This window comes from Nicotiana tabacum, chromosome 3 (genome assembly GCF_000715075.1).
Source record: "Nicotiana tabacum cultivar K326 chromosome 3, ASM71507v2, whole genome shotgun sequence".
Lineage (NCBI taxonomy): Eukaryota > Viridiplantae > Streptophyta > Magnoliopsida > Solanales > Solanaceae > Nicotiana > Nicotiana tabacum.
This window is the reverse complement of record NC_134082.1, coordinates 161645237-161717325: the sequence shown is the minus strand read 5'-3', so window position 1 is coordinate 161717325 and position 72089 is coordinate 161645237. Positions and strand designations below refer to the sequence as shown.

Genomic DNA, 72089 nt, shown 5'->3' with positions numbered 1-72089 from the left:
ATTTATCTTCACTACCCGTGAAAGTATATAAAATTTATATATTTTTTTGTATATGACATACAGAAATGTAATGTACAGGGTAAAATGTGCTATGCCTAGTGGTCACTTTAAAAAATGACACGTGGAACCGAAGACAAATATCCCGTTTGGTACCAGAAGGAATGACACTCATAAAGAGATTATAAATACCCTCCGCCCGATGGCACTAATGAAGAACATTCCACAACATTAAGTGCACTGCCCGTTACAGAGAATTTGTCATTTATGTTCACCATTATACCTTCATCAATGACCCTCATCTCAAGGATTCAATCAGTGACACCCACAATGAGGGGGAACGATGCCATACCGGTCCACGATAGGTGATACCCACGAAATGTTTGAGAGATAACTCCCGATGATGCTGAAGAGGAGCATGTTGTTAATGCGGTAAGGATCCTACAAGAGCAACAAGTGATCATTCTGGGCCATCTCATACGGTAAGATAAGGTTATGACGGAGTTGAAACATGCGTTATAGGGGGCTTCCAATAATGCGAATAGATGAGATCCAGTTCATCTCGGTGTTCCAGCAAATCAAATAACTCAGAGGACTGACAACAACACCCCAACGGGCGAAGTTGGCTCCGATGGAGCTGGGGGAGCGGATCCAAACCTAACAACGAAAATGATCCCTTCAAAATGAACTCTTATGGTTTATGAGAGAAGTGAATGCCTGCATGGACCAAATCCCGGGCGCACCCCCCGGTGCTGAAAGGATCGGACTCAAAGAAGTATACTCAATTGTCGTGCAAACCAAGCTCAGCACCCGAATTAATCCCGAAACGGTTTAAAATGCCCGATGTGCCCAAGTATGATGGAACTTTAGACCCCCAGGAGCATATTATCAGCTACACAACAGCGTAAAGGGGAATGATTTAGCTCATCATGAGATTGAATCTGTTTTGCTGAAGAAGTTCGGAGAGACTCTCATGATGGGAGCCTTGACGTGGCATTCACTGTTACCTGAGCATTCTTTAGATTCCTTTGATATGCCCCGTGAATTCTTTTATTAAGGCTCATGCCGAGGCCAGAAAGGTGTAGGCCCGGAAGGCCGACTATAAGCATTTAAATTTTATCGGGATTTAAATCTATAAAATAATTTGGACCATATTAAATTCAAGATATTAGTCCAAATAAATATTGTGGCTAGTAAATTGGGCTAATTATTTAAATTCAATATATATGTATTGGGCTAGTCCATTTAATTGGACTACAAATTAAATGATAAGCCCACTTCCTTAGCCCAAAGTCCAAATGACTAGTAGCCTATCTTAAAGCCCAGGCTCATGCCACATGTCAAGTGATGTGGCAATCCAAGCCAAATAAATGAGGCAATGAAATCATGTCATGTGTCAAGTGATGTGGCAATCCAAGCCAAATAAATGAGCCAATTAAATCATGCCAAGTGTTTTGATGGTATTGGTCGGTTCAAACAGACCAATCAAATCGCAGAGCCATACTGTCAAGACCCAAAATTCGTTAAAGGTCATGATGGCACCGGACACCACTGTAAGGCAAGCCAACACTAAATAGTTAATTAAATTCTCATTATAATATTTTTTTAAATCATTAATTTCCTTCAACTTAACTAGTTAAAAGGAAAACTTTACGGAATAATAATAATATTTTTAATTTCAATACTGAGTATCCCATAATTCTCCCAGAATCCGATGTCATAAATACATGAACATTTACTAGGAAATAAAATAAAAATACAATAACTGTCTGGAATACAAATTTGGACAGAAAAGAAAAATACAAGTACTCTGAAGGAGACTCTGCTGGCTGTGAATCGTCTCATAAGATGCAGCTCGCATAAATCCTCGTATCAACCACGCCGCTGCACCCACGAGGCCACTAGACATACATGTGCATATACAACAAAATGTACAGCAAGTGTAGTATGAGTATGAAAACAACGTGTACCCAATTAGTATCCAGTCTAATATCGAAGAAGTTGTGACGAGAGGTTGACTCCGACACTTACTATGGCCAATAATAATATAGCGATAATATAATAAATTATGGATTTTATAAGGCAACTATAAACTCAATAACATGAAGCAGATAAACAATTCTTTTGTTAATAGGAGATTTCCAAATTTATTTTCATCTTTTAACAACTTATATCTCCAGCCAATGAGGCCATATCAATTATCAATAATTCCAAAACAATCAATTAAGTCATGCACAAATCATGCCGAGGTCGTACGAACCGATCTAACATAATATTAAATTGTGCACTGCCGGAGGATCGAACGGTGCGAACCATAGATGCATCTATTTAACCTGCCGAGGCATTCAACCCGTTTTACAAAAGATAAACACATTCAAACATCCAAATCAAGGATTTATTTAGGTTTGATGTTCAAAGAAATATCAATTCTCATTAACGGTCAAGTGAACCATCCAAAACCCAAGTAGGAGAAGTTTAAACTTCTGAAATTCCTTTATCAAGTTTCAATATGTTTTAAACAGTTAAATTAACAAGTAGGATGAAAGCATCGCAAATATAACGTGATTTGGGTCCTAGACTACCCGGACATAAGCATAATAGTAGCTCCGCACGGACTCTTGTCACCTCGTACGAACGTAGCCCCAAAAATAGAAGCACATATGGAATTATTTTACCTATGTGGTAAATTCCTTCTTACAAGATTAGAAAGGATACCTACCTCGCTCTGAAGTTCTATATTCGGCTCCCAAGCCCTTCCGACGACTCAAACCGATGCCCAACGCTCCAAGACTAGTCAATAATTATGCGAACCCATAAATATATACTCAAATACTCATTATAATCCAATTTATAACCATTTCTAACCCCGATCAAAAAGTCGATAAAAATCACCCTCGGCCCACGTGCCCGAATTCTGAATTTTTTTGAAGATAAACATTATCCATAACATCACGAACTCAAATATATAATTTATTCTCAATTCCATGCCCAAATTCGTGATCAAAATCCAAAAATACAAATTTTTAATGTTTTTTACCCAAATCCCAAATTTTCACTAATTTTCCATGAATTTTCATGTTAAAATCTATGTATAATCCAAGTATTTAACTTGCAATAGGTGAGAATCACTTATCTTGACATAGATGATGAAGACGGAGCTCCAAATCGCTCATAGGTCGTCTCTCATGGAGGAAATGAGAAGAAATAAGCCAAACCCATTTTTTCAAACTTATACACTTCCAGGCAACCCTTCTTCGCGTTCGCGGGCCTCCCATCACGTTCGCGATGAACAAAATTCTCGAAAGCCATTTCCAAACTCTTCTCAGACTGCCTCTAATATAATGGTCATAACTTTTTGTACAAAACTCCAAATGTTAAATGGTTTAACTTTATGAAAACTAGATGCCAAGATCTACAACTTTCGTGTTTGGTCATCTCTCAATTCCTTATAGATTTCAAGATATAAGCTGCCAAAGTCAGCCTTGTGCAACACAAAATTCTTCTTCATCTTCCCGGACGGTCTATAATGTACCATCCAGAACATTTTGTACACAAATTCAAATGCTAAATGGTTTATTATCCTTAAAACTAGACACAAAGGGCTACAAGTTTCATTTTTAGATCATCTCGAAATTTCTTATAGATTGCGAGATATGAGCCTCCGAAGTCAGACCTGTGCAACAGAGATTTCCATCTTCGCGAACACGTAGAACAAAATCCTAGAAGCCAAATCCTTCTTCGCGAACGCGAAGAACAACACCAGATATGAGTAAATCAGTATCCAAAGTAACCCAAAATGATCCAAAACACACCCGAAGCCCACCGGGACCCCGTCCAATCACACCATCATGTCCCAAAACATGACACAAACTTGCTCGAGGCCTCAAATCACATCAAACAACATCGAAATCATGAACCACACCTCAATTCAAGCTTAATGAGCTTTAGAACTTCAAACTTCTACATTCAATGCCGAAACCTATCAAATCACGTCCGATTGACCTCAAATTTTGCACACAAGTCACATTCAACATTACGGACCTACTCCAACTTTCGGAATCAGAATTCGAACCCGATATCAAAAAGTCTACTCAAATTTACCATACAAACGACTCCAAAATGACCTACGACTCCAAAATGACCTACGAACCTCCAAACCCATACCCGGACGCTCTCCCAATACCAGAATTACCATACAAAGCTATTCCCAAACTCGGAATCTCAAATGGACATCGATAACATTGAAATGCACTTCAACCCAAATTTATGAATTTCATCCAAAATGCCAACTTCCACAATAGACGCCGAAATGCTCCCGGGTCATCCAAAACCTGATCCGAATATACGCCCAAGTCCGAAATCATTATACGAACCTGCTGAAAACTTCAAATCCTGATTCCGAGGTCGTTTACTCAAAAATCCAACCTTAGTCAATTCTTCTAACTTAAAGCTTCTGAAATGAGAATTCTCTTTCCAAATAAACTCTGAACTTCTGAAATTCTAGTTCCGACCATGCGTACAAGTCATAATACCTAAAGTGAAGCTGCTCATGACCTCAAATCGTCAAATGACGCGCTAGAGCTCAAAATGATCGATCGGGTCGTTACATTCTCTCCCACTTAAACATAAGTTCGTCCTCAAACGTGCTAAGAACTGCGCCGGAGTTGTCTGAAATCACTGTTTAACACCTCATGCACCTACCCGTGCTACCACAACTCAGTTGAGCACATTTTCTCGAACATATCTGAAGATTCTACCTTTTTATTTAGCCAAATAAGCCTTAGAGTCAAATTCTAACACCTGGAATTCTCTACCAGGCCTGTTTCTAACATATGAGCACCGTATCAATCACCACACGATGTACCCGGATTGCATGCTTTTGCTGAATTAATATCATGCACCGTGATAGTAGGTGATAATAGGCGAAATCTAGGTGATTTAGCTATTGTTTATGCTTTCGCTTGATTATATTCCAATGACATATTATGGTTAGTTGATGAAAAATAGGCTCTAATTGTGATCTGTATATATTGCAGGATGAGGAGCCTAAATGATGCTTTCAAGAGGGAATTGGAATGATTTATGAGCAAGAACAACCCCTAGGAGTCGAGGGTGCGCAAGGACGAGACGGAAAAATGGACAAAATCGAGCTACTGAAGCGCGCGAACTACTGCGCGAAGTTCCAAGCTTCGCGCAATAGTTCGCGAGTGTTTCTTCCTGGAAGCCAAGAGAAGCGCGCGAACTATCGCGCGAACTTTCAAACTTCACGCGATAGTTCACGCATGTCCTATCCGGAGAGACTTTATTTAGGGGTAAAATTGGAATTCATTCTTAATCCCACTTAACTTACATAAAGCAAGAGCTCCATTATTAGGTAGATCAGTTTTTAGAGGAAGAAATAATTTTAGAGAGAGAAAGTGAAGAGAAGACTCAATCTTGAAGTGAAGAAAAGAAGGGGATTACAATCTTGAAGCAAGGATTCAAAGAGTTCTTCTAAACTTTCTTCTATTTGTTTGTTAATATTATGTTTAAAACTTTTATTGTTGATTTTTGTATGATTATGAGTAGCTAAAATTCTTGGGTCATGGATGTTAGATAATTATGTTATTTCAAGCTTAGATTGAAGATATTGAATTTATTGTTATGGGTTATTTATTTGATTCTACTTCTAATTATTTTTCTGCGTAGCTAACAGTAAAATATTATTTATGAATATTGAGTTAATCTTGAAAAAGGAAATTCTTGATTGCATATAGAATCAAATAGAGCAAGATCCGGATCCTGGGCATCGGGTGAAAGATTCGCAACTAAGATAGACATATACTTAATTGCCTTGTTTGATTGAAAAATAGGAGTTGTAAATGCATTCTTGCTAATATTAATACCATAGACATATAGGTATTAGTTTAACTTGAATAGATGCATAAGAACTCGAAAGATTCTTATGAATATTATTAACCTTATAATCAATAACCCGGATAATTCAATAAATCAATCTTAAGCTAAAATAGTAGCATGATCTCTAGCAAGTCCATGACCCTGGAATATCTTTACCCAAATTGTTATCAAAATATTGTGTAATTGGTGTAGTAATTTTGTATTGAATTATTGTTTAATTACTAAGTAAATTGTAAATTGGTTCTTTATATATTTTGTGATAATTTAGCTTGAATTGATAATTGTTTGAGTCTACATCAGTCGATAAGTTGATCACAATTCCTCGTGGGAACGATACTTTACTTACTACTATATTACTTGTCGATCGCGTACACTTGCGTGAGTGTTTTGGTCGCAACAAGTTTTTGGCGCCGTTGCCGGGGAATTAGACATTAACTATTCTTCTGGGTTAGACTTTTATTATTATCTTTACAAGTTTATTTTCTTTTCTTTTTGTAAATATGTTATTTTTATAACTATTTGATTTTTCTCTTAGTATGTTTCTAGTTCTCTCAGGATGACATCTGATGATGAAATATACAAAGGTAAGGTTAATGATGAAGACGCTTGGTTAATCAAAGATTTTTATGGCCCGTATTTTTGGGCTAGTCATGACCTCACCTCTTGGACATCTGAATTTGAATATGGGAGTAAGGGTTGGTATTGGGACGGATATTCTCGATTAGTGGATTCTGCGAAACGACGTTGTTTACTAACAACGGTGATGAATGATTGGTCTAAGGAGAGAGATGAACTTACACAAAAAAGTGATAATTTTGGCTTGGTTATGCATAACTTGGATGCAGATTTGAGTGCAAAGGTTGATGCGTGTAACGCCCAACAATTTAATAATGAGTTATGTGAAGCTGAAAAAAATCTTCTAGATCAAATTGAGGAGCTAAAACGAGAATACCAATCACTAGACCCTGTTTTTCTTGAGGATGCCAATATTGAGAAGAGTGCTCTAGAGTCATGTGAGGGAGTAGATAACATTACTTTGGGAGAATTGAAGTGTTTGTATAACTGGGGATGTAAATAGTAGTAAAATTCATGAGTTATGGCGCATTAGACCTCATTCCAATCATTTTTCCACATTGTGCTTAGATAGTAAGATAGTAATTGAGCCATCTGAGCCTATGGGGGAGTCAAAGAGTGAGGATGAAAGTGCCTATATTCTTGAATTTGTTGTGTCGAAAAGCAAAAATTACATTCCCCATTTAAAGGCCAAGAAGTGCAGAATGAAAAAATTATTACTTGGCCTGGTTATCATTGTAGCCCCACCACTTGAGCATAGCCGTAGACTTGAAGCCAAATTGGGGGCTCAATTCATAAGTTCGAGGTGGAGGCAAAAAGTGGTTCACGTCGTGCCGCGACGTTAAATTAGGTGCTTGTTGGGAGGCAACCCAGCTTTACTGCTTTCTTTTATTTTTGATTTTTTTTTCTGATTGTAATATTCTTGCAGTGTTGTTTTATTTTGTAGGATTTTGAGCATATGGAGTCAAAGCCAATGGGCATGTGCAAAAGCGAGCAGGTGGTTGAAACTAAGTGTGAGGTACCCGCACAAGAGATCATACCTGGGAGAAGTCTGAGTATCCCGTGAACTGCTAATTCTTCGGCCTTTGGCCTACCAGGGAGTCTCTTTTACCTTCTTGTTATTCTTAGTGTACATTGAGGACATTGCACAATTTTAAGTGTGGGGTGAGGAGATTGTTTGGGTGCTTTTCTATGCTATCTTAGCTCAGTTGTAGTACTTAATTTTAGTGTAGTAGTTTTTGACACAAAGGGAAAATATGTAGACTCTTCCTGATGACGGATCCTTTAGACAAATTTCTTGAGGGAAGTTAGTTTAAGAAAAAAAAAATATAGCCTATTTATGTCTTAGGAAGTGTAGCAATCCCCCCCCTCCTTGGTTTTTCTTTAAGCCGCGGTTCTTTTCCAAGGGTTTATCTTGAACCGGGCATAAGTAGTTTTTAAATTTCTGTTTTTATATTTTTTTTTATTTTGTAGACTAAAATAAAGAGTTATAAGCTATAGAAAAGTGAACCCATAGCATTGACACACCTGAACACAATAGATCCTATAGTGTAACGCTTAGTCTTAAATGTTGAATCTCACTGAAAGTGCCTTAATTTGTATGTTTGTACTGAATTGAATGCTCGTAATGGAGTGTCTTGATGAGCGGATCTGGAATGAGTCATATGCCATGTGTGGTGAGTATTTGTGTACTCCATGTATTGTACTTGTGTCTAGAACTTGCCCGGTATATGAGTTGAAGCGAAATTTGAGGTGATGCTTGGTTTTAAAAATGATGTTAGGCTTTCTTTAACCTTTTTTTTGAGCTTTATTGCTTATCACAAATAAAATTTGTCTCTAGTTAACCCTTTTGAGCCTTTAGACTTTTGTTTGGCACCCACATTACAAGTCTATACCCTTTTTGTTCTTAATTGACATTGTCCTGATCCTTTTACCTCTTAAAGCACGTTAATTATGAGAGAAGAGCTAAAAGAAGTAAGAAGGAAATGAGTGTAGGGTAGCTTTTAAGTGGAACCAATAAAAGGATGAAAGGTGCACTTATGTTGTAAACGAATACACCACTAGCAGAAATTGAGTGACAAGAAAAATAAACTGAAAAAAAGGAGATGATTACATTGTGTCATGCTCTAGCTAGTGAGAACGAATTAATAGAGTGCTTAAAGAAGAAGGGCGTATTTGTGGGATGATATTGTGTATGAATGAGAAGTGGGTTGAAGAATTTGCGATGAAAAATTGCTCGTGTGATGTGTTAAAGTGCTTAGGGGTTGAGTCACTATTCCTAAATACATCCTACCCGTCCCTTAGCCACATTACAACCATGAAAAAGTCCTAATTGATTTTGGATCGAGCTAGCCTACCAAAGTAGAGATTTACATTAAGGGCAAGCTTATGGTACCAATTGCATGCATGTGACCTCTGTTGTGAGAGTGAGTGATTTCCTTGATATATGTGAATATATGAATTGAATGTGGTGGATTGAACTCAGATTTTGTTGATGTAATTGTGAGGGCATATGAATCGTGACGGAGAAGCAAGTCTTGATTTCTGTGTAGAGTAATTTGAGGAAGTGTGAATATTGCATGGCACTTGAGAGTTGGCTTTGAGGCTAGGATTGTTTACTGCTAGGCGTAATACATATACATTGTTCTAGGTGTAAAGCGTTAAGGGAAATGGTTGAGCGAAGGATTCTCTAGAGAATATAGTTGATTGCTCGAGGACTAGCAATGAATTAAGTGTGGGGTGTTGATAATAGGCGAAATCTAGGTGAATTAGCTATTGTTTATGCTTCCGCTTGATTATATTCCGATGGAATATTATGGTTAATTGATGAAAAATAGGCTCTAATGGTGATCTGTATATATTGCAGGATGAGGAGCCTAAATGATGCTTTCAAGAGGGGATTGGAATGATTTATGAGCAAGAACAACCCCTAGGAGTCGAGGGTGCGCAAGGACGAGACGGAAAAATGGACAAAATCGAGCTACTGAAGCGCGCGAACTACTGCGCGAAGTTCCAAAATTCGCGCAATAGTTCGCGAGTGTTTCTGCCTGGAAGCCAAGAGAAGCGCGTGAACTTTCAAACTTCGCACGATAGTTCGCGCATGTCCTATCCGGAGAGACTTTATTTAGGGGTAAAATTGGAATTCCTTCTTAATCCCACTCAACTTACATAAAGCAAGAGCTCCATTATTAGGTAGATAAGTTTTTAGAGGAAGAAATAATTTTAGAGAGAGAAAGTGAAGAGAAGACTCAATCCTGAAGTGAAGAAAAGAAGGGAACAACATCTTGGAGCAAGGATTCAAAGAGTTCTTCTAAACTTTCTTCTATTTGTTTGTTAATATTATGTTTAAAACTTTTATTGTTGATTTTTGTATGATTATGAGTAGCTAAAAACTCTAGTATTCTTGGGTCATGGATGTTAGATAATTATGTTATTTGAAGCTTAGATTGAAGATATTGAATTTATTGTTATGTGTTGTTTATTTGATTCTGCTTCTAATTATTTTACCGCGTAGCTAACAGTGAAATATTATTTACGAATCTTGAGTTAAACTTGAAAAAGGAAATTCTTGATTGCATATAGAATCAAATAGAGCAAGATCCGGATCCTGGGCATCGGGTGAAAGATTTACAATTAAGATAGACATATACTTAATTGCCTTGTTTGGTTGAAAAATAGGAGTTGTAAATGCATTCTTGCTAATATTAATACCATAGACATATAGGTATTAGTTTAACTTGAATAGATGCATAAGAACTCGAAAGATTCTTATGAATATTATTAACTTTATAATCAATAACCCGGATAATTCAATAAATCAATCTTAAGCTAAAATAGTAGTATGATCTCTAGCAAGTCCATGACCCTGGAATATCTTTACCCAAATTGTTATCAAAATATTGTGTAATTGGTGTAATAATTTTGTATTGAATTATTGTTTAATTACTAAGTAAATTGTAAATTGGTTCTTTATATATTTTGTGATAATTTAGCTTGAATTGATAATTGTTTGAGTCTACATCAGTCGATAAGTTGATCACAATTCCTCGTGGGAACGATACTTTACTTACTACTATATTACTTGTCGATCGCGTACACTTGCGTGAGTGTTTTGGTCGCAACAAGTTTTTGGCGCCGTTGCCGGGGAATTAGACATTAACTATTCTTCTGGGTTAGACTTTTATTATTATCTAGGGTTGATAGAACCAATTGTTGGTTGAAGTTTTGACTCAAGTGGTTATAATCGAACCGGACTTATAAAATATGATTGTTCAACTACGTTTTGTATGGTGATTAATTGAATGGGCCCTTGATTAATCGTGTCTAATTACCTTATATTGCTTGAGAAAGAATATCAGGTTACATAGCTTTTGAACAACACCACTTTTGGGTAATTGAATAGATTCATTACTTGAACTTAAAGTGGGTTTATAGATAACAAAACTTTGGTGGGATAATTTAGAGTTGCATAACTATTATCAGCTAGAGTAGTTAGAGAGAATGCTCTAGTAAATTATTGTAGTTGATCGAGAGATAATTACGATAACCCATAACTCTTAATCCTCATAGAGTATTACGGTGAGATTATAGCGGAAGAATCAAGACCTAAACTAGCAATTGGGGAAATCACTGCCCTAGACCTTTTTACCATTGAATTATTTTTGTTTTAGCTTACTGTTGTTTTTAATAGTAGTTGAAGTAGTTAAACAAAAACCCAATCTTTATTGATAAAAAATCTTGCATCTAGAGATTGATTGAGTTGATAATAACATTGCCTTAGAGTGTAATAGATAGGTTAGTTCCCTGAGGATTCGATTCCGGACTTAAAACCAGATTATATTTGCAGCGACCGCTTTGTCCTTTAAAAGGCATAGTTGGACGTTATCACACCGCATAATTCACATGACCATAATAACATCCCCTGATAATAATAACCGACATTCCACAAATCTGATGCTCACACATACCTCATGCCTCATATATGTCCTGTTCTAACTCTTGCAATACTGCCACGACGGAAAAGATATGTAGAAATTCATGACTAACTGTTGAGTCAATAATTCATTGAGTTCCTTCTCTTGACAAGAACCATTGCCTCATTATAAACCAAATAACTATATTTTCTCTTTAATATACTTTATATAAATTCGATCTCACTGATCCCAGGTCCAATAATCTCGTCTCACCCAGTACAAGATGCTCAGACAATAAGCCACCTCAGACATTACCAAAAGTCTTATATGATACCACAATGTGCTAACAAGCTACAAACGCGAACGTCATACATAAGGAGAACAAACTTTGGAAAGAAGCACTCGAGCCACATAACTAATTGAACAACCGAAAGGATGTCATGAACCTCCCTCAGAAAATGGGAAACAAAGCATGCAATAATAGATATAGGAGACTGTACTCAACATCACACTGTTGCGGCGTGAAACCCGATCTATATATAATACCGTATAAGGAAAGACTTTACCAAGTTAAAATGCTCATGACTATGAAATACCCGAATATCATCCACAAGCACGCTAAGTGCATTATACAAATCCTGGGGAGACAGATAGCATCGTACGCCACAAAACTCAAACACGACTAAGGTGCGATATATGATCTGCATCTCGAGAGTCATCCTGCTCACATAACACCACCGCTACGCGGGACCTCAACACATTGTACAAATAATCAAGCCGTCTCACAACCCACACGGCACAATAGAGTATTATATGAAATAGCCAACGACAAAATAACATTTAATCTCCGAATACTCCTCCATAAGAAGCACTATGCCGAAGTAAACACATCCAGCCTGATATAAAGCCCACATTTATATTTCAGATCCATACACGGATCTCAAGCCTATTCTAATCGTACTGTACTGGGCCAATAACCTTTCGATGATCCATAATGTCATGACCCAAACTGATGGACCATAACGGGCACCCGGTACCTTACTCAACCGAGTGCCTATGTAACGTATCTTTCGTATCATACTATCATAGGTAAACGAGCCAGAGAGGTTATCATGAGATAAGTACAATAAAACATTGAGAAATATTTGACATTGGACGATCCAATATGTAATCCAAACTTATACATATGACATACGGGCCTATAAGGCTAAAATAACCACTCGTATACTAAACATAGGCCGACAAGGCCATTTAATCTTTTACGTACATGACATCTGTCTACAAGTCTCTAAGGATACATAATTGTTATAAAGGTTGGGACAGAGCCCCTCCATACCAAATAATACACATCTAAATCATACTGACCAAACAATCAACTCCAGAGCAAATGGAGTACACCAACATCTTCTGCTGAGCTGATCGCCTACTTGGAGGATTCTCGACCTGTCTATCGAGACCTGCGGGCATGAAACGCAGCATCCTCAGGCAAAAGGGACGTCCGTATGAATAATGTACCGAGTATGTAAGGCACATAAATAAGTACATAACAGACATCGAAAGAATATAGAGTAAATGACTCAACCTGTATGTCTTGATAACTCCGTAAATCATGAAATAATTATAGTGTCATGCATATGCGTATGAATATCACGTCGTGTATAGGTACATGTTTTATAACATCATTAGGCCTCTGGACATCCCATCATATCAACTCGGCCACTGTGGGCAAAATTATCAACGTATACCAGCAGATCAGGTGGCGGTGCGTATATAACGCCGTAACCTTTTCCCATATCTTATATAAATATAATATACATATATACGCGTATATAACGCCATCTGGTCATGGGTCAATGTACATGTATAAATGCATAAGAAATACGTTAATAAGATTTTCTTGGAATGCCATAAAAATCCATATGCCTTTCGGATGAACTTTATCAAATACGTATTTTTTGAGACCCATGAATAGAAGATATAATAATAATTTATATGGGGAATCAAGAATATAGACACCCCCTAGTATTTCTCGTAACAATCCCTCTACCCACATCTTTGTGACAACACGTAACGTAGATCAGAGTAGGAAAAATCTGTATGATATTCTCGGGAAAGATTGCACCGTACTTCCTTAGAATCGCATAATTTCGTCGCTATTACGTAGTATAATTTTGTATGAAATTTTCTGCACATAAGCATTACCTTGCTGAAATTTATACACTTTGGATTCATTAAGAGAATCCATCTCTTTATGAATTAGTCTTATAACCAATGAAGACTACAATCCACCTTTTAAAGTCCTTGTAGTTTTGTACGTAAGTGTCATTTGCAAGACACTTAGATGTCACCTTTTAATTTGTGGTATGAGTCATTCCAATTGCATGGGGGGCTTCCACCTCATGCTTTTTTAATACTTATCCAATATATCCCTAATTAATTAGGTAATATCTCGTTACCCGGTAATTAACCAATTACCCGCGTAATTAAGATCTACCTCAACTTACTTAAAATATTACTCTCTTTTAACATACCTTGTACACCTTACTAGCATGGTCATGTAGTACCTTGTATGACACTAGTCCATAAATATCGAGTATTAACGCTCGACCTGCATTTTATCCCAATATGCCAAACTTGGACGAAAAATTCATTTTATTTGACTTGCTTCCCCTCTCACCTTCACGAATTTATTCATCATTTGTTTAAAATAGCATTATCCTTATAATCTCCAAATAATCTCTTTCCTTGAACTAATGTCAATTGCCTTACGACAAATTCAACGTACAATACTACAGGTTTCGAGCTCTCGTCAATTTATTTATGGCATACTTTCATATACGAAAATGCGGGGTGTAACATTATTCCCTCCTTTGGAACATTTGTCCTCGAATGTTGACTGATGGTATTATCATTCTCATAGCCCATAGGTCTTGCGAATACTTTAGTACTTGTCTTGCCATCCAGGCGACTGTTCTGTGAATGAATCCCAAAGGCCAGGGTATTCCCCCCTTTAAGACTCTTTCTCACACCACGACTTGTAGTCGGAATCCTTCTAATCTTGTAACTATTGCTATCTTCTATCATGCAGTCTTTACAACTCTAATTTTGTATACGTGCCTTACTCTTCTCTTCTCTTCCAACTTTTAGCCAATCTCTAGGCTTCACTTTGTGAACATATACAAAATTATATCAAGTTGTCCCTCTAGCTTCATTAGCTTTACTATATCTATGTAGGCCATACTATACCAAAATTCTTACTTCGATTTATCGTTACTGAGGTCTGTTACCGAACTCTAGGTTACTCTCATTTCTTATCCTATATGCATAAAGCTAAATCCTTTAACGCTTCTTCATTACTGTTCATCTTAAGACTAATGGCCCAATCTCATTTCGTACTTTGAAACTTTTACCCATCAATTGTTGACTCACCTCAATGTTGATTTACAATCATCCCTTGATAACTTGAAATTTCTTATGTACTATATTGCCACTAGGGCTTACGTTGCATCATGGAATATTTGAAGTGATTTTTCTGATCCACCTGGGTGATACAATACTTCCATAACTGTACTTTATAGCATCCCAATGTTACTAACCTTATATAGGTATTTTAGTCACTTACAATTCATGAAATCCTCTTCAAGTCAGTACTCACTCGAAGGCTCAAACATCATCCTTTTTCTATCACAATCACACTATCATTCTACTACTAGGGCAACATTCCATTTCTTCTATATGCTACTAGACTTAGACTCATTTGAGTTCATTCAGGCTATATTGAGCTTTCTATAACTTAGAGGAACCATCAGCTCCTTTGTTTTCACGGGCTTAATCCTATGAACTTATCCATTTTCGTCACCTTCTCACTTGCCCTTTTCTTGTCCTTACTCATGTCTTTCTAAAACCTTGTCGTTCTATCATACTTTAGCTTGCGATTGATTTCTTTATGCTTTTCTAGAACATCAAGCGAGACATCACATCGTCTCTAACTCTTCTTTTGCTATCTAATTAGACCTTTCGGTACTTAGAAACCATAGGCCGAAAGGTATGCCACTGACGATGCTGCTATCATTCCTAGATACTGAATCCCCGTGCTTTTAGCCTTTTATCCGCAGTATGGACTATTCACATCCTTTTGCATTTGAGTATCTCGTACAGTGTTCACCTTTACTTTTCTTATCTTATAATCTTGCATCACATCTTCTATCTCTCTCATGACCTCCCTTCCACATAGGTATAATTCACATCCACAACTTGAAGCTTTATTATAATACTTACACCTCTGGTGCATACACGATCTGGTGGTAGCTCCATACTGACTTTTTAAGAGGCTGGTACTCTTCTAACTGGATTTCTCGTAGAGCCATTATAAAATATAGTTGTTGTGCTATTTCTCTTGCACCTCTAATATTAAGAGTGATTTTGCTATGCTCTCAATTATGATTCCTATAACATCTGGGTCCAATAATGTACTTCGTTGATGTAACTCTTTAGTTTCCTCCTTCTTTTGATCAGCCTTTATGTCGGCTTAAGTTATCTTCCAATCTGCAACTCATGGTATTAGTTATTACTTTACCCCTTCATGGACGCTATGGAATATCCATGATATAATCTTCTAACAATTCATTCCTTTGTCTATAACCTGGGCTCAATTCTTTTAACTTATACCAAAATCTTCTACAGCTGTATGATTGTCAACATATATGCTGCATGGATAATATTCCGAACTCTTAAGTGTGTTCATATCGTAACCAACTCTGGATCATTAATCGGATAATTTCTTTTGTTCCATCTTAGCTTTCTTTCAGCGTATGCTATTACTTTTCCTGGTCTTTCTGCCCCTTGTTACGTCCATACTTAGCTTATCTTAGTGCCCATACATGCCAAAGTTTTCGTGCAACTCATATGATCTCAAATATTACTTTTAATTTTACTTCCCGTTCATTAGCCACGGTAGGTGCCACTTTCCTTTGGAGTGCTTACAATGTTGTTGTGAGACTGTTGTTACATGGCCATTTCCTCTTTAGGTCATTGTGCTTAGGTTGAAGCCTTCTTTCTTATTTCCTCATCTGGTCTTTCATTGTAGTACTTAGGGAGAACGCTTGACTCTCGTAAAGCTGTGAGCTTATTATGGACCTTTTGATGTCCTAACTTGCCTATAATCTTCCATAGTTGCTTACCTCCGTGTCCTTCTGCTTGTAGGGTTGCTTTTGAATTGATATTTTGACTGTTCCTAGTGGCATTTTTGTTTATCCCTGTAACACTCATATTGTACCTTTAACTACCCCGACTCCTATTTGAATATATCTCAAGTATTATAATGACATTACTGCGAGGCTGAATTCTCCATGTTGGGGTTTACTATACTTATCTTGCATGATCTGCTGATTTGTCTGTAACTTTTTGTCTAGTCATGACTAAGCTCTTCCTGAATCAACTACTAACTACTCGTCGGCCCATTCTCATATCCATATTCCACGTAATCTCTCTTGGGTTATTTCCTTTGTCTAACTTACCCTTTTGTACTGGCTCATTATTTATCAATAAGCTTCCAGGCAGGAACCCTTACTTCCTTTTTCTAACGTCGTGCTTACATAATGTTCTAGAATTATAGCATATCTGTAAGATTCGGATAAGTGCAACTATATTCCTTTCTCATTTTTATCGCACTCTTCCTTTACCATTCCATAGTTACTAGAACAACTTAATTCTGTCTTAATGTCACATCACTCCATATTCCCACCTTTAAAGGAGTACTAAGGTACTAAGATTTAGTGCTATGATGATCTATGTTTAGATGTTTTACCTTTTCATCTCTGGCATCTTTTCACATCGTCGATGACCCTTACTCGCGAGAGTGACACTTAATGTAACTGGCACATACAGTCCCTTAAGCTTAACTTTGCTCACAATATTTGCTTTAGGGAAGCATTTTCCGAATGACCATTCTCTGAATTTCTCCTGAATTTTCTTCTGTTGTCCATTCTACTATGGTCGGGACAAAATCTAAAATTCTCATGATACCGACTATTATTAAATCACTCAGTCCCTAATTCATGTTTAGTTTATCTTGTTAACCAATCTATACTAGTTTCTATTTCTCTAGATTCTAACTTTTCCTTCTGTTAATCACGTTAGAGTCACAAACTTATTTCTCGAAATGAGAATGCGACAGTATGGCCTATACTCTCTTGTTGTCTTAAGGACCATCACCTCCGATATCTTTCTTCATTTGACTATAGATTCTGTAACACTCTACTGTTGTCATCCATGTATCACATCTCACTCATAATGCTTCATTATCCCTCTTCGTACTTCCCTGCTAATATTTTTTATTATCACGTTATCCTGAAACTTTTAACAAGACATTTACCTTCCCTTGCTCCATCTACTAGCTCTTCGGGCTGCCTAACATTCTCCCTCTATTAGGGACGGGAGCCATACTATGGTAATATTTATCCTTGAAGATTTTCAGTTCCTATCTTTGTAGTACTCATATCTAGCTGTACTATTTTAGTATGCACCATTTGGGTGTGTCACAAGGAGATCTATTAGTACATTTGCAATATCCTTCGGAAATATCAACCAACGCAAACAATTCGTCCACCATTTTGTCTCACTCTAACCCTAGCCGGATCGTGATATTATGTCCTTCTCTTAAACCATATTTGTTATCTCCCATTGAGCATAACCTAGATTGGGGTGGCGAATTATACATACCTTTGTTACTGTTGAAGGTAACTCAAAATGCTTATATCTCTCTTCCTGAATGGTAAATACGGATAATCTTTATTAACTGGGCGCCTCATACTCTTCTTCATCTTGATTCTTTTGTTTGTTGAACTAGTATTTATCTTCTGAATCTCTCATTGTTTTTCATCATAAATGTGTATAGGTATTCTTGCCTCAAGACTCTGTATCAAGAGGCTTACACCTTTTAGTATGCATATGATCTGCTGAAGACCTCACATTTACTTATCATAAGCATGATGCAAAGTCAAGTTCATCTGACTCAACTCTTCCATAACCATGTCTTTTACCAACTGTCCTTGTGGATGTAGGGATTGTCTTATTCTGAATAAAATAGAAGTTAGAAATTTGAATTCGTACAACTGAGTTCTACCACATGATATAGAGTAAGAATAAAGAGTGATAGTCCTAAATGTCCTGTATCCTCCTGCTTATTAGTGTGGTGCACGACACACCCATAAATAAGACTCTACTAGACACGACTTGTAGACTACCTAGGGCAGAATTGCTATGATACCACTTTTGTCATGACCCAAACCGATGGAATGCAATGGGCACCCCGGTACCTTACTCAACCGAGTACCTACATAACGTATCTTTCATATCATACTATCATAGGTAAACGAGCCAGAGAGGTTGTCATGAGATAAGTACAATAAAACATGGAGAATTACTCGACATTGGACGATCCAACATGTAATCCAAACTTATACATATGACGTACGGGCCTATAAGGCCAAAATAACCACTCGTATACTAAACATAGGCCGATAAGGCCATACAATCTTTTACGTACATGAAATCTATCTACAAGCCTCTAAGGATACATAATTGTCATAAAGGTCGGGACAGAGCCCCGCCATACCAAATAATACACATCTAAATCATACTGACCAAACAAGCAACTCCGGAGCAAATGGAGTGCACCAACATCTTTCGCTGAGTTGATTACCTACTTAGAGGATTCTCGACCTGTCTATCGAGACCTGCGAGCATGAAACGCAGCGTCCCCAGGCAAAAGAGACGTCAATATGAATAATGTACCGAGTATGTAAGGCACATAAATAAGTACATAACAGACATGGAAGGAATATAAAGTAAATGACTCAACCTGTTAGTCTTGATAACTCCGTAAATCATGAAATAATTATAGTGTCATGCATATGCGTATGAATGTCATGTCGTGCATAGGTACATGTTTCATAACATCATCAGGCCTCTGAGGGCATCCCATCATATCAACTCGGCCACTGTGGGCAAAATTATCAACGTATATTAGCTGATCAGGTGGTGATGCATATATAACGCCGTAACCTTTTCTCATATCCCATATACATATATATATACGCATATATAACTCCATCTAGTCACGGGTCAATGTACATGTATAAATGCATGAAATGCATAAGAAATACGTTAATAAGATTTTCTTGGAATGCCATAAAAATTCACATGCCTTTCGGATGAACTTTATCAAATACGTATTTTTCTGAGACCCATGAACATAAGATAAAATAATAATTCATATAGGGAATCAAGAATATAGACACTCTCTAGTATTTCTATGAATAGAGTCATTTATGAATGTTGTGTATTTTGCTCGTTTCATTTGTATTATTTGGATCATGCCAAAACGAAATAAGGGATAGCCTTAACATACCTGAGCCGATTCTCTTAACAATCCCTCTAGCCCACGTCTTTGTGACAACATGTAACGACAGATCGGAATAGGAAAAAATTCGTATGATATTCTTGGGAAAGATTGCACCGTACTTCCTCAGAATCGCAAAATCTCATCGTTATTACGTAGTATAATTTTGTATGAAATTTTCTGCACATAAGCGTTACCTTGCTGAAATTTATACACCTTGGATTCATTAAGAGAATCCATATCTTTATGAATTAGTCTTATAACCAATGAAGACTACATCCACCCTTTAAAGTCCTTGTAGTTTTGTACGTAAGTGTCATTTGCATGACACTTAGATTCCACCTTTTAATTTGTGATATGGTCCATTCCATTGCATGGGGGGCTTCCACCTTATGCTTTTTTAATACTTATCCAATATATCCCCAATTAATTAGGTAATATCTCATTACCCAGTAATTAACTAATTACTCGCATAATTAAGAATTACCTCAACTTACTTAAAATACGACTCTCTTTTAATATACCTTGTACACTTTAGCATGGTCATGTAGTTCCTTGTATGGCACTAGTCCATAAATATCCAGTATTAACGCTCGGCCCGTATTTTATCCCAATATGCCAAACTTGGATGAAAAATTCATTTTCTTTGACTTGCTTCCCCTCTCACATTCACGAATTTACTCATCATTTGTTTAAAATAGCATTATCCTTATAATCTCCAAATAATCTCTTTCCCTGGACTAATGCCAATTGTCTTACGACAAATTTAACGTACAATACTACATGGTGCAACATCATCACAATTTAATACTGCGGGATGTAATATTGACGTAATATTGCGGGGCGTAACACACAATAACCCTTCTTCCCATGACACACAAGAACAACCGTCGATTCGGAATGAACTTCCACAATCCACAACTAAATGAACTGAGCGCCCTTCAGGCATAACTTCTCACATGAATGATAGCACCAGAATTTCCATACTTGGTTTCAATCCTTCACTCAATAAAGTGACTATATGTCATACTGATACAATCTTCGCGTGGGATACGCTCCCACGACCTTATGCACCAGTTAACAAGTCTGCACCTCCATACCACCGGACATTTACTAATGCTGTAAAGTGAATCAAGGATCCGCAAATCAATACACAAAGCCTCTAACACATGACGTCGATCTCAGGTGACACTGAAGACAATATCCTCTCACTCTAATCATTTGAATCCCTTGTCCCTGCTCGTCCGAGCTAGTGACATTCTTGTCAATACCAAACTGCAACCTTGATCCTTAACTTCCAAATCCCATGCTACTCGATGCACTTAATCATGCAAATGCGCAAGAATATAATAATTGCATCATAACTCCTGAACCACTAATAGGGTAAACACTTCATCATATAAAAACATTTTACTTAACTCTTTTCAAGAGAACCATGGAAACACGTGACTGAATTCTCATATCCACATAAAATACCGACCTCAAGTAGTGGTCTAAACCATAATTACTCTTCCGAGATCCATCTACACATAACAGGCCATAATACTCGAATGCCTCCAAATAAAATCAATTATGGCGGTCGTCAAGCCTCACACGTACCGCCATAAAGCACATGTGTGACTCAACACGCTGAAAGAACTGATCATTGCCACCATCATGCCAATCCAACCATTGCTAACCGATACGACTTCTTCTAATTTACTCTAGACTTGCCTTAGGAATAATAATAGCTTCATCCAAAACCTCGCGAACCCAAATCCGCACTCATCCTAAGTGACCTTATATCATGAGACCATGCTGTCTCAAATCCCATGAACCATCTCATACCCCCCTTGTGTGCATATTCATATTCTCTACTGGTGCACCCATTCTGAAAATTCCTCTATGAATCCGAAGTCACTTTCCCCCATTCCTCCAAATGCTACACTATAAGCCGAAGATAACATAGAACACTCCAAGCCCCTTTTTCATAATGCGCTGCAAAAGTTCGATTCTTAATCTTACTGCGGGCTTGAAATCCTTAGGCACCGCATTTTAACTTTGAATTCACTAGGACCGTTGCTGAGAGTCACCCACTCTGACTTGGTCCTGAATATAATTAACTTCAAGGCCCTACTAGCACGTGAACCGATAAGGCCCAATATAGCACACATTCCTCAATCCTTTTCTCAAATCACCATTTGATGTTTCTTTTCCCTTAGTCATAATAACCCGCCAATACACCAATGACTAGAAACCTCACAAGTAGATAACCATGCAATCCAATTGTAGGCGGTGGGCCTCTCCCACTTAGCTCGAAGCTACCATTGCCTAACTCTGGAAACCACCAAGGTTCATTCTTTCTCTATGACATGACCTTGCGCCATCGACCTGCCAAATTCCTTGAAACATTCCAATGATGCTGCACTGAGCACAATCACTACGAAACTAATAAACCATCTCGGGTTTGTGCCCATTCACCAGCTGTACAAACATATTCACTCCCCATTGACATCAACTAAAGGTGCGACAACACATTTGAATCCAAAGTCATGTTGTATCCTTCTTCTTATCAAGTAACTCCTTCCTCGTATCCAATCTCCCCCATATAATACCCAATATTCGATATTAAGTCCGTAGACTTAGTCACTATCCACCATGAATCCCAAATCTCTTTACACTTTTCTCAAGGTCTGTAGTCATCCTACCACAGAACCCATATGCTACTCCGCCACTCTCCCACTTTGGTCAAATTCATCCTTTAAGCAACTACTCGACTCCTGCTTCTCACACTTGGCGTTCTAGAAGTTTAACCACCGCAAGATACCTCTCACATGTCCTTCCTCATCCTTCGCTTCCCATTTGTTGCCTTAAGTCAAAATCCATCTCAGTAGCACTTGAACTAACAGATCGTCACTAGCTCTAAGTCCTTCCGAAAATCATCTTTCTCGATCCATCAACACTAGGAATGCCGATTAGATCCTGAACCACCGCACATTGCGATCTCTGACAACTGCTTCCCCCGCACCTTTCACATTACTCTGTTCCAAAGGCAAATTGAAGAAAACCATAACACCGACGAACTTAAGCCTTTATATTCAGTCAAGGATGACGACACCACATCACAGATAAAGATTCCACCATACTCGAAAATACCAAGTATCATTACTCCATCAACCCAACCCGAACACTCATAGTCCGGTTGCCTTTCCTCCACCGGGAATAAAATACTGAATCTCTGAATCTTGCACTGAGTAAACATCCTTCCAAGTCATTCCCTACTTCGACGGTTAGATAAACATCCTACCATTACACCACATTGTACGATAGCAACGCATGAATTGTCATAACAATCAATGCCAAATCTCAAAACTTTAGGTAATACTAATATTGATCTAAAATGATAGAACGACCTTCCGCAAGGCAATGACAATAGCCCAATCAAATACGCAAGGAGAAACATCCTGCACCACATCTGTAGTACCATCACAATTCCTCAATTCTCAATTTATAACAAGCGCTTCGTGTCATATAAGATTGAATATGAAAGAAACAAAGGCATAAGCCTCAAAAAATCAAATCACACGATGAGGAATAAAGAAGGGGAGTGCTCCTAACAGTCATATAGCCTCTCGAAAATAACTACAGAAGTCTCTGTATCGATCTGCAAGACTCTAGTAGACTCGCTCATGACTCGTGAGACCTAAGTGAACCTAGTGCTTTAATACCATGTTGTCACGACCCAAAATCCGTTAAAGGTCGTGATGGTGCCGGACACCACTGTCAGGCAAGCCAACACTAAATAGTTAATCAAAATTCTCATAATTTTTTTTAAAATCATAAATTTCCTTGAATTTAACTAGTAAAAAGGCAAACTTTACATAATAATAATAATGTTTTCCAATTTCAATACTGAGTATCCCATAATCCTACCAAAATCCAGTGTCACAAGTACCTGAGCATTTACTAGAAAATAAAATAAAAATACAATAACTGTTCGGAATACAAATTTGGACAGAAAAGAAAAATACAAGTACTCTGAAGGAGACTCTACTGGTTGCGAATCATCTCATAAGATGTAGCTCACATAAATCCCCGTATCAACGACGTTGTTGCGCCCACAAGGCCACTAGACCTACATGTGCATGTACAACAAAATGTACGGCAAGTATAGTAGGAATACGAAAATAACGCGTACCCAATAAGTATCCAGTCTAATCTCGAAGAAGTAGTGACGAGAGGTCGACTCCGACACTTACTATGGCCAATAATAATATACCGATAATATGATAAATTATAGATTTTCTAAGGCATCTGTAAACTCAATAACATGAAGGAGGTAAACAATCTTTTGTTAATAAGAGATTTCCAAATTTATTTTCATCTTTTAACAATTTATATCTCCGGCTAATGAGATCACATCAATTATCAATAATTCCAAAACAATCAATTAAGTCATGCGCAAATCATGCCGAGGTCGTACGGTCTGATCCAACATAATATTAAATTGTGCACTGCTGGAGGGTCGAACGACGTGAACCATAGATGGATCTATTTAATCTGCTGAGGCGTTCGGCTCGTTCCGCAAAAGATAAACACATTCAAACAACCAAATCAAGGATTTATTTAGGTTTGTTGTTCAAAGAAATATCAATTCTCATTAACGATCAAGTGACCCATCCAAAACCTAATTAGGTGAAGTTTAACCTTTTGAAATTCCTTTATCAAGTTCCAATATGTTTTAAATGGTTAAATTAACAAGTAGGATGCAAGCATCACAAATATAACGTGATTTGGATCCTAGACTACCCGGACATAAGCATAATAGTATCTACACGCATACTCGTCACCTTGTGCGTACTTAGCCCCCACAAATAGAAGCATATATGGAATTATTTCACCTATGGAGTGAATTCCCTCTTACAAGGTTATAAAGGAGACTTACCTCGCTCCGAAGTTCCATATTCGGCTCCCAAGCCATTCCGACGACTCAAACCGATACCCGACGCTCTAAGACTAGTCAATAATTGTGCAAACCCATAAATATATACTCAAATACTCATTATAATCCAATTTATAACCATTTCTAACCCCGATCAAAAAGTCGATAAAAATCACCCTAGGGCCCACGTGCCCGAATTTCGAAATCTTTTTAAGATAAACATTACCCATAACATCACGAACTCAAATATAATTTATTCTCAATTCCATGCCCAAATTTGTGGTCAAAATCCAAAAATACCAATTTTTTAGATTTTCTAGCAAAACTCAAAATTTCCACAAATTTTCCATGAATTTCCATGTTACAATCTATATATAATCCAAGTATTTAACTTGCAATAGGTGGGAATCACTTACCTTGACATAGATGATGAAGACGGAGCTCCAAAATTGTTGCTAGGTCGTCTCCCATGGAGGAAATGAGATGAAATGAGCCAAACTCATTTTTGCAGACTTATACACTGCCAGGCAACCCTTCTTTGCGTTCGCGGGCCTCCCATCGCGTTTGCGATGAACAAAATGCTCGAAAGCTATTTCCAAACTCTTCTCAAACAGCCTATAGTATAATAGCCATACCTCTTTGTAAAAAACTCCAAATGGTAAATGGTTTAACTTTCTGAAAACTAGACACCAATATACAACTTTTATGTTTTAGTTATCTCTCAATTCCTTATAGATTTCGAGATATAAGCTACAAAAGTCAGCCTTCTGCAACACAAATTTCCTCTTTATCTTCCCGGACTGCCTGTAGTGTACCCGCCATAACTTTTTGTACACAAATCCAAGTGTTAAATGATTTACTTTTCTGAAAACTAGACACAAAGGGCTATAACTTTTATTCTTGTATCATCTCCAAATTCCTTATAGATTGTGGGATATGAGCCTTCGAAGTCAGACCTGTGCAACAGAGATTTCCTTCTTCGCGAATGCGAGAGTCTCACGAGAAGAACAAAATCCCAAAAGCCAAATCCTTATTCGCGAACGCGAGAGGATCCTCGCGAACGCGAAGAACAACACCAGATTTCAATAAATCAGCATCTAACGTAGCCCAAAATGACCCAAAACACACCCGAAACACAACCGAGGCCCCTGGGACACTGTCCAATCACACCAACCTATCCCAAAACATGACACGAACTTGTTCGAGGCCTCAAATCACATCAAACAACATCATCATGATCGCACCCCAATTCAAGCTTAATGAACTTTAGAACTTCAAACTTCTACATTAGATGCCAAAACTTATCAAATCACGTCCGATTGACCTCAAATTTTGTACACAAGTCACATTCGACATTATGAACCTACTCCAACTTCCGAAATCAGAATTCGGCCCCGATATAAGAAAGTCCACTCCCAGTAAAACTTCTCACAAACCTTCAAATTTTTAACTTTTGAAAAATGACTTCGAAATGACCTACGAACCTCCAAATCCATATCCGGACGTGCTCCCAATACCAAAATAACCATACAGAGCTATTTCCAAACTCGGAATCCAAAACGGACATCGATAACATTGAAAATGCACTTCAACCCAAATATATGAATTTCTTCCAAAATGACAACTTCCACAATAGATGGCAAAAGCACCCAGGTCATCCAAACCCGATCCAAACATATGCCCAAGTCCGAAATCATCATACGAACCTGCTGGAACCTTCAAATCTCGATTCCAAGATCGTTTACTCAAAAATCCAACCTTAGTCAATTCTTCCAACTTAAAGCTTTAGAAATGAGAATTCTCTTTCCAAATCAACTTTGAACTTCTGAAATTCTAGTTCTAACCATGCGTACAAGTCATAATACCTGAGGTGAAGCTGATCAAGGCCTCAAACCACTTAAGGACGCGCTACAACTCAAAACAATCGGTCGGGACGACCGGTCGGGTCGTTACATACCCCACCTCATACAACTTTAAATATAGGTCTCATAAAGCTAGAAGACACCAGAAATGATAACAAGAAGCAAGCAGAGAGCTCATGGATCAAACACTATAGATTTCTCTACAAGCTATAAGTTCAAGCACTCAAGCTTCAAGTTCAAGATCAAGAATAAAGCCAAATCAAATACCAAGGTGTTCAAGAACAAATTACTTATTCGTGATCAAATCCAAATTCAAGTTCAAGAAGGAAATTTAAGACCAAGCTTTACAAGCCCATGAATCAAAACCAAAATCAAGTTCATCAAGATAGTTTACATTCTTGAAGAATCAGAGGAATACCAGAGAGATTGTAACACTCATTATTTATTGAAATTAAATACGACATTTGTTACGCAATTTTCCAGTCTTGATTATTTATTTTTCTTGACATGAAAATATGTTGTTATAATTTTCTGGCACGCCCAGTGAGACAATCTCTACCTCTCATCTCTTCAAATTACCAAATTTCAAGAACACAGAAATGGCTCCTAAGAAGATCAACTTCAAACTCACTACTGCTAAGGCTACGGATTCCAAGTTTTCATATGATGTGGAAAACTTGTTGGATGCTACTATGGAAAGCGTAGGACCTGTTACTAGGAATATAGAAAACTTGTTGGGATAACAAACATTTCAAATGCCGTCTGCATCAGTTCCTATATTTGATTTTCAATTCTCAAAGGGGGCAAGATCATTTCCAACTGAATTGGAAGAAGGAGTGAACATTGCTGAAATTGTTGAGAAGATATTGGCTCTACTTAGCCCATCTAGATTTAAGAATCTCATCACAGAGGATGATGTTGTTGTCTTGATTACTAGATTTGCACCAAACACTCCACGTGAGTTGTTCCACTCAAAGTTTGGTGTAAGAGAAATCCATGCTTTGCTCCACCATCCACGACAGTTATCCAAGCAATGGTTACTAAAACTTCAACTATTGAAGAACAACTCGCAAATTTAACAAAGGCAATTGAGGGGTTGACGAAGCATATTCAAGATCAAGATAATCAAATTGTCAAGCTGACAGATAGAGTGAAAAGCATGATGGAAGAAGATTCAAGTCATGTACCTCGAAAGCTCCCTATGATGCAAGATAAAGGAGACTTATCTGCAAGGCAAACAACGACTCCTAAAGAATTTCAGATTTCATCTTATGGGGTTATTCACATTGGCCAATTGAAAGACTTCATCATAGGAACCATCAAAGATAAGTACGATGTTGCTGCCAAGTCTTCTCTCGCATATGCAAAGCCATACACTGCAAAAATTGATAGATTCAAGCTGCCTACAGGTAACCAACCCCCAAACTTTTAACAGTTTGATTGAAAAGGAAATCCAAAGCAACACATTACATACTTCGTCGAAACTTGTAATAATGCTGGAACCTATGGAGATTATCTTGTCAAGCAATTTGTCCGTTCCTTAAGAGGAAATGCTTTTGATTGGTACACTGATCTCGAGGATGGTTTCACCGATAGCTGGGAGCAAATTGAACATGAATTTCTCAATCGCTTCTATAGCATAAGGAACACTATAAGTATGGTTGAACTCACAAATACGCGTCAATGGAAGGAAGAGCCAGTCTTTGATTTCATCAATCGATGGAGGAATGCAAACCTCAACTGTAAAGACAGACTTAGTGAAACTTTTGGAATAGAAATGTTTATCTAAGGAATGTACTGGGGACTACGCTATATCCTACAGGGTATCAATCCTAAGTCTTTTGAAGAATTGGCTACACGTGCTATGATATGGAACTAAGTATCTTCAAGTGGAAATCAAGGGCCACCTATTTATGAACCTCGCAAAGTGAAGGATAAAAAAGAAATAAAGAAAGGAGGCAAGTTTGTGCCGAAGTTTGAGAGCAACAAATCAATGTTAATGCCTCGCCATTAAAGGTCACTACAAATGTGAGTAAGAATCAAAGTGTGAAGATAACGTCCTTAGAGGATAAAGTTGGCTAAAAGTTAACTCTGAAGGAAATGCAAGCGAACGAATATCCATTCTTGGACTCCGATGTCCCAATAATTTTTCAAGAACTCCTTGAGTTGAAACTCATTGAGTTACCTAAAATGAAGCGGGGCCAGACGAACCTAGAAGGAATAATGATCCAAATTATTGCAAGTACCTGGTTGATTGGCCACCCTATTGAAAAATGCTTTGTCTTCAAGGAGAAAGTCATGGACTTGGCCGTTGAAGGAAAAATCTTGCTTGAGCATGAGAAAAACAGTTCGAATCAAGTCTCTTTCGTTTTTGGTTTACTTGATCCCATTGTCCTTTGCAATTTTGTCCAAGTAAATGAATGTGATGACATCCAAACCGCATCATCACCAAATATGATTAAATTTGGTGACTTTGAACCAATTAATATGAGAAAATAATTGCTTCTCCCTATAGCGTATAAACTAATAGTGAAGAAAGATCTCAAGAGAGGTGAATCATGTGATGATCAAACTGATGATGAAGGTTGGATTATTATGACTCGGCGGAGATGCTGCAAGAAAAATTCATAAAGGGAGTCAAATAAGCAGTTGACTAGGGGAAAAATGGTGAAAAGACCCAAGAAGAAAATGATAAAGAAGAATTGGAAGAAAGCAAAAATGGCGGAGAATCACTATCAAAGTCTACGTCGTCCAGTGACATTGGACGAATTCCTGCCAAGATGGTTACACCCGCAAGCTTCCTATGAATATATCAAGGCCCTCATGTTGTAAGATAGACGAAGAAGAGATAAAGAAGGAGGATCTATCATGCTGCCACCTCCCTTGCCTGAAAAACTCACTGGGAATTCTGAAGAACTGGACATTTGTGATGCAAAAATCACATTTAATAATGAAGATCTTTTGCTTGGTGAAACATACCATAATAGTCCCTACTTATGGTTGGCTTTGTATGAGAATAGAGAATAAGTAGAATCTTGATCGATGATGGGTCTGGCGTCAATATTCTCCCAATTAGTACTGTCAAAGAGCTTGGCATACCGATGGATGAACTATGTGAAAGCCGTTTGATGATTCAAGGGTTCAATCAAGGGGTCAAAGAGTTATAGGGGCTATCAAATTAGAAATAAATATGGGAGATTTGCATTCGAGTGCATGGATGCACGTGATCGATGCAAAGACCTTATATAATATCTTGTTAGGAAGGTCATGGATACACAAGAACAAAGTGGTTTTATCCACCTACCATCAGTGCTTGAAGTACTGTGAAGATGGGGTCGAAAAGAAGATAGTTGCTGATGATAATCCATTTACTGAGGCTGAATCATACTTTGCCGATGCAAAATTCGACTTAAAGAATTACGTCTCGAAGGAGGTTAAGGTTGGTGATGTGATGTTGACCAAAAGTGTTGCAAAAAAGGTTGATGTCACAACTAGCAACGCAAAGATTTTTGAAAAATATTGGGAGCTTTATGATAGGAACAAGATGAATGTGGCATCTTCAAGAAAGAAAGTGACTCATGTTCTTTGCTATGTCCCAAATGCAAGGTGTCACGACCCAAATCGAAAGGTCACGACAGGCATCCGGTGCCTTAATGAATTGAGTACCAGCGTAACATATCTTTCTTATCGTGCTGTCATTGGTAACTGGGCCAATATGGCCACAACTTGTAATGTATAACTATAAGTAGGAAAGCAATGTATCAATGAACCATCTTTCTTAAAACATGAATACATATGGGTCGTCAAGGCCTCTCACAAACTGTATAAAATGAATCTCTATCTATAAAGCCTCTAAGAGTATTTGCAATCAAATGGGATAGGATACCGTCCTACCCATAAGTCTGTAGAAAAATTCTAACATGATGACTCATAGACTCGACTAAACTCTAAAAGTGGTGGAGTCTTACCGATCCTTTACTGAATGCTAAATTCGTCTACTATGAGGGCTCGTCAAACTGATCGTCTATACCTACAAGCATGAATGGAGCATCCCCAATAAAAGGACGTCGGTACGAATAATGTACCGAGTATGTAAGGCACATAAATAAGTATATAAAAGACATGGAAGAACACATGGTGTAAATGACTTAACCTATAAGTCTAGATAACTCTATAAATCATGAAACACTTACAGTGCCATGCATATGCGTATGAATGTCATGTCGTGCATAGGTACATGTGTTCATAACATCATCAAGCCTCTAAGGGCATCCCATCATATCATCTCGACCACTGTGGGCAAAATCATCAACGTATACCAGCTGATCAGGTGGTGGTATGTATATAACGCCGTAACCTTTTCCCATATCCCATATACATACATATATTCCATATACATATATATACATATATATACGCGTATATAACGTTATCTGGTCATGGGTCAATGTGCATGTATAAATAAATGCAATGCATGAGAAGTACGTCAATAAAATCTTTCGGAATGTCATAAGGCCATTATGCTTTTGATTAATATCATGAAGTAAACTTTATCAACTTACGTATTTTATGAGACCCATGAATAGATGATAGAATAATAGGACACATGGGGAATCAAGAACATAAGCATCTCTAGCATTTCTATGAATAGAGTCATTTATGGAAGTTGTGCATTTGCTCATTTCGTTCGTATCGTATGGATCATGCCAAAAAGAAAGAAGGGATAATCTTAACATACCTGAGCCTATTCACTTGACAATCCCTTTAACATACGTCAATTGCGATAACACGTAACGGCGGATTGAAGTAAGGAAAAATCTGTATGATATTCTTGAGAAATATCGTATCGTACTTCCTTAGAATCACAATTCTCACGTTGTTATAGTAATAAGTAGTGTATGAATTTTGTTGTAACAATTTCATGTTACAATCATATAATTGGCTGAAGATCCTTACTTAAAATGTTGATATGCACCTCTCTTTGAATTTAGAGAGGTCTTATACTTGAATGGGTGTGGGCCCCACTTCATGTGGTGACTTAGCCACATAACCCTCTTAAATGTGCCACCTTTAGACATAAAACAAGAGTTACTAATTAGCTTAGACTTGCTGCCACGTTGGGAGATTAGTCCCTATCCATAATTTCCTTAATCTTATCCAACAATCTTAATTACATGTTAATCTCCCACTAAAAATCAATAATTACTCAATTATCCACATAATAAAGAATTATCTCAAATTATTTAAAATACTACTCACTTTTAATACACCTTACTATCATGCTCATATGGTACCTTATATGGAACTAGTCCATAAATGCCGAGTATTATAGCTCGGACCGTATTTTATCCCAAATTGTCAAACTTTGACGAAACTCATTTTCTTCGATTCGCTTACCCTCTCACCTTTACGGATTTACTCATCACTTGTTTGAAATAGCAAAATACTTATAATCTCTAAATTATCTTGTCCTTGAACTGATGTCAATTATCTTACGACAATTCAATGCACAATACTACAAGGTATAATATCATAGTAATATAATACTACGGAGCGTAACATCAATGTAATACTATGGGGCATAACATCATTCCCCCCTTTGGAACATTCATCTTTGAATGTTGACTGATGCACTTATCATTCTCATAACCTATAGCTTTTGCGAATACTTTAGTACTCTCCTTTCCATCTAGGCAACTGTCCTGTGAATAAATTCAAAGGCTAGGCAATTCCTCCCTTTAGGCCTCTTTCTCGTACCATGACTTGTGGTCGGAATTCTTTCAATATCATAACTGTTGCTACCTTATATCATGCAGCATGTACGACACTGACCTTGTAAGTGCGCCTATGCGACTCTTCTCTCCTTTTCCTCCAGCTTTTAGCCAATATCTATGCCTCACTTTGTAAATATATGCCGATCTTGATAAAATGTCCCTATGGGCATCTATAGGTATACTGAAGTTCTTTGCTCAGTATTTTGTTGAACTTACGAATATTGTTATACCTTATTTCATAGACCGTGCTATCCATCCGTATCACTTTACTGCATCAAGGTAGGTTATACTATACCATAACTCTTACTTCGATTTATCGTTACTAAGGTCTACTACCAAACTCTAGGTTACTCTTGTTGCTTATCCTATTTGTATAAATCTAAGTCCTTTTAATACTTCTTCATTACCGTTCATCTTAAGAATGATGGCCTAATCTCATCTCATACTTTGTAATTTTTATCCATCCATTATTGATTCACCTTAATGTTGATCTATAATTTACCACAGATAATTTGATATATTATGTAACACTTTCGCTAGGGCTCACGTCTCATCGGGGAACATTTGAAATAATTAGAGTGATCCACCTGGTAGCGATACCATACTTCCATAACCGTATTTCATAGTATCCCAATGTGATTCACCTTACGTGAGTATTTTAATCCTGTATAATTCCTTAAATCATTACTCAATCGAAGTACCAAACGTCATCCTTTATCTATCACAATTACACCATTATTCCACTACCAGGGCAGCACTCCATCTCTTCTAAATGCTACTAGTCTTAGACTCCTTTGAGTTTATTTAGGCTATACCGAGCCTTCTATAACTTAGAGAAACCATAAGCTCTCTTGTTTTCATGGGCTTAATACTAAGGATTTATCCATTCTCATCACCTTCTCATTCGACCTTTATTATCATTACTCTTGTCATAAAACTTTGTTGCTTTACTATACTTTAGCTTGCGATCGATACATATCTATTTATACTACTCGCAACCTTCCTTCAACAAGATTTCACCGTAGATTTCCTTTTGTTATTCTGGAACATCAAGCGAGACATCACATCGTTTCTAACTCTTATTTACTCTCTTAACTAGATCTCTCGGTACCTAGAAATCATAGGCTAGAAGATATGCCAGTGTCGATGCCACTATTGATACTGAATCCTAGCGCTTCTAGCCTTCTATCCGAAGTATGGACTATTCCCAACCTTCTGCATCTGAGTATCTCGTACGTTGTTCACTTTCACCTTACTTACCTTAAAATCTCACATCATATCTTCTATCTCTTTCATGACCTCCTTTCCACATATGTGTAATTCATATTCACAACTTGAAGCTCTATTATAATACTTGCACCTCTGGTGTATACACAATCTGGTGAGAGCTTCATACTGACTTCTTATAAGGTTGGTACTTCTTCTAACTGGCTTTCTTGTAGATCCATTATAGAATATGGTTGTTGTATTATCTCTCTTGCACCTCTGATATTAAGAGTGATTCTGCCATGTTCTCACATACAATTTCTATAATTTTCTAGGTTCAACAATCAGACTCCTGATTTACTTCGTTGATGTAACTCTTTAGTTTTCTCTTCCTTCTGATCAGCCTTTATGTAGGATTAAGCTATCTTCCGATCTATGGCTCATGGTATTAGTCATTACTTTAGCTTTACATGGATGCTATGGAATATCCATGATACAATCTTCTAACAATTTAATCCTTTGTCTATGACCTGGCTTAATTCTTTCTTGTAACTTATACGGAATCTTCTACGGCTGTATGATTGTCAACATATATGTTGCATGGATAATACTTTGAAATCTTGAGTGTATTTATAACGTACTAACTCTGGATCATTGATCGAATAATTCCTTTTGTTCCTCTCAGTTTTCTTTAAACGTAAGCTATTACCTTTCCTGGTCTTTTTTCCCCTTGTTTCGTACATACTTAGCTTATCTTAGTTCTCGCACATGCCAAAATTTTCGTGAAACTCATATGATCTCGAATCCTACTTTTGGTTTTACTTCCCGATCATTAGCCACGGTAGATGCCACTTCTTATGGAGTGTTTACAATGTTGTAGTGAGACTTTTTTTACATGATCATTTCCTTTTTAGGTCACTGTGTGTCACGACCCAAACCGATGGGCCTCGACGGGCACCCGAGTCCTACCTGTCGAACACCCCTAAGCATGCGTCTAAGATATAAACTTGAATAACGTCTGCTGAGTTACGAGAATAACATACATGAAGGGAACCTACCAAAAAGGCATATGTACATATACATGCGGAGTACAGTAGGCGAGCCGACAAGGCTGATATAGACAAGTATATACCCAAAGCTGGAAGCCGACAAGGCCGCATACTATCCAACTATACATCACTATCTACAGACCTCTAATAGAAATACAACTGTACAAAGACGAGACTGAGCCACGTTCATATCGTGCCAAAATCAAGAAAAGATCCGGATCGAGTGGAGCACGCCAACTCTCGCTGATCAAGGATCCTAAGAAGGGGGACCGTCGACTTGCCTACCTGCACCCAGGATCCTAATAAGGGGGACCATCAGCTTGCCTACCTGCACCTACGGGCATGAAACGCATGCCCCATGAAATAGGGCGTCAGTACAAAAAATGTACTGAGTATGTAATGCATGAAAATCAATACGTAAAAGACACAGATGAAACATGGAATAAAGAAATCCATCTGTAAATCTAAACAACTTTGTAAATTCTATAACATTTATAATATCATGCACATGCATATAAATGCCGTGTCATGCATAGCTATGGGTGTACATAATATCATCAAGCCATTGAGGGCATCCCATCATATCGTCTCGGCCACTGTGGGCAACATCATCAACATATACCAATTGATCAGGTGGTGGTACGTATATAACGCTGTAACTTTTTCCCATATCCCATATACATATAAGTACACACACACACATACACACATGACCAGATGACGTTATATATTTATACGTACATATATTATATATATATATAAATGAATGAAATGTATGAAAAATATGTAATAATCTCAATATTCCTTTCGGATAAACTTTTTCAATTGTGTATTATTCTGAGACCCATGAACAAAAGATATAATAACATGGGGAATCAAGAACATAGAGACCCCTAGTGTTTCTATGAATAGAGTCACTTAAAAAAACTGTGCGTTTGCTCGTTTCTTCTGTATAACTTGGATCATGCCAAAAAGAAAGAAGGGATGACCTTAACATACGTGGAGTAGAAAAAGCTCTATATAAAAAAAAACTCTATATAATATTCTTGGATAAGATTGTACCGTACTCTTTTAGAACCGCAAAATTTTTCCTTACTACAATTCCAACAAATTCTCGTTGGAAGCTTTTGTGAATTGAATTTAGCTTCTGCTCCTAACGTATTTTGAACTAAGAAGAATGATATATGATTTTTACCAATCACTAATGGACGTTCTAATCATTTTGTCCAAATTGAAAAATGAAATAAGACTTATCATAAGTCTTTACTTATTAATTCCAAATAAATCCTAGATAGCCACCTATTCAAGAAGATTAAAGAGTCATTTTCTAGGCTAGCAAATGCTGCCACGTTACATTTCTTGGGGGGAGGGGTGTTAGGCTTATCTCATAATTCATTAATTAATTAGGTAATGTCCCGTTATCCGGTAATTAACCAATTACTCGTATAATTAAGAATTATCTCAAAATACCTAAAAATACTATTTATTTTTTTAATATACATTATACATTATACTACTGTGGTCATATGGTGCCTTGAATGGTACTAGTTCATAATTATCATGTATTATTGCTCGACCCGTATTTTATCCCAAATTAGCCACCTTCAACAAAACTCATTTTCTTTAATTCGTGTACCCTTTATCTTTTATGGCGCTTACTTACCGCTTGTTATAAATAGCATAAATACGTTAACCTCAGGATAATCTCATCCCCGAGTCTACGTCAACTAACTGAAGACGAAACTTTTAACGTACGAAAACGCGAGATGTAACATCCTTCCCCCCTTAGAAACATTCGTCATCGAATGTTTAATTCCCCGGGATCTATATAACTTTGGCACTCGCCTTTGTAACAACACTACTACTAACTTTTCATGTAGACCCGAAGAAGTTTTCGATGTTCTTACTCGCCTATAAATATCCGTAGTTACATACCTCTGTGCACTTGTGCTCGTGCGGTTTCTTTTGAACTGAAGGTTTGACTGTCTTCCCAGTGGCATTCTCTTTTATTTCTATAATACTCATACGATACCTTTAAATATCACAACTCCTATCTGAATATTTCTCAAGGGTTTCGATGTCATATCTACGAGACTGAATTTCCCATGTTGGGGTTCACTATGTTTATCTTGCATGATCTGCTGATTTGTCTGTAACCTCTTGTCTAGTCGTGACTAGATTCTTCTTGAATCAACTACTAATTACTCGTTGGCCCATTCTTATATCAATGTTCCGCATAATCTTTCTTGGGTCATTTCCTTTGTCTTAACTTGCATCCCGCACTGGCTTCTTATCTATCAATAACATCTCGGGCAGGAACTCTTACTTCTCCTCCTTAACGTCGCGTTTGCATAATGTTCTAGAATCGTAGCATATTTGTAGGATTTGAATAAGTGCAATATCATACCTTTCTCATTTTTATCGCATTCTTCCTTTACCATTCCATAGTTACTAGAACCACTTATTTCTGACTTAATGTCACATCACACCATATTTCCCCCTTTAGGGGAGTACTAAGATTTAGTGTTATGACGAGCTACCTATAGACGTTTTACCTCTTCCTCTTAGGCGTCTTTTCACTTCATCAATGACCCTTACTCGCCTCCGGTAATCCTTCTGTACCAAGGATAACAAAATTCCTTGATCACGAGGGAGACACCTAGTGTAACTGGCACATACAGTCCCTTAAGCTTAACTTTTCTTATATTGCTTGTTTTAGGGAAGCGTCTTCCTGAATAACCATTCTTTAAATTTCTTGTGAATCTTCTTTTGTGGTCTATTCTATTATCGCCGGAACACAATATGAAATTCTCATGATGTCGACCATCATCAAATCACTCAGTCCCTAATTCATGTTTAGTTTATCTTGTTCATCAATCCATACTGATTTCTATTACTCTGGGATCTAACTTTTCCTTCTGGTAATCACGTTAGAGTCACGAACTTATTTCTCGAAATGAGGATATGACTGTATGGCCTATACTCTTTTGTTGTCTCAAGGCCTGTCACCTCTCATCTTTTCCTTCCCTTGACAATAGATTCTGTAATACTGTCTTTTTTTATCTACCGTTGTCATCCATATAGCACATCTTACTCATAATACTTCATTAACTCTCTTCTTATTTCTATCACTTTATTCTGAAAACTCGAACAAGAAATTCTTTTACATTTAGCTCCCCTTGCTCCATCCATTGGCTCTTCGAATTGCCTAACATTCTTTCTCTACTAGGGACGGGAGCCACACTAAGGTAATATTTATCCCTCCAAGGCTTCTAGTGCCTATCTTTGTAGTACTCATATCTAGCTGTACTATTTTAGAGTGCACCATCTAGGTATCTCATAAGGAGATCTATTAGCACATTTGAAATATCCTTCGGAAATGTCAATTAACGCAAACAATCCATCCAACATTTTGGGTTACTTTAACCCTAATTGGATTCTAATATCCCGCCCTTCTTTTAAACTATATCTATTGGCTCCCATGGAGCATAACTGAGATGTGTGTGGCCAATTGTACATACCTCTATTACAATTGAAGGTAACTCAAAACGCTTATATTTCTCTTGAATTGTAAATACTATTAATCTTCATTAACTGGGTACCTCTTATCCTTCTTACCTTGATTCTTTTACTTGTTGAAATTTGTATTTATATTCTAAATCTCTCATTGTCTTTTACCACATGGGTGGAGAGATATTCTTACCTTAAGGCTCCTTATCAAGAAGCTTACACGTCTTAGTACACACATGTTTTGCTGAACACCTCATATTTATCCATCATAGGAATAATGCAAACTCGAGTTCCTCTAACTCAACACTTCCACAGTTATATCTCTTACTAACCGTCCTTCTGGATGTAGGTATCTTTGTATTACGAATATAATAGAATTTAGGAATTTTAATATCTACGACTAAGCTCTACCACACGATCTAGAGTAAGAAGAAAGAGTGATAGCCCTAAATACTCTGTAGCCTCCTGCTTATAAGTATGGTGCACGACACACCCATAAACAAGACTCTACTAGACACGACTTGTAGACTTCCTAGGACAGAACTACTCCGATACCACTTTTGTTACGACCCAAATCGAAGGGTCACGATGGGCACCCGGTGCCTTACTCAATAGAGTACCAGCGAAATATATTTTTTTTATCGTACTGTCATTGGTAACTAGGCCAACATGGCCATGACTTGTAATGTATAACTATAAGTGGGAAAGCACTGTATCAATGAACCATCTTTCTTAAAACATGAATATATATGGGTCGTCTAGGCCTCTAACATACTATAAAAAATGAATCTCTATTTACAAAGCCTCTAAGAGTATTTGACATCAAATGGGACAGGGTACTGGCCTACCTATAAGTCTGTAGCAAAATTCTGACATGATGACTCATAGACTCGGCTGCACTCTGAAAGAGGTCGAGTCTTACCAATCCTTCACTGAATACTAACTTCGTCTACTATGAGGGCTCGTCATGATCATCTATATATATATATATATATATATACATATATACATACATATATAGGTGTATATAACACCATTTGGTCATGGGTCAATGTATATGTATAAATGAATGCAATGCATGAGAAGTACATCAATAAAATCTTTCGGAATGTCATAAGACCATTATGCTTTTGATTAATATCATGAAGTAAACTTTATCAACTTACGTATTTTATGAGACCCATGAATAGATGATAGAATAATAGGACACATGGGGAATCAAGAACATAAGCATCTCTAGCATTTCTATGAATAAAGTCATTTATGGAAGTTGTGCATTTTCTCATTTTGTTTGTATCATATGGATCATGCCAAAAAGAAAGAAGGGATAGACTTAACATACCTGGACCCGATTCTCTTGACAATCCCTTAACACACGTCAATTGCGACAACACGTAACGACGGGTCAAAGTAAGGAAAAATCCGTATGATATTCTTGAGAAATATTGCACCGTACTTCCTTAGAATCACAATTCTCACGTTGCTATAGTACTAAGTAGTCTTGTATGAATTTTGTTGTATCAACTTCACATTGATATCATATAATTGTATGAATTGGCTGAATATCCTTACTTAAAATGTTGATATATGTACCTCTCTTTGAATTTAGAGAGGTCTTATACTTGAATGGGTGTGGGCCCCACTTCATGTGGTGACTTAGCCACATAACCCTCTTAAATGTGCCAACTTTCCACATAAAACAAGAGTCACTAATTAGCTGAGACTTGATGCCAAGTTGGGAGATTAGTCCCTATCCATCATTTCTTAATCTTATCCAACAACCTTAATTACATGTTAACCTCCTACTAAAAATCAATAATTACCCAATTATCCATATAATTACGAATTATCTCAAATTACTTAAAATACTACTCACTTTTAACATACCTTATACACCTTACTATCATGCTCATGTGGTACCTTGTATGGTACTAGTCCATAAATGTCGGGTATTATAGCTCAGACCATATTTTATCCCAAATTGTCAAACTTCGACGAAACTCATTTTCTTCGATTCACAAACCCTCTCACCTTCACAGATTTACTCATCACTTGTTTGAAATAGCAAAATACTAATAATCTCCAAATAATCTTCCTTGAACTGATGTCAATTATCTTACGACAATTCAATGCACAATATACAACGTATAACATCGTCGTAATATAATAGTGCGGAGCGTAACATGGACATAATACTGCAGGAAATAACACAAGGAAGGTTAAAAATCCATCTTCTGAACAACAAGGTAATGTGTTAGGAGACTTGACCCTTCCTATCAAGCGAATTGAAGCAATTAAGTCGTCTACAAAGGTTCTTAAAGGGTTCGTGAAATCATCAAACCACAATTCGCTTCTAAATCTAGCACTCCCTACAAAGATCATAGATGAGGGCTTTGACCCAAACGCCTACAAGTTGTTAGCAAAAGTTGGATATGATCCCAATGAACCATCCAAGTTGGGAAAGCTCCCTCCTAAAGCTTCAAACCCTACTCAAAAGATGACGATGGATAAAAGGCACCCACTAAATCAATCACGTGAAGGATTGGGTTACAAACAACCCCCGCCAATCCGTATCTCTATTACAAGGGCAAGTTGTAACTACATTACTACTAAAAAAGTGTCTACGACGCTTAATAAGAAGCCTTCTGTGTTTGATCGACTTACGAAACCAATGACCTCAATCTTTAATAGGTTGGGACCACTGAAGAAGGAAAACAAGCGTCATGGAAGTTATAAAGGGATTGGAGCACCTATCTTTGCTAAAAAGGAGATTTTGACCAAACTTGTAGTTTCGTGCGGAGATGTCCTCAAAGCAAAGGCTCTTACTATAGTCCACATTAAAAAATGGGAGAAAGATAAAGAAAGTGTGGGGTCATCATATCATATCACCATTCATGATGAACAAAATGCTTCATCTTATACGGAAGTCGAGGAAAAGTGCCTTGATATTCATGTATGTCATCACATATCTTTCAATGATGGTGATCCTCAAGAGGATGAAGACACTAAAAATGCACCACCAGAGCTTGAAAAAGGGGTGAAGATAACGATTAATGCACTAAAAGAAGTCAATCTCAGAGTTGTTGAAGATCCAAAGCCCACATATGTAAGTGCCTCTCTAACTAGTGATGAAGAGAGCAAATATATTGAGCTACTTAAGGAGTTCAAAGACGTATTTGCTTGGAGCTACAAAGAAATGCCAGGTTTAGACCCCAAGGTGGTTGTTCATCATCTTGCTGTCAAACGAGGTGGTCATCTTGTGAAGCAAGCACAACGTCGCTTCATAATTGAATGGGTTCCCTTGATTGAAACTGAAGTTAACAAGCTAATTGAGGCTGGTTTTGTTCGTGAAGTAAAATATCCTGCATGTATTTCAAGCATCGTCTCTGTAAGAAAGAAGAATGGCCAAATCTGAGTTTGTGTTGACTTTAGGGACTTAAATAATGCTTGTCCTAAGGATGAATTTCCTCTTCCTATCCCTGAGCTCATGATTGATGCCACGACTGGATACGAGGCGATGTCATTCATGGATGGTTCGTCTGGATATAATCAAATTTGCATGGCACCGAAGGATAAAGATCTTACTGCCTTTCTCACCCCTAAAGGTATATACTGCTACAAGGTAATGCCTTTTGGTTTGAAGAGTGCTGGTGATATATATCAACGTGCCATGCAAAATATTTTTGATGACATGCTTTATAAAAACGTGGAGTGTTATGTTGACGACTTGGTGGTAAAGTCAAGGAAAAAATAAGATCACTTGCAAGATTTGAGGATGGTATTTGAACAGCTTTGGAGATACTAACTCAGAATGAATCCATTGAAGTTCGCCTTTGGAGTTCTTCTGGGAAGTTCCTAGGTTTTATTGTTCGACACCGAGGTATCGAAATTGATTAAGCTAAGGTGGATGCTATCTTGAAAATGCCTGAGCCTAAGGATATTCATGAATTAAAAAGCTTACAAGGTAAGTTGGCATATCTTAGAAGATTTATTTCGAATCTGGATAGAAGATGCCAACCATTTAGTCGCCTCATGAAGAAAGGGGTTCCTTTTGAATGGGACCAAGCTTGCAGAAATGCTTTTGAAAGAATTAAGTCTTATCTAATGAAACCTCCAGTAATGACAGCCCCCATGCCTAGAAATCCATTAATAGTATACATTTTAGCACAAGAAAGGTCAGTAGGAGCGCTTCTAGCTCAAGGAAACAATGAAGGCAAAGAAAATGTACTTTATTACTTGAGTAGGATGATGGCGCCAAATGAGCTCAAGTATTCACTTATTCAAAAGTTATGTTTGGCACTTGTCTTCTCCATTCAGAAGCTGAAGCATTAATTCCAAGCTCACGTTGTGCGACTCATCTCAAGAGCGAATCCTATCAAGTTTGTCATGTCTAAACCAGTCCTAAGTGATCGATTAGCTAGGTGGTACCTCCAATTTCAACAATTTGAACTTGTGTATGTTCCTCAAAAGGCGGTAAAAGGACAAGCATTAGCAGACTTCCTAGCTGGCCATCCAATTCTAGATGATTAGGAGTTTCTTGATAACGATGCAATGGTCATAGAAATTCATCCTCCTTGGAAGATGTATTTTGATGGCACTGCACATCGTGAAGGAGCTGGCGCTGGAATAGTGTTTATCACTTCTCAAGGAGAAATTTTGCCATTTTTTTTTCACTATGACACAACGGTGCTCCAATAATGTTTTTGAATATCAAGCGCTCATACTTGGGCTTGAAATGGTTGTGGATTTCAAACAATTGCAACTACAAGTTTTTGGAGACTCCAAGTTAGTAATCAATCAGATTTGGGTAGCTATGGGGTCAAAAAGCCAGAGTTGGTGCCATATCACAAAGATGCTCAAAGATTGGTAAGTTGGATTTGAGAGGTAACTATTCAACACGTGCCGAGAAAGGAAAATAAGAGAGCTGATGCATAAGCAGCCTTAGCTTCTACATTATCTTTGCCTGATCAGACACAAGTCGTTGTTTGCCAAAGATGGTTAGTTCCTCCACCAAATGATTATGAGGAAGAAGAAAGCGAAGTTGAGCATCTTGCTTCCGTTCTTGAGGTTGAAATTGAAGATTGGCGACAACCATTAATTGATTATCTTTGTTATGGGGATTTGCTGGAAAATCCCCGAAGGAAGACAGAAATCTGAAGGAGAGCCCCTCGTTTCCTTTATTACAAGAATACACTCTATAGACGATCATTTGATGGAGTGCTCTTACGTTGTTTGGGTACTGATGAATCCCTTCAAACCCTGCAAGAAGCACACTTTGGAGTATGTTGTGCGCATCAATCTGGGCCAAAACTTCATTTCCACATAAAAAGAATGGGGTATTATTGGCCAACCATGGTAAAATATTGTTTAGATTACGCTCGAAGGTGTAAAGCTTGCCAATTCCATGCTAACTTCATACATCAACCACCTGAAGTATTACACCCAACTGTTGCTTCTTGGCCATTTGATGCTTGGGGTTTGAATGTTGTTGGTCCATCGCCAAAGTCTTCTGGTGGACATCTATACATTTTGGCCGCAACTGATTACTTCTCGAAGTGGGCTGAAGCTGTTTCTCTTAAGGAAGTAAATAAGAAAAATGTGGCTAACTTCATCCGAGTCAATATTATCTATCGCTTTGGCATTCCTCGATATATATTGACGGACAATGATAACAAGTTGATGAATAAAATATGTGATCTTTTTGGCTTCAAGCAACGCAATTCCTCCATGTATTATGCTGCTGCCAATTGACTTGCTGGAGCATTTAACAAGACACTCTGCAACTTGTTGAAAAAGGTTGTCTCTAAGTCTAAGAGAGATTGGCATGAGAGAATGGAAGAAGCTCTTTGGGCATACATGACCATATATCGCACACCAACGCAAGAGACTCCTTATTCACTTGTTTATGGAGTTGAAGCAGTCCTTCCACTTGAGCGTCAAATCCCATTGTTGTGGCTTGCCATTCAAGAAGGACTCACTGATGAAGAAAATTCTTGGTCACGCCTTGAAGAATTGGAAACTCTTGATGAAAAGAGGCTAGAAGCTCAACAAAGCTTTGAATATTATCAAGCTCGCCTGTCTCGATATTTTAAGAAAAGGGTGCGCCTTAGATCTTTCCAAGTGGGTGACCAAGTTCTTGTGGTCAAAAGGCCTATTATTACCTCTCGTCGATCTGGGGGCAAATTCTCTGCTAAGTGGGATGGACCATATATTGTACAAGAGGTATACTCAAGTGGCACTTACAATATAGTTGACTCAGAAGGTTTGCGGATTGGCCCCATCAATGGGAAATTCATGAAGAGATATTGTCTTGAAGAAAACAAATACGCTCCTTATCGCACGAGCATAAACTGCATATTACTTCTGGCCTACAAGAGTATAAATTGTGCACGACCGGAAAAAAAAATTGCTAGGTTGAAAACCTCGAAAGAGGCAGCCAAGGCAAAAGTTAGGATATTTAAAAAAACTCACTCATTTCTCGCTATGACTTAATCCTCTTCACCCAGGTACGTAGGCAATTTAGAGTTTCATTCTAAGTTCAGTCATATGAGTTCAAAAATACATTTTATCCAAGGCATTATTCAAATGAGGTAAGATAGAATATAATTCACTTGATTGACACTTGAAAATTAGGTGTACATGTATTCTTTCGTTGAGCTCTCTATCTTATCTTGATGGCTCAATGGGGGCAATCCCTCCATGTCAAATTGAGGTCTTTGATGAAATGATTGTAGTTTCTTTAATAAGAGGCTAAATATTCAAGTTGAAGGCTCCAATTCTAAGTCAAGTTGATTTTGTCAAGTCTATTACATCATCAATTTGAAGTATTTAAGCCTGCTAGGTCTTAAAGTTGCAGTATTCAAGTCCACCAAGTCTTCAAATCCATAAAGTATTAAAAAACCTCACTTGTTGTAAACTGCATAATGACTTGATCCTCTTCACCGAGATTGGTATCTTCGATAAAATTGTAGTCTTTAGCAGGCTGCAAAATTTTCAAGAACGTCATGTCTTTGAGCTGAATTCTTTAAGTTTGCTAAGTCGTCAAGTTGAATTCTTCATATTTTCTATATCATTGATTTGAAGTCTCTAGCATGCTAAATCTTCAAGTTGAAGTCGAGTTAAATTCTTCTAGTCCGCTAAGTCTTCAACTATCCAAGTCTGACACATCTCCAAGTTGAATTCTTCAAAGTGGCTACATCTTCAAGTATAACTCTTATACTTTAACCTTCAATTTGAATTCTTAAAATCTACCTAAATCTTCGAGTTAAAGTCTTCAATTCTGCAAAATTTCAAGTTGAATCATCAACTTGAAGTCTCCAAATCTACTAAGTCTTCAAGTAGAAGCCTTCAAGTCTGCCATGTCTTCAAGTTGAAATATGCAAGTTAAATTCTTCTAAGTACCAAGTCTTCAACTGAAAGACAATAAAAAGCCCCCATAATAATCTTGAAGTCTTCAAATTGATATGGACTTCAATTCTTTAGTTTGAAGCTTCAGTATATCTCCAAGTATATGGTAACAACCTTTGATATAGTCTGCACCATCTTTAAATATTTATATCTTGAATTATTTGAAGGAAGTTTTTAACATATCTTAAAATCTTCAACTGAAAGTATTTAAAATGTTGGCTTGTATGACTTGATTTATGTTGCAGGAAAAAAAAGATTCTTCGACTGTGAGGTTATCTTTACTAAAGTGGTATCGTTGGAAGTGATCTTTTCTTCTACCTGCAAAAAAGGGAAAGAGAAACATATCTATATAAAGGAAATCATAAAATTACCTGTGAAGATTGACATTGAAGAGATATTCTTGGTGGTCAGTTTTTTTTTCATGCTTCATACAATCTCTAATTATTGCATCTCGAAATGAGGACGAGTTTTTGTTCATTTGCATCAAAAGGTCAAATCTTTTGGCGGTAAAGTAAAATCTGCAAGTTAGACTCTATAATTATCTTCGCTGGTATTCGCCTTGGACAAAATATAATCTTCAGCTAAGACAGTATAATGGTCTTAGCCTTGGACAAAGTAAAGTCTTCAGCTTAGATGGTTGTCTTCGCCTTTGCAAAATATAGTCTTTAGCTTAGCCGGTGTAATATACATTGCCTCTATAAAGTGAAGTCTTTGGCTCTCACCTTAGAAAAAATAAAAAAAATCTTTGGCTCAGACGGTGTAATAGTCTTCACCTCAGACAAAGTAAATTTTTTGGCTCAGATGGTGTAATGATCTTCACCTCAGAAAAAAAAAATCTTTGGCTCAACGGTGTAATGGTCTTCACTTCAGACAAGTAAATCTCTAGCTTAGAGAGTGTAATGACCTTGCCTCTTATGAAGTAAAGTCTTTGGCTCAGACGGTGTAATGGTCTTCACCTCAGACAAAGTAAAATCTTTGGCTCAGACGGTGTAATGATCTTCACCTTAGAAAAAATTAAAAAAACCTTTGGCTCGGATGTTGCAATGGTCTTCACCTCAGAAAAAATAAATTTTTTTTTGGCTCAGACGGTGTAATGGTATTTACCTCAGACAAATTAAAATCCTTCGCTAAATGGTGTAATAGTCTTCACCTCAGACAAAGTAAAATTTTTGGCTCAGACGGTGTAATGGTCTTTGTCTCGGATGAAATAAAATTTTCAGCTTAGACAGTGTAATAATTTTCACATGGGACAAAGAAAAGTTTTTGAGTTAGACGGTGTAATAATATTTTATAGTCTTCGATTTAAAATGGTGTAATGATCTTGTAAATTCTTCTACTCGAGACATTGCAAAATCTTTGCCTTGACTAAGGTAAAATAAAGTCTTCGCCTCAAATGGGATAAATAACTCAAAATACTGATTCAATAACTAATTGTCCCCTCCTTTGAACCTGGAAAGAAACAACAACAAAGAAAGACCCAAATGAATACAAGAGACGGGAAGATATTACCCGAAGGGAAAATAAGATCTTGGTGTTCTTCATGAATTCATTAAAATATTGTATTGGATGTATAACAATAAAACACCATAGTGAAAATAGTCCAGCAAGAGGATGTGTATGCGGAAGAACGAAAGTTGGAACGAAAAAAGAAATAATAGAACAAGTGCAAGGATGAAGCAAAAAATTCATTTGAACCCTGAAGAATCATTCAAAGCTTGGAACATATTATAATGAAGCACCGATAAAATGGATTGTCTTCTTAACTATTACATTCCACTGAAGGAAGTAAATTCTATGACCTTTCAAGTTAAGATGTTACTATTACTAAACTATGAAGCTTCAGCAAATAAAGCCTGGTAAAGGAAGTTTTTATTTTCAAGTGGAAGATGATTCTTAGAGGTATCGTGTCTAAAATATCAATGCCACCAAAATTTTACAAGAAAAAAAATAATAAATCAAAAACAACTCGTGAAGAATCGACAATTTAGAGAATAAAGCATAGCCTTTACTTGGAACATTCCTTTGGTAACTACATGATTACATGTAAAGCATGAGAACCAACATATTTGTTATGGGAAAGTGATCAATATTTAAAATTCAAAAGAAAGAAGATTGAGTCGACTTTACCTGGGAGAAGTCGATTGCCGAGTTTGCATGTGTTTATAAACTCGGGATGCAAGAAAAGATATTGCACACTGGTATTTATAGGCATGCACAATTATAAATTTCCGTCTTTGAAATAAACTCTAGAGCAAAACAAAATCTTTCCTTAAAATACGGAATTGCATTTAGGTAGGAGTGTACAGGTGCTTGAATCCTTAGAAAAAAAGGATACAATATCATTTATCCAACTAGAAGATAAGTACGCCAATGTATTGGAAAAGATTGCATTTCTTTTCAAAACTCAAAGATAAATACAACGTAAAAAAGTGGCTAATAAATGATTCTTACGTGGCCTACTTTCCACTTAAATGTTTAAAGCCATTTAAAGTTATTGCCAAATTTTTGCGTGAAGTCACGTACCAAAAATAAGTGAAAGCGTGATACTCATGCGTACTTCAAGCCTAATCTTTGGAAGATTAATAACCGACAAGTCTTAAAGCAAGGGGCATTTATAAGCATTTAAATTTTATCGGATTTAAATTCATAAAATATTTTGGACCATATTAAATTCAAGATATTAATCCAAATAAATATTGTAGCTAGTAAATTGGGCTAATTATTTAAATCCAATATATATGTGTTGGGCTAGTCCATTTAATTGGACTACAAAGTAAATGATAAGCCAACTTCCTTAGTCCAAAGTCCAAATGGCTAGTAGCATGTCTTAAAGCCACATGTCAAGTGATGTGGCAATCCAAGCCAAATAAATGAGCCAATAAAATCATGACATGTGTCAAGTGATGTGGAAATCCAAGCCAATAAATGAGCCAATTAAATCAAGCCAAGTGTCTGGATGGTATTGGTCTGTTCAAACAGACCAATCAAATCGTAGAGTTACACCCCCTACAACTATAAATAAAGGTCTCATAAAGCTAGAAGACACCCGAAGTGATAACAAGAAGCAAACAGAGAGCTCGTGGATCAATCACCACAGATTTCTCTACTAGCTACAAGTTCATGCACTCAAGCTACAAGTTCAAGTTCAAGTTCAAGATCAAGAACAAATCCAAATCAAATACCAAGGCGTTCAAGATCAAATTACTTGTTCGTGATCAAATCCAAATTCAAGTTCAAAAAGGAGATTCAAGACCAAGCTTTACAAGCCCTGGAATCAAATCAAAATCAAAATCAAGTTCATCTAGATAGTTTATATTCTTGAAGAATTAGAGAAATACCATAGAGATTGCAACACTCATTATTTATTGAAATCAAATACTACATTTGTTAAGCAATTTTCCAGTCTTGATTATTTATTTTTCTCGACGTGAAAATTTTTTGTTACACCGACATATTTAGAATTGCACAAGGAGAATTCGAGTCGCTGCGAAACTTCGTTACCTGGTTCCAAAAGGAGAGGATGTTGCTCCCGGTTGTTCTGGACGAATGGGCGGTTGAAGCATTCACCAAGGGACTGAATCCGAGAAGTTCAGATGCTTCCTGGAAACTAAAGGAAAGTTTGCTTGAGTTCCAAGCAACAACTTAGGTGGATGTCCACAACCAGTACGAATCAAAGATAAGGATCAAAGATGATCAGGTTGGTTTCCCGTCGGCGGCAAAGGGGCAGGAGAAGAACAAAGAAAAATCCAAAGACGATTTCGACACGGACAGACGGTCTTCGAGGGGCCGATGTTCGCTATGCGACAAGTTCGCTACCGACAGAAGGACTGATCGCTGTCGGAATAATAGATCGTTGCAGGATAAAGACGAGCCAGGTCTGCAGGATCCTTCCTACCACAGACTATCAGAATACACTTTCAATGTCAGTATAGTAGAGTTGGTATTACCCATGAGAAACATCAAAGAAGTAAGGTTTCCGAAGCCGATGAGATCCGACCCCAGCCAGAGGGATCCTAACTTGTAGTGTGAATACCATAGGACAAATGGACAACAGACCGGGGACTACTGACATCTCCGGGAAGAAGTGGCAACAATGTTGAAGAATGGTCATCTCGGAGAATTTTGGAGTGATCGGGACAAGAACAATTATGGTTGTAATCGGGACAATGTGGAACCCTCGAAAGCAGGGGAATATCTCCCGTGCCAGATGATCAACATGATCTTCTGAGGGAACGAGATCAATGGGGTCACTTTCTCAGTAGCAAAAAAGACAAAAGTGTTAATAACCCATAACAAGAGACTCCTGGAAGTTACCGAAGACGATATCACTTTCATGGAGGAGAACGCAGACGGATTGCTGCTACTGCACAACGACACACTAGTAATTTCTTTAAATGTGCTAGATTTTAAAATTAAACGTGTTATAGTATATCTAGGAAGTTTGGCCAATATCATACAATGGAGAGTATTGGAACAAGCTAAACTCACCGGAAGTATCATTCCGGCAAAAAACTCCTCGTCGGATTCAACCTCGCAAACATGACAACCCAAGGAGAGATTCCGTTACCCGCGAACGTCGAATGAGTGATGCAAATAACTCTTTTTGAAGGGGTAGATGGTGATATGTGATATAATATTATTCTGGGAAGACCATGGTTACACGAGATGAGAGTTGTACCATCAATGTATCATCAGTTGCTGAAGTTCCCAATGCCCGAAGGAATTAAACAGATAAGGGGTGACCAACTGGCGGCAGGGGAGATGAACGAGATTTTGATTTTCAGTAGCAAAGGGAAGGAACACGCAACATAGCAACTACATGAACCGGTGCCCGCACCCAAATCGAATGAAGTTAGCCGGGGGTAGAAGAGTCAGAATCCTATCAGGTGCGAAGATATTTTCAGGTACTAGAAGAGACAGATGCAACAAAATCCACGGCAAAATTTCTCGAGCAAGTTGCATTGTTCGAAGAATTCTTAGAAAGGAAATTCCACTTGGGGACAGAACTGCACTCCGAGCTCAAGGTCTATCTTTATTAAATTTCTTAAATCTAATGCTAATTGTTTTGCGTGGTCACATGCAGATACGATAGCTATCCCGACAGATGTATCCATACACAAGTTAAGTTTAGATACCAACATACCTCCGGTAAGACAAAAGAAACGCCCTATTGCGGAGACCCGAAATAAATTCGTCAAAGGGGAGGTAACTGGCTTACTTGATATCGGTTCGATCCGAGAGGTAAAGTATCTAGATTGGCTATCTAATGTAGTCGCAGATCCTAAAAGAATAATAAATTTCGCGTGTGCGTAGACTATAAGGACTTGAATAAGGTGTGCCCAAAAGACTCGTTCGCACTGCCAAACATTGATCAAATGATCGATGTGATGGCCGACATGAGTTAATGAGTTTCCTTGATGCTTATTCCGAGTACAATCAAATTAAAATAAACCCAGAGGATTAGGAAAAGACATCGTTCATAATGAATTCCGGCACATATTGCTATAATGTGATGCCCTTCGAATTGAAGAATGCTGGAGCCACTTATCAGTGGCTCATAAACAAGATGTTTGAAAATAAATAGGGAAAACTATGGAAGTTTATATAGATGATATGCTCGTTAATTCTTTGAATGCAGGTGATCACCTTAAGCATCTGCAAGAGATTTTTGACATCCTAAGAAAGCATAACATGAAGCTTAACCCCGAGAAATGCGAGTTTGGGGTTAGCTCGGGCAGTTTCCTAGGATTTCTGGTATCATAAGAGGGATTGAGGAAAACACTGATAAGATCAAGGCTATCGAAGACATCCCTGACCAACTGTTAAGTGAAAGAAGTCCAAAGGCCCACGGGAAGATTGGTATCTTTGAGTAGGTTCATTTCTGGGTCGTCAGAAAAATGAAACCGTTTATTCGCATTGCTCAAAAAGAAAAACAACTTTGAATGGACCTGGGAGTGCCATCAGGTCTTGAAATATTAGAAAAAAAATACTTGTCAATCCCTCCATTACTTTCAAAACCAAAGAAAGGTGAAATATTGTTGGTCTACCCCGCAATCTCGGAAGTAGCGGTAAGGGTAGGTTTAGTCAGTAAAGACGAAGGTACACAATCTCCCATCTATTATGTTAGTTAAATTTTAACGGGAGCGGAAACTCGCTACCCGCATTTGGAGAAGTTGGCCTTAGCTCTCGTAGTCGCTGCTCAGAAACTGAGGCGGCCCTACTTCCAATGTCACCTGATAGCTATAGTGACCACATTTTCCCTACGGAACATCCTTCACAAACCCGAGATCTTAGGTAGGTTGGCCAAATGGACCGTCGAAATGAGTGAGTTTGACATAGAATATAAACCTAGGACTACGATTAAGTCATAAGTCTTGGCTAATTTTGTAGCTGATTTCAGTTCGGGATTGCTGCCTCTAGCAACCAAATAGGCAATACTGGTGTCAGAATCGACATCGGGAGTTTGGACCTTATTTACAGACGGAGCCTCCAACGTAAAAGGGTCCGGGCTTGGCATAATATTAACCAAGCCTTCGGGAGATTCCTAAGGCAAGCCATGAGAAAGGTTCCTTTAACTAACAATAAAGCAGAGTATGAGTCTTTGATTGCAGAACTCGAACAGGCTCGGGGACTAGATTCCGAGGTCATAGAAGTTAAGTGAGACTCACAGATGGTGGTAAATAAGGTCTACGGGATCTTTGAAACCAAGGAGGAGTGAATGCAACAATATGTGATAAAGGTCCAGGCTCTGTTGGCTCGATTTCGGGTCGATTACTCATATCCCAAGGAAGAAAATGCTGAAGAAGATGCATTGGCTAACCTCAGTTCATCAACGAAAATGAAGGGATCAGAGTTTGGAATGGTAGTACAACTGATGCACTCGGTCCTGGATGCAAATAGGTACTATAAGGTAAATACGACTAATTTGGTTTGGTACTAGAGGAATGAAATCATCTATTATCTCGAGCATGGGAAGCTGCCCGAAGACTCAAAGGCGTCTTGGGCTCTGCGTACCAAAGCAGCGCAATATAACTTCAAAGGAGGCCAACTATATAGAAATCTTTCCAAGGCCCACTGGCCCGATTCTTGGGGGCATCCGAAGCTAATTAGGTTATGCGAGAAGTCCATGAAGGGATATGCAGAAAACATTCGGGCATAGATTCCTTGGTGCTAAAACTGGCAAAGCTAGGATATTATTGGGACCGCATGGACCAAGGCGGCAAAGCCTTCGTACAAAAATGTGATAAGTGTCAACAATATGCACCGCTGGTACACCAACCGCCAGAACTACTGCATTCGGTTCTGTCTCCGTTGCCGTTCATGAAATGGGGGTTGGACATCGTCGAACCACTGCCTCCGGCTCCCGGTAAGTGGTGGATTTCTTATGGGAAAACATAATTTGTAGGTTCGGAATACTAAAAGAGCTAGCACACAATAATGGGCCGGAATATATTGGTGCAAAAATCACAAAGTTCCTTGAAGATTTGAAAATAAAGAGCATCACATCTTTACCCTACCATCCGAGCGCAAATGGTCAAGTAGAATCAACGAACAAAGTGATTATATAAAACCTCAAGGAAAGGTTGGAAGCGGATAAAGGTAAATGGCCTGAGAAACCCGGAGTTTGATGGGCATACCAAACAACAGCCAAATCAAGCACAAGAGAAACTCTTTTTTACCTTGTGTACGGAGCAGAAGCTCTAATTCTGGTAGAAGTAGGGGAACCGACCTTGATATATTTCCAAGCAAATAAAGAGTCAAACAACAAAGCAATGTTAGTCAACTTGGAGCTACTCGACAAGCGTAGGGACTTGGCACATATAAATTGCAGCCCAAAAGCAAAGAATGGGACAATATTATAATTGAAGAACCAACCTCCGTTATTTCAAAGTAGGAGACTTGGTCTTAAGAAAAGTAACTCAAAATACCGGGGAGCTCAACACAAGGAAGCTAGGTCGAACATGGGAAGGCCCCTACTGGGTTTCAGCTGTCACTGGAAAAGGTTCGTATGAATTGGAGAATCAAGATGGAGAAAAGTTGCCTAACAACTAGAACATGGCACACCTCAAAAGATATTACTGCTGATGAACATCACATGTACTGAAAGTATGTGCTGCACTCTTTTTTTCTTCGTTCAGTTTTTGTCCCAATTGGATTTTTCTGGCAAGGTTTTTAACGAGGAAATAACATAAAGTATACTACGAAGAAAGCTTCAACATCAACAATAAGACCTTTAATAACAAGACACACAAGTAAAGAACCATACTGGGACGGTTAGATAATCTTTGGATCGATAGCAAAATTCCCACCGGGAAGTTAAGTTTGCTATCAAACAAAGGTTACCCGACCGTTCACAAGTGCAAACCACTAGAGTTGTTAGATAGTACTTCGCTCGATAGCATAAATTCCAAAAGGGAAGCAAAATATGTTACCGGGTTAAGGATTATCTAGCAATTCATTAGTGGGGTCCTTGAAGGTGCAAGACTTCCAGTGTTTAAATTCGCATTCTTCGCATTAGAATACTGGGGGGGATGATACGAGGATTCAACAACAATGACTGCCACGTCGATCAGGAAACTAAAATTAGAAACATAGTTGTATCATCGGGACCAGGGTCTGCGCAGCCAACCTCGTAGAAACAAGTTGTACAAGTTAGCCGGAAGTAATAATAATTTCTTTTTTAGCATAACAAATGTTTATGTACTTTTTGAAAATGGAAGGAATAAAATGAAGTACTTTTATTTCTATCTTGTTTCTTGTCTGAATGATGAATTAACTTTGTCATTTGAAAGTTAAACAAGCACTTCAAATGCTAGTGCCGTAATGAACATGAGACGTCCTCTTCAAGAGCACCGTAAACATAAGAGGGCCATCTCTTATAAAAACTCTCACGTTAAAGGATTGATTTCGGAAGAAGTTATGCCCAAAATAAAAATGCCTTCGGGGAAAATATACCCGAAGCCTTGCAGAAAAAGTCTCTAAAAGCAAAACTAAGCAAATACTTACAAAAACCCTCACGTTAAAGGGTTGATTATGGATGAATTTGTGCCCGAAATACAGATGCTTTTGGGGGGGGGGGATACACCCAAGGCCTTGCATAATCAGACGCAAACAGTAACACTTGTGCAAAACACTTAAGCAAAAAAGAATACAAAGGTTAAACAACAACAACTACCCAGTAAAATCCCATATAGTGGGGTTTGGGGAGGGTAATGTGTATGCAGACCTTATCCCTACCCCGATAGGGCAGTGAGGGTGTTTTCGATAGACCCTCAACTCAGAAAGACAAAGGTTAAAACTTGCATAAATGTTCAAACGAAAGAATGTAGAAAGAGCCATGCAATACTTGAGTGTTCTTATTTACAATAAACATGCCAAAATAGCACAAGTATAAAAGTTGGGAAAAGAAAGGAAAAACTAAACTGCTGCCTCTCCGGAACCTGGAGAAAGAGAAGTTTCTGTGCTAGGGTGTTCAAAACGAACCAAAACCAAAAACCGAAGCTTAATGGCTTATTGGTATCAGGTTAACGGTTTAACGGACGGGGAACATATTGAATTTTTTTTATTAATGGCTTATCGATTTGGGGGCGGGGTACTCAATTTTTTTAACGGATAATTCGTTAACCCGTTAAGAGTATATATATATATATGTATATATATGTATGTATATGACTTCCACCCTAATGATATAGCTACTGTCAAGTGTCAAGCGTCAAGTATCAATTCCCAATTTCCCAGCCTTTTCTTTTCTAGTTTTCCCGGTTAGTGACTTAGTGGTCATCACTCACCATTGTATTATACTGTTAATTAAGGTAATAATGCATAGTATTAATTCAGTGGATGAAATTAGTAACAATTCTAGTCGAGTCACTAAACATCTAATTGCATAATTGTTTTTCTAAAAGTCAAAGAATATCATATGCATCTCCAGGAAAATATGTAAACTTACATAGAAGATATATAAATAGACCGATAAACCGGCCGATAATAGCTAAATCTATACCAATCCGCCTGATATCTTATTGAGTGTCTAGCGAATTAATATATTTAAAAATTAATAACCGATAAGCCGAACCGTTAAGCACAAATAACCGTTCGATCCACCCGATAAGCAACCCTAGTCTGCGCCCCTAGGGGGAGTAGGTAGGTTTGCCGATGGCTCAACATTTTGGCCCTCAACACCATCATCTTTTGGTTCCTCCTTAGTTCCTAAGAACTCAAAACCGGAAGAACCAGAAGCATCAGGCCCTGCCGGGAGACCACTTTTAGCAGCTAACTCAAGCTCACGGGCTTTGGCCTCTTTCAAGCTTTTTCTCCTCATGTTGTACATAGTGTGCATTTTCTAAAACAATGAGGGAAGTCGCTCGGCGCTTAAGTTCAAGTTCTTCTTTGAGTTAGGTTACCTTGGAAGAAATGTTTTCCCGGACAAATCTAATGGACTTGAGGCTAACATCAAGATCGCGGATAGTAGAAATGAAAATTCTGTTATGCTCAATGGTCCTCTTATGCTTCTCCTCCAACAGGGAATATTTCATCCCCGCAATAGCAAGCTCTTCAATCTTAGAATTCAACGTTGCCTCTAAATTGACCAATCTTTCAGCGGAGACAGCTTCACGATCGGATACAGCAAGAACGACATTATGAACTTCAACCCATTTGGCCTTAACCTGTTCAAATTGAACCCCAACGGGGCAATCTCTCGACTAAGGGTCTCCACTTCCTGCTCGTTTTGCTGCAAATGGGTTTCTAATACAACAGCCTCGACAACTTTGCTTTACAACTCCGAGAGGGAAATAACGGCTTGATCCCATTCAACCAATAGTTGATTCCGCTCGGAGGTAAGTTCATCCTTTTCCCGTATCAACCTTTGAAAGCCCTCAGAAGCAAGAAAGTTGGCCTACACAATAAGATGCGCGAATTGAAGTTATTTTCAAACAAAAAATAGAAGAAATAACAAAGGAAGTAAAGAGTATACCGTTGCGGCGTTGTTCAACAGGCACTCTCCCGAGAGAGCCTGTAATTTTTTCCTAGTTTTTCTCTGAAGCCAACGGCTTCAGGTAGTTAGTAAGTTCCCCCAGATGGGATAGCAAATTGCATTCGGTAGAGACCGAGAGAGTAATGTTCCTCCTATTTAAGGATCTTCTGAGGGGGCACCGTAACTTTGCCCCAAATTCCCATAAACTGGGGACTGGGAAGAAGAACATCTTCTTCTCGGCCGAACGCTGCCGGTGGAGATAATATGGAAGTTGTTGGTGGAAGAGTTGGTGAAGAAGGTGATAAAGCTGATGGTGTTCAAGGATGAGAGGTAGCTGCGACAAACGTAGTGCTGGTTGTTGGTTTCTCATCAACCGAAGACGGTAGGGGCCCAGTACCCAGCCTCACTGTACCGGGCACACCGACTGGGTTTGGGCAACGAGAGTTGGCATTTTCCATCATTTCAAACTCTTCCTAGAGCGACGAAACATTGTCCTTGATTGGTGTAACTAACTTAACAAGTTGATCATCGTGTTGAGATGATAAGGTTCATCGTCTTCTATGTAGAGAAGCTCCCTCATCACTAGCTTCTCCATCATCATCAATCATCACGATATCTATGACTGACCTAGGAGGAGGGCTAGTCACTACTACTCCCTGAGATGACTCGAGGGCAACAATTCGCCCTCTTATTCTTTTCCCCGGCCATGGAAGAACGCCTTTTTTTGGCTGTTTGTTCTCTAGCGAGGGACTCCGTAATGAAACACTTGAACCGGAAGTAGGCCCAGAGGCACCATTTCGAGTAAGAGCCTCCTGAAGTAGCCTCTCGGTATTGGCGGGATCAGCCAAAACATCCTCGTCGGGGACGATAACTGAGCCTGCGAGTAGACTTGATTTCAGAAAAAGAGGAGAAAAGATAGGATCAATAAATTTCCTTACATAAAAAATAGAACGAGATGAGTCTAAGTTACCACAATTTTTGGCCTTCCACCCGTATTTGAGGGTCAGTTCTTACCACGTGCCGGTTTCAGGCATAGTGACGTCCAAGATTTTCTGGATCCACCGGTCCAAGCCTTCAATCCTAGGTGGAACCCATCGAATTTCTGAAGTAGGCAAAGGATGGAGAATCAATAGAACAACAACAATAACATACCAGTATTATCCCACACCGTGGGGTCTAGGAAGGTAGTGTATATGGACCTTACCCCTACCTTGTAATGATAGAGAAGTTGTTTCCAATAGACGTTCGGCTCAGGAAAACATGAGCACCATATTAATAAAAAATACAGACAAGAAGGGACAATACCAAAAAGCCATATAAAAGCAGAATAAAAACAACAAGATAGTAAGGTGATCAACAGTGAAAGAAAACAATAGTTAGTCATAAAAATCTATTACCAATAGAAAGCGAGACTGCGTGTTAATACTACTGTTATGAACTCTCTAGACTACCTACACTACTACCCTAATCCTCAACCTCTATACGTTCCTATCAAGGGTCATGTCCTCGGTCAGCTGAAGTTGCGCCATGTCTTGCCTAATCATCTTTCCCCACCTCTTCTTTGGCCTACCTCTACCTCTCCGTAGGTCATCCAATGTCAGCCTCTCACATCTCCTCACTGGGGCATCTGTGCTCCTCCTCCTCATATGACCAAACCACCTAAACCGTGCTTCCCCCATCTTGTTCTCAATAGGGGCCACACCTACCTTGTCGCGAATAACCTCATTTTTTATCTTATCTAACCTGGTATGCCCGCACGTCCATCTCAACATCTTCATCCCTGCTACCTCCTTCTTCTGGACATGAGCGATCTTGACTGGCCAACACTGAGCCCCATACAATATCGTTGGCCTGAACACCACTCTGTAAAACTTACCTTTAAGTTTCAGTGGCACTTTATTGCCACACAAAACACTAGAAGCAATTTCTAATGAAATCAATACGAGTATGAAGAAATTTCTAATGAAAGGAATATTAAACAAGTAATTTACGAGTGCTGTTCCATGATCCCAAAAAGGATGAAGCCGTTGCCGGAATGATGTCATTGGTGGCAACTGTAATGAACCGTTCCATCCACCCATAGTCGTTGTCATCATCCATGCTAGATAATAAAGTACGATGGCAGCATTTGCTAAAATTTATCATTCCCATACGGAAGATTTTGGGGGAATAGAGATTCATCACATGAGTTAAAGATAGCTCATCTCCCGTTTCTTGGCACAAACACCGAAGACAAGCAATCGTCCTCCATGCGGATGGACTTACTTGAGCCAAACACACTTGGAAGCGGAGGCAGAACTCCGCAATAATAGAGTCAAGCTCTTCTAAGAGAACACACCTAAAGTAAAGGGATACGTGTAAAAATATGTAATACCCTCCCTGGGTAGGGCTACTCGCTCTGTTAGATCAGGAGCAACAATGTCCAAATCATGACAACAACAATCTTCCTTCACAACAAAAATATTAGAAGAACAAATGGAAGAAGGGTATCTACCAACGGCCCACATGTGAGGGATAGCCGAAGGGAATGTCTCTTCGAAGTCTTTTGTTGTAAGAAGACTTCTGAGGATGATGGAATCCACTGTTGGAGGAGCAACACCCTCATATTTGCTCTTTCTCTTTGAAGAACTGGTGTTCTTTGAAAAAGAAGCCATTTGATGAAAGAAAAGCGTTTCCGTTTAAAGGGAGCTAGAGAAAGGTTGAAAAACAAAATTTAGAAAGCTTGGAAAGTTATGGAGTATGAGTGAAGAAGATTGATGTATATAAGTAAAAGTTTAGGCGGCTAAATTTATGGTCATGATTACCTTGATAACCGGCACAAGCTATGCTGAATCGTGGGATAACGCGTATTTGGAGTATTAAATGCAGAGAGATGTGCGTCTAATCAACCGTCAGAAGCCTTTCAGAAGGAATCATAGTGATTCCCGCCAAAATAGTGTTTCTACCAACTTCCTGGTGACACAAGCTGTGTCACCGGAAAGCAGGGGGACTATCTGTATAGGGTAAAATGTGCTATGCCAAGTGTCCACTTAAAAAAATGACACGTGAAACCGAAAGCAATTATCCCGTTTGGTACCGGAAGGAATGACACTCATAAAGAGATAATAAATACATGGCATTAATAAAGATATTCCACAAATTGAATGTACTGTCTGTTACAGAGAATTTATCATTTATGTTCACTGTTATACCTTCATCAATGGACCTCATAATTGACATTAAAGAAGGGCACGATCCTAGGACCTTGTTCCCTAGACGTAGCTATAAATAGTGAGCTCTATTATCATTGTAGAGAAAACGAATTTTCTGGCAAACTAATACTATAATCTACTCAAAACTCTATACAACTTTATCTTCTTACTTTTTGTTCTTATTATCGTTGTGCCCCGGAGGCCCCGCTACCGGAACCATTATTTCTGCTATTTTGTCTTCATATCAAGGCTAATTATTACATATTCCTTCAATTATTTCTTTATTTCAGGATCAGGTTAATTCACTTGTCTAGAAATCACATATAAATTTAATTATACCATTTTACGGGCAAACAATATATATATACAAAAAAAAATATTTTTCGGTTATTATTTTGAGAGCCGATATAAAGTGTCGTTTTTAGAATAACTAATCAATTGTCCGTTTGGCCGAGCTTCTTTTTAACCAAAAGTATTTTTTTTGTCACCAAAAATGTTTTTCTTTTTAAATTAAAGTGTTTGACCAAACTTTTAAAAGGAAAAATATATTTTTGAGAGAAAGCTTAAAATCATTATCTTACCAACAAATTGGGAATCAAATATATGCAACAGAATGGCTGCAATAACTGAAACCGGGGGCGGATTTATAGGCAAAAATATGGGACATGTGAACCCATGGTCTTTCTGCAAAATTAGATATTTTATGTATATATTTTCTAAAATTTGTATAATATTAACTGTTGGCACCCATGCTCCAAGAAAGTTGAATGGTGTATTTGGTTGAAGGTTGAATTATTTACCAAGACGAATAAGGATCAATTCTCACTTAATATAGTTTTTCCTCCTTTTTTTTAGTAGTGCACCCATATATTAAAAATCCTAAATCCGCCTCTGATCTGAAACTATCCGGTTAGCAAAATAATATGATGTAACTTTTCTGTGGCTGAGATAAGTAATTGAATTTGGAGCGCTAATCTCACTCTTCGGCTTACACAGGTACCGCTCTGTGAATTAAAGGATTTATTAGGCCTGAGTTTACTGTAAGGGACTGATACCGTGAAGAGTTGCTTTGTTATGGATCTGTAACTGTTTTGTTATTAATAGCAGTTAGGTAGTAATTATTTGCAACAAGTTAATCTTTTTTATAATTTTATTGATAGTCTGTGTTATTGAGCTTCCTTGCAATGTAAAGACAATAGTGCTCTAAGAAAGCTTATAAGATCAGAGTATCCAAAAAGTGAAAATAAAGGTGCATATGAAACATAACTGAAGAAGAAAATCATGAAAAAAAGAGCAAAAGAAAAAGGATAAAGTTTCAGTTGAAAATAACTTGAACAAGATTACAAGGATATAAAGTTCCAAAAAAGATGCAAAAACATTTATTTCAAGTAGATTGTGTTAAAATTTGGCAGGTAAAAACTGCATCAAAATATGGTAAATTTAGTACATTAATGAAACTAAATCGCGACAAACTATTAACGGTCGAGTATGTACACCTACAAAATCAAACAAGATTCTAGTTAACCGTTAACATAATGGCGCGAACATACTCCTTCCTTTCAAAGACGCTAGACTACTCACTACTATAGTGATCATATTTCATAATCTTCAAAGAAAAACCATTACAAGGGTGCAATTGAAAATATGTTTATCATTTGATCCGTTCTTCAAGTATAAAAAGACTAAATGAATAGTAGAATACATACGTACCAACTATTTATCTAATAAAATATCAACGAGAATTTAGAGTAATCAATTATATTATCAAATCTTGTTAAAAGTTGATTACAGTCTCACCGGAAAAGCTACTCTAAATTACATACTTGCCCTTGGGAATAAATAGAAGGACAATAAAAATGGTGTAGTATCAGTTATTCCAACAGTTCCTTTGGTCGAAGCCCTGTGTGCCACTTCCTGCACCTCCGCCTGTGCCGCACTGGGTTCTCCCCGGCGTTCAACCAAAGGTCATTCTTCAATTGTTTCTAACCTTTTTATTTTCCTTCAGTTTTCCCTTTCCCTTTTATCATTGAATCTTTTCCCCAAATTTTAATGGTTTTCTCATTGCAGATAGTTAGATTCAAAGCATTTATCATTTATTGTTGAATGTTCTGGTTGTTGAATTGTGCCAAATATTATTTACCTTGCATATGTCTATTGAACTTATAGAAATATTGCTATAATATATGGGTAACTCTCATGTTCTATTTTGAATTAGTCAAAAGGGTTTGTTTCAATTTGTTGTTTGTAGATGATTACCATGGCTGATGTTTGATTGAACTGCATTCATGTGATTTCTGATATTTGGTTAACTGCTGGAGAACTGGCTCTTTGTTTTTGATTTCGGATAGATATCTGTCTAATTGCCAGCAGTTTCCTTTGGTGGGCAATCTATAGGCCCAAAGACTACAATTGAGGCCTGTGGCATGTCATTGTAACCTAAATTTTTTTGGACCCATCGCTATACATTATTAGTCTAGGTCAGGGCGGAGTTACAATATAGGAACTGGGTTCGCAGGACCCAAGAGTTGTGGTTCAAATCCTGTATTTGTCTTAAGAAATTCATCTCATATGCACAAACTTTTAATTTAACTCAATAACTCAAAATAACTAAAATCCTGAACCCATAAGCTTCAAATTCTTTTCAAAAAAAATAGGCTTCAAATTCTGGCTTCGCCTCTAGTTTGAGTTATTTGTTGGGAAGAAAAACTGGTGCATTATTTGATTGTATTGAAGGGTAAGGGTTAGTGGCTCTATCACAAACATCATTTGCCTTTATGCATCCACGTCAAATGGGTACACTTGTGCAGATCCTTACCTGCACCTGATACATGCCCATACCAGACCAAATGGGGCATAGCTGTTTTCACATCTTCTCACTAGATTTGATGTTCCATTAGGAAAATGATGACATGAGAACTTTTGATAGCATAGCCCTCAGGGCTTTGTTCTCGTGGTAAGAGCCCAAAACGTGATATGTAATTAGGTGCATGTCATGAGTTCGAACATGTCATAGACAAAAGCATGGTATTTAAGTGGAGAAGGGTAGAGAGGCGAGCGCAATATCCACCGTATTCTGGACCGTGCACCCTTGGCCCTCAAGAATTTCTTGGTTATGCAAGAAAAACTTTTGATAGCATATTTATATTGTCATGAACCAGATAACTGAGTGGTATTAGCGATGCAACATCTTTCTTATTATAAGACTAAACCATATTCTGAATACATGGGACCTAGTTTCTCATTAGCAATGCCCTTACTTAACTTGAAGGCATGTAGTCTCAAGTCTCAATGGATCCTGTCACTGAACCGAACTGCTATTGTAGGAGCATTATATGTTCTTTTTTTGATAAGGTAAATGATATTATTAACAAAATGGGAAAGGCTCTTGTATACATGAGGTATACCAAAAAGTAGAGAATCTGCAACAAAATATGATTCTCTACGAAAGATACAAATCATCTATACAAGTAGGAGTATCAATGGTGCACCAAAAAGCAATCAGAGACAAAAGGCTATTCCTCAAGTGTACAAAATCATCTTCAATCCCCTCAAAAGCTCTTCTATTTCTGCCTCTCCATGCGACCCACATAAGAGCTAATGGAGCACCTTCTATGCCTTTTGTTTTCTTCTTCTATGAAGGAGCACTATATAGATGACCATGAACTTGTACGCAATGGAAACAACGATGAAATTAGTATAGACTACTCTACCAAGTGAAAGCAAAAATTTAAGGAGAAATTATTGGCTAATGACATAAAAAAGTGTAACATATACTAATTGATTCTAGAAGTTATCAGAAAGACTTCCTTCTCCAATTTGAGGGACACGTGGTTTTTTTTTTCTTTCCGTTGTTCACACATGGCTTTTAAGAGTTTGAATTTGGGATATTCATCAGTTATAAATTCCTTCTGATGCATGGTCTATTACCTGTGTTCGGGTTCAGATTTCATAGATGATTTTCAGAAATCCTACTTATCTTTCCTTTTTAAGCTTGCAGTCTTCCCATATCCTTCTGTTTGAGAACTAGCATTCAACTTTATATTGATTGATTTCCTTATCTCATTGCAAGTTTCTTCTTTATGTTCAGGGAGTACAGCTGTGATAAAAAAACGCTGATACTAAATTGGATTGGATGTATAGGAGCACATCATTTTGGTAGATGTACTCATATACAAGAGAAAGATTACTTCCTTCATATTAGTGTGTGGCTCAATTGCTATGCTGATACAAAATTGTCTTCCTGGTTGCATAGAAGCTTCTTGTGCGACCTCTTTCTCATCTGAGATCACAAAGCAAGACTCATGTGACTGGGTTTCTGCCGAATCATTGAAAATGAATCCTGAAAATGATGAACGCCCTCTTCATGGCTGTAGCAAATCTAATTCAAAGGATGGTGATACTTGTTGCTTAAACATTGTAGATGGTTCACGACCTTCAACTTTCAGTGCAATGTCTGGAACTTCTAAGCCCATTGTATATCGTAGGAAAAAGTTCCGAAGAAACCCTCTCACTACTTTCTCCATTGAAACATCAGCTGAAGTTAGGCCTAGCAATGGATGTCCTTCTGAGCATTGTTCTGAGGTCCATTCAGGAACTTTTAAGGAAGACTTGGTTGCTGGAGTTGCTGTTGAAAAAGCAGCTACTGCAGCTCCTTTTCTGCTTCCTGCTGAGTGTAATAGAGGGAACCTTCTTTCTAAATCAAATTCTTGTGATGGTAGACCTGAAGTAGAAGAGCAGTGCTCTGAAGCAGCATCAAGAAGTGATATACAAAGGACTTCAGATTTTTGTGTAAATGATAGCCATTCGTCGTTGGACTTTGATTCTTCTTCATTGAAGACTGATGTGGGTGATGCCAGTGAATGCTCTTCATCTGGTGCTTTAGTTCCTGAAGGATTGGATGATAATATGCCAGAAAAGGATATATGCATAGCAATTCTTAGAGGTTATGGGTTGCTTGAGAAAGTTCCGTTTACTGAGCTCCGCATGTCCGCTAAAGCCTCTAGTACTAGTACTGACAACTGCTCTTTAATCTCATGCAAAGCCTGTGATTGTTCAGATTCTACATTGAAGATGCTAATCTGTGATAATTGTGCTGATGCATATCATTTATCTTGCTGCAATCCCCGTATAAGGAAAATACCTCGGGATGAGTGGTTTTGCCAATATTGTTTGATTAAGAAGCGAAAATTACTGGAGAAATCACCTTGTAAATCCCTAAGTGGGCCCGTCGAAACTGAAAGTTCTAGCAACTTATTGTCTGAAGGTGAATCAGGACCTATATCTCTCATGTTGAAGGACACCAGCATATATAGAACCTGCGTTCGTATTGGCAATAATTTTCAAGCTGAGGTTCCTGACTGGACAGGTCCTGTGATAGAGTATGTTCTATATATCCATTTTTACATTTTGTGGATCTTCCTGTTTACTTCAGGGAAGTGAAAATGTTGATATAGCTTTAAATGGTCTATCACATAGGCAGATAAACCTCAATGATTGCTCATCCTGTGCCTACCTTTTGTAACCGTTTGTACTTGTCATTTTCAATTGTTATGTTTTGTGGAGTTAATAATATTATTGATATGATGGGGGATCCCAACGTACAAGGTGTTACAATGTAGAGAATTTACACAAAAAACATGATTCTTTAATAAAAGAACTCACTCGCCAATTCTAACTAGGAATTGTATTAGACACACACAGAAAAAAAAAGAATCATTAATCTGTGTGAGGGAATTTGCTAATCCTTCAAAAGTCTTCTGTTTCTCTCTTTCCATGTTTCCACGTGACCGCTGAAATAGCTATTTCTCATGTTCTTCTATCTGCTTCTTCGATGGTTTTACATCACAAAATTTGATAACAGACATATTCCCACCATATGCCTTCACCTATATGCAGTCGTTCAATTCCACAATCAAGCAGTAAGTAGTTAACATCCTCTTCAGCTTGTTTCACACTAAGCACCAACTGGCATCAATTGACCTTCTTCTCAAATTCTCCACTGTAAAGATGGCTACCGAAGCTGTTTTTTTTTTTTTTTTTTTTTGTTGATGAAATAAGGTGTTTCATTAACAAAAGGCATCAAGAAGATGCAAGGTTACAAGGAAATTGAAACGCATAAATACTACTAAATGTTAGTCCTTTTACATCGTGTCATTCTAAGACAAAGGAGCTAACAAAATCCAAAAATTGGCCAGTACTAATTACAATAGCTAACTTAGGCCAGCAAAAAAGATTGAGTAAGCAGTAGCTTTGAGAGAGTGATTTGGAGTTGAGATTCCATTAAACATCTGCTATTCCTCTCATTCCATAAACACCAAAAAATAGCACCAGGGATCGTCAACCAGATCTTTTTGATGGTCTTATCAACTCTCCATAAACTCCAACTCATGTGTGCATCTCTCATATTATGTGGCATGACCCAGTTCAAACCAAAAAGACAGTAGAACATGTTCCAGAGGTCAGTAAAATAGATGGTTGACAGTTTCCTCATCCTCCGTACATAGGTAGCATCTGTTGACCAGCTGAAAACCTCTTCAGTTTAGGTTGTTTTGTGTTAAACAGGCCTCACTGAGAGCAATCCAGTTATGACAAATGACTATAATAGGTAGCTTAGTATTCCATATTAACTTCCCTGGCCATGCATCTAGCACTTGATTCTGAGTACCTATCTGTCTGTAGCATTCTTTCATTGTGAAGGTGCCCATTCTCCCCCAACATATGGTGTCTTGTTGGCTCTCATCCACGTTGAACCCCTCCACTTTTGCTAGCATATTCATCAGGGTATCCACTTCCCAGTCTTGCACTGACCTTCTAAGATGAACATCCCAATTGCTGCCATTTCTGTTCTGTGCTATGGAGGAATTTTTGTCTAGAGCAATCTGGTATAAGCTAGGATACTCATCCATGAGTGCTGTGTAGTTTAGCCATTTGTCTTTCCAGAATCTGATGTGAGCCTCATTACCTGATTTGAAAGAGATATTTTGAAAGAACTCATCCCCCAGTTCACTAATGTACTTCCAAGGACCCACTCCATAGGGCGCATTAGAACTATTAGAACCCCAGTTGTCTCTTTTACCATGCTTGGCATTGATCACCTGCTTCCAAAGGCTTGACTCTCCTGTCCCATACCTCCAAAGCCATTTCATTAGCAGACATTTTGTTGTGGACAGCTAAATCTCTAACTCGCAAACCTTCATTTAGTTTTAGCTGTGTGACTTCGCCCCACTTTATTAGGTGGTACTTATGAGTGTTGCTATTGCCCTCCCAGAGAAAGTCTCTCATGATTTTGTCCAATTGCTTTAGCACCTTCTTGGGAATAGGAAACAGTGACATGTAGTATGTTGGTATGCTATCTAGTACACTATTGATGAGAGTTAATCTGCCCCCCATAGAAAGATATTGAAGCTGCCATGAAGTTAATTTCCTCTCAAATTTTTCAATAACACCATTCCATATCTCACAATTTTTGAATTTGGCTCCCAATGGAAGACCCAAGTATGTGGTAGGTAGTGACCCAATACTGCAGCCCCTGATACCTGAGAGCTCCTCTATGTTGGGCACATGGTTGATAGGGTAAATCATACTCTATCAGGGTAAATCACATGGTTGATAGGGTAAATGATACCTGAGAGCTCTTCAACACATTGACATTCAACACATTGACATGTAACCCTGATAGAGCTTCAAAGAGGAGAAGTGTTAGATTCAGGTACATAACTTGAGATTTCTCGTCCTCACGGAAGATCAAAGTGTCATCAGCATACAACAGGTGAGAGATAGTGATTGAGTTCCCAATATCTGTGCCTATTCTAAATCCTTGAATCCACTGTAATTTTCTGGCCTTCTCCAACATCTTGCTTAGCCTCTCCATGGCTAGAATGAACAAGAATGGGGAGAGTGGATCTCCTTGCTTAATCCCTTTCTGGGTGAGAAGAAGCCTGCTGGTTCTCTGTTGACGAGCACTGAGTACTTGACTGTTGAAATGCTGAATTTGCTCCACCTTATCCATTTATCTCCAAATCCCATCTTCCTCAGTATAGAGATTAGATAAGCCCAGTTGAACTGGTCAAAAGCCTTCTCTATATCAAGCTTGCACATAATGCCAGGGTCTCCAGTTTTAATCCTCCAATCTTAAGCCTCATTGGCTATGAGTTTGATAAAGGCATTCTGGAGACTAGAGACTAGCTTGCCAATGACTTTCTTCAACTTTTCTGCTAACAACTTGGCCACAATCTTATAAACACTGCCAATAAGACTTATTGGCCTGTAATCTTTAAGCTCTATTGCCCCTTTCTTTTTAGGGATCAAGGCAATGAAAGAAACATTGCATGATCTCACCATGTAGCATTGCTAGTGGAAGTGATTGAGTGCCCCCATCAGCTCTGACTTGATGAACTCCCGAGTTTTTTGGAAAAAAACCCACAGTGAAGTCATCTGGGCCTGGAGTGTCTGGGGCACAAGATAAAATGACAGTATGTACTTCCTCCTCCTCAAAGGGTTTCTCCAGCATTTCCCTATCTTCCCCTGAGAGCCTCGCAACTTCATCAAAATTGGCAGTTGGTCTCCGCTCCTCATTTTCTGTGTACAAATTCTGATAAAAACTCAGAATCTCCTCTTTGATCTGAGCTTTATCTTCCATTATTTCATTCCCCACTTTGAGCTTATCAATATTATTGAATCTTCTGTGAGAGTTGGCTATTGTTTGGAAGTATTTTGTGTTCCTGTCCCCATCTTTCAACCATTGACATCTTGAGTACCGAAGCTGCTCTCCATGTGAAAAAGCAAACTTCCTTCAGTGCTCTCTAGATCCATCACTGAATGTTGTTTTCATCTCTGCTACTTCATTAATGTTGGACAACTCTTGGTCTGCTCATTGGACCTACCTAATGAAACTCTCTGTGCAAAGAAAGAAATCTGTGGAGATAGATTTTTGAAAAAGAGGAACTTTAGAATGTCTAGAAAATGTTAAAGCATATGGTGGCATATTCTCTGCATCTACAACTCAAACTAGTTTTTTTTTTTTTTTCTCTTATCTCATTATCTATGAATCTATACCTGCTAGAGCTAGCACATCCTTCCTTTCTGAAACTTAAGTAAGATTGCTTGAATGCTTGGTTGGATATTAATCCTTAGGTTTTCAGTTCAAAATGGATAAGCATTAGTGGTGTTTACTATGGCATATGCATGTTCAGGTTTCTCTTTATACTGGGGAAGCCTTAGAATGCTCACAGGTTTCGTGCTCCATATGTCCTGATAATTTTGCAGCCTAATATCTGAAAATCTCGCATATTGTGGAATGCTGTTAATGTTGACTGTTTTTATAATTGGTTCCTCTATTTTGCACTCTCCCTATAATTTGAGCATGCCTGCTGCTTTATTTTTGATAATGCGATTTGATGCAGTGAGGTTGATCGGTTTGAACCATTAGAAATCAGGCCTTCCAAGTATCTCAGATTGCATGTAAGTTCTACTCCTGAAATCTATTTTTTCCCATACAATTAGCTACTTAGTTCTAGGATAATTACTTACAGAATTGTATTGTTCAGGAATGCTCTTCTAACAAACCTTCAAGGTTCAGTTCTATTGGCAATTGGCTTCAGTGCCGGCAGGCCATTGAAGGTATTGGGGAATATGTGGATGGAAGTATCTGTGGGAAGTGGCGTAGGTAATCAGCTGACTCATTGCACTTTTTAGTAGTGAATGTTTCTTTGCTCCAGCTTTAGATTTTTCAAGTGGATGTTGTTAATTTTGGACTGTTTCTTTGAAATTGTTTTAGCTCTCGGAAATGGACACCAATTACATTGTTTTGAGCAGATTAATTTGCATGTGTTCCCTCTATTCTTTTCTCTCTGTTAATGGGAAGGAACACTAGTGAGGAAAATGGACTAGTGAAGACGGAATTTGGTACCTCAAAGTCTCAAACAATTCAGATATCTAGGCTCGTTCCACGAGAATTGAATGATAAATGAAGATGTTATACATAGATTAAAATTTGGATAGTGAAATAGAGAATGTCACTGGGGTATCATTGTTGGGAAGCGTGTCAGGCTAATAGAAGGGAAAAATATTAGAAGAGAATAACAATAAATTGCACAAGACAAGATAAGATTTACGTGGTTCGGCAACTTTTGTCTCTTCCACAACCACGTAAAGAATAACTTTATTGATACTGAGAGAGAAAGAAGAATGTGAGGGATGATTTGCAAATGAAGAGAAAAGGCCCTTTTATAGGCAGAGGGTCTGCTAAAAAAAGTTTCAGCAAATTTAAAAAAACATTACGACACCACAGTTTGTGAGCTGATTCTTCTTTCACATTTTTGCAGCCCACCAATTTTGCTTTTTCTTTCTTCTCTCTTTTACTTTCTTTTCATTCTTACTTTTTTTCTTTGTCTTTTCCACTTCTTTTTGTATTTTTTCTTTTTTTCTTTTACAATGAATAGGATTTGTACCCATCAATCATGTGATAGGAGGATGTCTACCGAATAAAAGGCAAGTTCTGTAGAACAGTTATTAGAGCGTCAATGTTATATGGGAGTGAATGTTGGGCAGCTGAAGTCCAACACATCTACAAGAAGAGTGTCACAATAATGTGTATGCTAAGATAGATGTGAGGTCACACAAGATTAGACAAAATAAAAAATCACTACATTCGTCAAAAGGTGCGAGTAGCACGGATCTCCGGATGCTCCGGTGCGTAGGTGTGAAATCATGATGAGTTAAGGTGTTAAAAAGGAATGAGGTAGACCTAAAATCAGAGTTTTTGGCAAAAAACATCCCTTAACTATAGCTCAAACCTAAGGTACATCCTTGGGTTACCTCAGTAAACAAAAAACATCCCTATATTATCTAAAAGGTGGCAAAAATCATCCCTCCGTTAACTTTTGTAAAAAAAACTAATACCATCAGCAAAAAAAAATGTCAAACTCGTGCCTATCCCCCGTAATTTTCCCATTCTGCCCCTTTCATCTTCTACCTTCAGCGAAGCAGAGGCTTCTAAGCACCCAAACCTTCATCATTTGCCCCCAAATGGCCAAGGAGTGAGACCCCACATTATCACCCTCCCTCCACAAATGACTGCTTCTTCACACAGACACCTCCCGAGTAGCTCGTTGGACAGCTCTATCAATCCATTCGCCCTTGTGAAAGCAGGGCCTAGTGTTAGATCGATGTGCAGTGACAGCTGCATCTTGATTTTGCCATCCTGAAGGCAAATAAGTTTTTTCTTGCACACAGATCTCTAGCTCTCTCTGTTTTTCCCTTTGAGTTATTCTTAATTAGAGAGTGTTGTATTGCATGTGGTATCCTCTTAAAATCATTTTGCTTCCGGTATATCTTGTTTTTTAATTAGCTAAAATTGATCTAGAAGTGCAGTCTTTTACAGGGAATTTATGAGAAAAAAATCGGACTCAAAGTTGTCTTAGTTATTTCAGTGAGTTTTTGCTTTCCCCATAAAACATGCACCAATGTTATACCAAAAAGTTTCTGGACTCTCTGTTCAGACAAAAAAGGTACAGAACAAGTCACATAAAAGAATAATTTCAATACCCAGAAAGAAAAAAAAAATAATTGCAGTATGATGCATCTTGTTTACATAACATTCAGTGGGGGAAAAAATTGCTAACAAACATCAGTGTTAACTTTTTCCATGTCTATTTATCTAGTAGAATTGGTGCCACCAATCATCTGGAACAATGTCGTCTCCTCCGTTGGCGCAAGTTCAACGAAACCTTTTATGTGATTACTTCCGCTTCTTCAACGGAGAACTTTCTTAGAAGTAGATCAACTCTGCATCAGTAGGGTAAAATCGAACACTAGGAAGCGTGATACCATCGACATGGTTTTTAATTACGCATAGAAAAATTTAAACAAGGAGACAAGAATCGCAAGAAACCAACAACCCTTCAATGATCTGCAACTATTCTCTCAATGAGTCAGGGATTGACTCTGCTGTAAAAATACAGAGAGAACAAAGAATTAGAGTGTTGTGAAAGAAAATTTAAATTCGCAGTGAAAACAAAGAGAAGAAAGAATTACTCCTATGAAATTAGGAACAAATACAATGGCGATAGCCGATAGCTAATTACACTAGGCCCTGCTTCCACAAGGGCGAATGGATGTTCAACGAGCTACTCGGGAGGTGCCTGTGTGAAGAAGCAGTCTTTTGCGGAGGGAGGGTGATAATGTGGGGTCTCACTCCTTGGACATTTGGGGGTAAATGACGAAGGTTTGGGTGCTCAGAAGCCTCTGCTTTGCTGAAGGTAGAAGATGGAAGGGCTAGAATGGGAAAATTTAGGGGGAGAGGCACGTGTTTGACATGCTTTTTTGCTGATGGTGTTAGTTTTTTGACAAAAGTTAACTGAGGAATGATTTTTGCACCTTTTAGATAATATAGGGATGTTTTTTGTTTACTGAG

General features: G+C 38.0%; 2 protein-coding genes across 10 annotated transcripts in view; both read left to right on the top strand.

The window, feature by feature from the left end:
* The first annotated feature begins 29755 nt into the window (after positions 1-29755).
* Positions 29756-43261, top strand: LOC142177647 (uncharacterized). Its single transcript, XM_075246944.1, has 4 exons — positions 29756-30266; positions 40306-41456; positions 41562-41726; positions 43076-43261. Exons 1-4 carry the CDS (start codon positions 29756-29758, stop codon positions 43259-43261), a joined length of 2013 nt encoding a protein of 670 aa, XP_075103045.1.
* An 18189-nt stretch (positions 43262-61450) lies between these two features.
* Positions 61451-72089, top strand: part of LOC107768652 (uncharacterized) — a 14971-nt gene continuing 4332 nt past the window's right edge. For 4 of the 9 annotated variants that reach the window (XR_001644200.2, XR_001644199.2, XR_001644198.2 and 1 more), the window contains exons 1-4: positions 61456-61641; positions 63765-65055; positions 69079-69136; positions 69223-69341. Coding sequence is in view for 5 of the 9 variants with exons in the window: in XM_016587777.2 (XP_016443263.2) it covers positions 63896-65055; positions 69079-69136; positions 69223-69341 (1337 nt within the window). In the remaining 4 variants the exon portion in view is untranslated. Of the gene's footprint in view, positions 61642-63764; positions 65056-69078; positions 69137-69222; positions 69342-72089 lie in introns of all 9 variants that reach the window. The other 5 variants (XR_012708001.1, XM_016587779.2, XM_016587778.2 and 2 more) reach the window with 3 other exon arrangements.

What these genes read in the sequence shown, in the direction of transcription:
- LOC142177647 (XM_075246944.1), top strand. Translation starts at nt 29,756, where the DNA reads ATGGGAGATTTGCATTCGAGTGCATGGATGCACGTGATCGATGCAAAG. An exon ending in TTCTTATCGTGCTGTCATTG is followed by an intron (nt 30,267 to 40,305) that starts GTAACTGGGCCA and finishes ATAATACTGCAG; the next exon opens with GAAATAACACAAGGAAGGTT. An exon ending in AGGCTGGTTTTGTTCGTGAA is followed by an intron (nt 41,457 to 41,561) that starts GTAAAATATCCT and finishes GCTTGTCCTAAG; the next exon opens with GATGAATTTCCTCTTCCTAT.